Source organism: Pleurodeles waltl, chromosome 7, assembly GCF_031143425.1.
Source record: "Pleurodeles waltl isolate 20211129_DDA chromosome 7, aPleWal1.hap1.20221129, whole genome shotgun sequence".
Taxonomy (NCBI): Eukaryota; Metazoa; Chordata; class Amphibia; order Caudata; family Salamandridae; genus Pleurodeles; species Pleurodeles waltl.
In genome coordinates, this window is record NC_090446.1 from 828,585,131 (window position 1) to 828,657,219 (window position 72,089).

The window sequence follows — 72,089 nt, forward strand, 5'->3', positions numbered from 1 at the left end:
TGCTTGGCTTCACTGGAACATTACTCCTTTGCCTTGGCCAGTTAGCTCTGTACCAAAAGCCTTATTTGACAGATCCGGGGCAGCATTCTGTGGTGTCAGTACTGGAGGAAAGATATGCATTGTCTGTCTCTGGTTCATAACTTGTGCAGGTGTCTGCACATTAGCCGTGCACTCAAACTGAGCCATTCCTGCATTTTGAATTGGCTGTGACACAACTGGAAGTGTGACGGACTGGGCTTTGTTAACAATTGGAGCTGTTGGATAAACCACTGTGCAATATTAGCAGTAGGCACAATCAGAGTCATCTGAAACTGGCTTTGTTGAAATGGGGCTGTGGCCAGATTTAGAAACTACATTCTGATTTACTGATTTAACTGTATTTTACAGTGGGGGACGAGTCTGCAACAACTGCATTATAAATTCATCCTCTGAAACACTTTCAGTGTCTGCTACCTTTTTCTTTTCCTTCTGTTCTGGATCGTCTTCAGACTTTGAAAACCTTTATTTTACACAAATCTAATTCACAAACACAATTTTAACGAAACCAGGAAGTCATTTTCAATCCCACAATTCTTTTCACAAGCCATTATCAACCTATAGGTGCGCAGCCTTGTCCACCAATTTGTGCATGGCTTTTCTTACCAATTAACCTTTCACAGTGCGGAGCAAATGACCTGACACTCACTTCACTCAGCAGCTACGACTCGCTTCAGAGCCCTTTCATACACCTCTCACATTACCTAAATGCAAATATTGCTAGCGAACACCTATCTGCTCATTATGGGTAAGACTCAAACTCTTTGAAAACTGTACAGAACTTCTGACTGTGGCCTTTCACACAAACAGCTATTCTTCTGGCTTTAGCTTTTTCACAAGTGCAAGTAAGACTTGCAGCAAATCTCACTACGGCTGATATGGATTCTCTCTTGCACTCAGGATTGACCTAGTACCAGCCAACATATCACACACTCAAGGGAAATCCACTGGCATTGTGAACAGAGCTCAATTGAACAACACCTCACTGCAGACAAAAAATTAACCAAGTGTCTCCATATACTTGTACAATAATCCAGAGTCTTAGGCCTTGCAGGACCTGTGAACAACAACAACCTTGTGGGCAGTTTATGAAGACAAAGCACAGCATTCACATGGAGTATGTCAACTCCCCACTCTCTTACTTGGAGTACAAGAACTCCCTACTCAATTATCTGGAATACACAAACTCCCTACTCAATTCATACATCATACTTCACTGTGATTTAGAAAAAAGCATTGCAAGCTCAAAATCCACTCTAAACACATATGGTATGCCTATGCTACCAAAAACTGCTGGTGCACTTGCGGCGGGCTCCTTCCTGTCTCGGGTTCAGAAATCACAATCGCTGAGGTGAGATATCATCACTATTCCCACCATTTGAGGTCAACTAAATCTTTTGACTTGCCAAAGAGTGTAGTAGTCAGAATAATTCAAAAACATATCAATTACATAATATCATAAACAATTCTAAACACCATGAAGAAATTAATACTAAATCAAACTCCAAACCAAATAATGTTTCAAAGCTTTATTTACAATCCCAAAATCAATGCCATATATATGGGGCGTAAAACTAAATTATAAACATACATTAAAACCTTTTACAGACCAAAATGTCTAGAGAGATTTAGCCTACCAAACATCAATACTGTTAAAAATTCTAACAAAATAACAAAAGTCATCAAACCCACAATATGGACATTCATATCGGATTTCAAAGCAGATGTAGGTGACATCAGTAAATCATCAAAATACAATTTTAACAGTCAATTTCAGAACTGGAACATCTTTATCTCTAACAAGAATTTGGTCTTGCATATGAGGGAATGGTCTAACACATGTGGACAAAACCAAAATAAAGACAAAAATAATTTGGAACAATCATCTAGCTATGACAGCTCACTATAAAAATATGCTGCTGCAATTACCTAAGCTGAAAAGGAAACACAAAACCACACTTAATTATACCTTTCCTCATAGGACAGCACCCAGAAATACTCAAGAGCAGTCAACTTCTCCCAACATCAGTTTACAGCAGCATCAAGCAGTGTATAACACAAGCTGCACAAAGGATGGATCATCAGTTCAGATTTAGTTAGGCATATTAATAATGAACAGCATAAACAAATGGGGAAATTAAGACTAAAAGCAAACTCATCAGTAGACATCAGACATGGGGCAACTTCAAAGTTCCTCACTAATGTCAAGGGTCCTCTTGATTGGTCCTTCAGGTGGGCTTATTCTAGGAGTCAGATTCAGTATCTAATGGTTGTTGATCGCACCACCATGTTTGCAACTCTTCTGGATTTTCTCAGAAAAAGTGACTTGTCATTTCAATTATTTCATACAGTCCCGCCAAAAATTACATTTTCTTGTTATTTTTTACTTCAAAATTCTTTCTCATGGCGCACAAAATAGACTAAACCCACTTCACATAAGAATTATGAGTTTCCTGTCTTGTTCAACAACTAGAAAAAGTACAGAGGGAACAGAATAAACAAGTACTTTTCCTCTACTTCTTCAAGATTAAATCTCTCAGGCCTGAATCCATACAAACACTATTGAACCCTTTGTGTTTATGTGTGGGTGTGCTGTTTTTGTCTGTTGGAATGGGTGCATGCAAAGAAGTGAGTGTGCTTGTGTTGATGGTGGAAGTGGGGTTTAGGATAAGGAAGAGACTGAAGCAGAGGCACAAGGTTGGGCTGGTTGGGGGGCTGAGGTCAGTGCAGAGGCTATTTTCACTAGTGATCTCTGCATGCCAGATACTGAACTAAATATGGCATCCAGGAATGCAATCATCTGTTCCATTTGGGAAGTAAGCCCATGGACGCCATTCACAATTGCTGTTTGGCTTACAGAGATGCTGCATAAGAGGTCAAAAGCCTTTTCAATGAGCGCAACTGGACGGGGGCAGGGAGAGGTGGCTTTGGCAAAGGGGACCCAGCCTTTTAGGGTGACAGGTTTGGCCATCTGGCAGGAAGCACCAGGGAGGGTGGAGAAGGAAATCTGGGTGGCAGACAAGGGTGCAGATAGAACAGGTCCTGTAGGGTCCACCACCACTAGGGACTGGTTGGTTGTAGAGGCCTCCATAGAAGATGTTGAGCTAGTGGCCTTTGTGTCAGTCCCATTAACCTCCATACCACTTTGCTATTGATTGTCCAATGTTTCTTCACTCAACACACACTGGCCAGCTGCTTCCCCGCCTTCCTGGCTGATATCTCCTTTGTCTGCTCCTGAAGATGCTGAAAAGGCACATACAACATGTTTAGTATATCTGTGCAAATCAAAATGAGCACAAGGTCACTTTACAAAACATGTCCTAATTTCACATTTTCTTTTTCATCTGCTTCAAGGTTGGAAAATGTAGGTGTACGTTTCCGTTATAGCGTACATGTAGGGACCATATTATGGACCCATTTGCTCACAGATTTGTAAATTACCATCATTAGTCCCACTTCGTTTTATATCATTTCACTTATACTCTTCAAATTTCTCATGGAATTGTTTAACACTCTGAATGGTACGTATCGGTTGTTATGAATAGTAAATTTATGCTACAAAAATAAATATCTAGCAAGATACCTTTGTACTATGTACATTGCCCACTTGCAAAACCCCCTTTCAATAATTCATTTGCTTCCATATTGATTTACCATCTGAACACAACAAAGGACACAAAAATGTTGTTTAGGGAATGTGTAACACTATCACCAAAGTGTGCACATTCCTGCATGTTTCAATTAATAATGTGTGCCTACTAAATTCATGTTTTTTTAAACAGACTGGCTTATGTGCACATTTGTGCAGGAGTTAAAATGAATTTACTTGCATCTAGCAGTAAAAACTTATTCATGAAATGATTTTGCTAAGAAATGTTGCCATTGTTCTCATGTTCCTAGTCCTTTTGGATCAGATGCTCATTATTGCTCAGTCATTATACCAACTCAGCAACGCAAGAAACATCCACTGCACTACAAGTGCATTGTATGCTATGCCACTTGTGATAGGGCCAACAAAACCTCCTCACAATTGTGATGGAGCATCACACATGACAGAATCATCAATTGTCCCCTGTTTAGTACTACCGACCCCCATGTCATTGACAAAATCCAGGTGCCTTTTTTTACTTAGTCAGGCATGTGTCTCCTCAAAACAGTCCTTTGGTAGTAATAAGGAATCTAATGGAAACCTTTAACAGAAATAAATACACAAAACACATCATCATATATATTGTGCAAAACTTACGCCTTACTGAAATCTTCATGTGCATTGGAAGCTTGTCAACTTATATGTTGATGCCATAATTTATTTTTGTAACAAAAAATAGTTAACTAACAATAAGAACTCAAAAATAACTTACCCTTTTGATGCTGCTTTGGGCTCTTAACTGCCAATTAAGATCCAGATAGGCCACAACAAGTATGTGGGTCATTAGAAGGGGCCAGGGTGTGGCACATGCACTTCCCACACTGGGAGGACTGGCCAAGCTGGATTTCAGATGATTTTCAAGTCTAGCATTGTAGATCCTTCCACCTCCTGCAGCCATTGCTGCAGCATCACCTGTAGACCCCCAAGGTTTGCACCTTCTTGATGACGGCCTTACATATCAGCTTTTTCTGATGGGCTCTGGCCTGTATGGAAATTAAGTTGTTTTGTGAGGTTTTGTTTGTCAGTGTTGCTGCAACACAATTTTGTAAAACCTATCACAAACATTTCTAAAAAGTTGGTACAGATTATTTTCTAAAATGCATTATTTGCTAGGAAATACTACAGTAATTTGTAGTGATTGGTTGAGTACACTCATATCTTCAATTTACAAACACAGGCCACAAACATCATTCAGGCCATGGATCTGAAACATTTCCTGTAGTGAGAGCTACTTCTGATCAGTTCAATTTATTGTGAGTTATGGGGGCTAAACAACTTGTAAGCACACACACCCACGCCCAGCTTCATTGGCTTAATGTCTAATCTTTTTAGAGATAGATACCATGGTTAGAACCACACACTATGACTAAGGACAGTATAGAAGGGCTGCCATGTATGTCAGTGTGAGCATGGTTTAATGTTATGTATGAACAAGTGTGTGTAGAAATGGGACATAATTGTGGGTGTGAATAAGAGGCTGTGTCATATGTATTTGCAGCATAGGACAGACCTCTCTCCATATGTGTATACATTCCAAATACATACAGATACTCATTACTCAGACAATGGACTAAAGTTAAAGTGCAAAAAAAAAAAAAGATTCACAGAAGTTAATAACTTGAAAGTTGTTTGCTGCACTTTACATTTCTCTCATTTTGACAAATGGCTGTAATTTTCAATTATACACATGGCACATTTCCTACTGTCCACTGAAAGTAAGGGACATCTAGTTTGTAAATGGAAATTTTTAATTTTGAGTAAATTGAAATTAAAAGTCACCTTCTTCATTCAGATAGTTTTTCAGTTCAGTTTATGATTAAAAACTTTATTAAACAGCATTTTGTTCCTGGCTAAATTATTGAGCTGACCACACTTCACTAAGGAAAAAAATTGAAAAATTAGCCTGTGTTACAAAACTAAAAAGTTGTTTAGAAATACATTTTCCATTCAAACATGTACCTATTCCTCTGGATTCCAGTGCAGCTGGCTGTACAGGTACAGGACCTCCATGGTCAGAAGTTACAACTTCTCAGCTGAGAAGGGAGGGAACCTCTCTCCTGCTTTGCCAGGCATTGTGGCTCCCAGAGGTTGGTAACAGCAACAAAAGTGGAGGAGTTATTGTTGGCAGCAGTGTTAGGAGGCTAGTAAGCTTTTTTCGTAACACCACCTACATGTACAGAATGTACACGATTGTCAACAGGGACAAATACAGCCACTGGCTTTCATACTGTGCTGTCACACATTTTGCCCATGGCTGTGTCCGTCGTGGAGTATTACAACCCCTATGTAGTAACTTTCACTGATGACAGTCAGATTGCAAATGTCCTGATGGTAAGGTCAAGGATAATTGGTCAATATGTTTATTTGTAGCTTAAGAATGTACAATGAGATTAGAAAATGTTGTTCTATTAACTTTTTCATTCACATAGGAGACTCAGCTCATCCTTACTGACCATGGTTGTTAGCAGTGCTTAGGAATCCAACAACGCCAGGGGAAGTCTGCTTCAAAGAGGCCCATGGAAGAATACGGAGGCAAGGGACCAGGCTTTTGGGCTCCTAAAGGTCAGATTTCTCTGTCTGGATCAAACTGGTGGAGCCCTCCTCTACTCACCCGATAAAGTGTGCAACATAACAATGGCCTACATGTTGCACAACATAGCCCTGCAATGATAAATCCCACAGATTGCAGAGCATGGAGACCATGATGAGCCACCCAGTGAGGATGTTGAAATGCCAAATGAAAATCATAGTGATGAAGAGGAAAGAATTGACGTACATCAAGATGTCATTGACAACTTCTTCACATTAGTGTAAGTATTTTTTTACCTAGCAATACATTCAATCCAAAGAACTTGTAATATAAAGAGCATATCAGTCTGTGCAGGACATGACTTTAGGAATCAGTAGTTTAGGGAATCCCAGGGCATAAATGTTTGTTGATTAATTTTCTGAGACAATGACTACTGTGTAATGTCTCTATTTTGACATGTAAATGTATTATTTTTTCTTGTTATTCTGATTTAGGATCCTTCCCCATGCCATCTTCATGTGAACATTTCAGACATGTGACATTTGCTGCTATATGCTGCTGTTGCAAAATACAAAGGGAACATTGGTTGATCCATTGAAAAACAAACACACTTTGGATGTACACCTACATAGTCATTGAATAGAGGTTTATAACATTGCATAAGACTTTTTTTCTGTTGAATGTTGCCACCAAGGCAACAAGTGCTGCTTAACATGATGTGACCACATGTGTAAGTTGACCCATAACATACTCAATTCCCTTGCAAAATCCTCATTTTGGGTTAAGTGTATGAAGCAGATGATGTCTGACATCATGTTGTAATCACTTTTTGTAGCACACCACTTAATATTGGTTGTGACATGCCACTAGATACTGTCACAGTGTATTCGAATGATCCTGTGGTCACAACATTATGTATTGCCAGGATTTTGGCTATTGGTGTTATTGATGTGGGGCTCCTATTATGAGACAGGGTGGCTGGCTCCTGCTAATGACATGAATCAATAATAGTCTGCCTATCGAATATCTATTTTAAATGGTTACATGCTATTCCTCCATAATGTCAAGGTCTGTAAACAATAAATTACACAGAGTATTTTGTTTATGCGTGTGTTCTTTTTTCATTAGAGAAACTATTATTGCTTACTAATGTATAAAATGAATACATCAAGATGTGTGGTGTTTGTTTTAGAACATGGGAGAAACATTACCTCAGTACAAGATTTCTTCAGCTAAAAATGTATTGATTACTTGCATTGTAAAAGTAATTATGGAAGGAAAATATTGAAAAGTGAAAACCAAAAAAAACTACAACAACAGTTCTTGACTTTGAGTTTTATGACGTTATTTTATAAATGCAACTACACCGATAGAGAAATAAACAACAAATAGCAAAGTGGAAAAAAACAAAAAAAGAGTCAGTGATGGTGAATTAAAATATTATTTTAGAGGCAAAATAATTTGAAGTCCAATGACGAAATACAATTGGCATCCAAAAGAGAAATGTGTCCAGAATGTAGTCCATAGAGTGGTAGTCACACACTGGAGGAAATTAGGTTCTTCATCATTTGCTAGTGGTGCTCTTGCCATCCTCTCCTGGTAGTCTTGACCGAAAGACCTTTCCATTCTGGGACAGGGAGGGGGTTCCACAGTTGCAGGGACTGAGGTGGTTGTTGGTTTTTCTGCTTGTGGAGGGGCCTCCCTGTCTGTGCCTGTGGCTGGTCTAGTGGACGGTGCTGGGAAAGACCCACACTATGGTGGTAAATGTCAAACAGCACCCCAGTAAGGGAGCTCAAATTTGACTTCAGAGTCTGCATCTCTACATTGAACCTCCTATGCAACTGCTTAATATCCCACAGCTCTGTTAGGACCTGACCCATCATGTTTTGGATCACAACACTTGCTTAATGATTGCCTGTGTGACAGTGATCCCGGTGGCCTCACTTTGCTGTCCCACAGATTCCCTCGCATGTACGCTACCCCCACAACCCTGTGCCCTTGAGCCAGTGTGCCCCATCCCACTGGGTCTTGGCTGAACTGGAGGTGGTAGTGGGGGAGTGTTGACTCAACAGCTGCCAGGACTGGGGGCACAAGATTGGGGTGATGTTCCATTGGACACAGGAAGTGGAGGTGTCAATTGGTTGAGGTATTATAACAGCTGAGTTGGAAGGTGCAGGTGTATGGCTAGTTAGACTCACTGGAGCTGTCTGCCAAGACAGGCCATATGGACCAGGCTCCTCCACATCATCCAGACATGCAGGAGTGAAGTCCTCACTGAAGTCTTGATCCTGGTCTAGAGTGGAGGTTTGTTAGGGTATCCTTAGTGGCAGATGGATGTCCACGTGCACTGGGTGTAGGACCGAATATGAATTCCAAGAAAACAAGCTGTGAATGTCTGGATTAAGCATCAAATGTGCATTGAGCTACAAATCAAGCAAACACACATTGATAACTTGTTTATAATAATATGTTTGACCTTTCTGTGTTTTGGGGATATTACTCATAGGTTATAAATTACGCACATGCAAACTTTAAAAAAAGCATATGAAAAAGATTTTATCGGAAGTGTACATAAATTATACCACATATTCAGCCCAACTCAGTATTGAAGAGAAATTAGAAGTTAACCATTTCAAAGCCTATCAGGCTAAAAGTCTGACTAATATGTAACTTATTAGGATTATTGGCACTGGTCAGCATATAGACTTTGCTAAGTAAACTTACTATCATTACTACTTTTATTGCACATAGAACAAAACATGATATAAAATCTTTGTCTCAACATACTTTGAGCTGTCAAACCAATTACATCACCTCACTGAAATGACAAGAAAGTGACAACATAAAATTACAAGAAATATTCCACTTTTATGTTTTGCATACAATGTGGTTTGAGAAATGCCTGAAATTTTGATATATTTGCATGTATTGAAGAAAAGAGAGAATGACCAACATCACTTTACAAACATATTTTCCATGTGAAAAAAACAAGGCATGATGGTAGTTGTAGTCCTTTCACTGTGACATTGTCAACACTTAGACAACTGTAAGTTGAACATTCCTAATAAAAGATATCCAGTGAAGATGTGCACACATTAAAAAAATTATGACATATGTAAAATGCATTAAACAGTACTGTACCTTCATTGTATAATGGATGGGGGTTTGAACCTGTTATCTTAACTACAACAAAATACATTCAAACAAACAATTGTATACAAGAAATTATAAATAAAGAACAACACACATTCTGGCCACACATATTTCCCAGTAGTGAAAGGAGTGTTGGCACCATAACACTAATAATTTGATGATGACAATAGATTTATGATTTTTAAAATTGTGCTCATATGTTTTACAAAGGTGGAAACACATTATGTGAAGATAACTCAAGAGTAAAAACTACATTTATGTTTAGAGAGACATACATATGTCTTACCTACCAGTCTCCACTCCAACAGCGATTTGTGTCAAGCCCTCAAGATGTAAGATCTGTAAGACCTTCTCCTCCCATGGGAAAAGTTGTAATGAGGGGCTAGGAGAACCACTACCAGTTCTCTGGGCCTCAAGGTGATACTTGGAGGCCAGTGAATGCCCTCTCCCCTGTGGGTCATTCCACTCTTCCTAAATTCCTCCTGTGTACATAGGTTGTTTGCTACAGCATTCGCTCTGTTAACTATTCTTGCCCACATTTTCCTTTGCTGAACTATAGTTGTATTTTGTAATTGGGCTCTAAATAGTTGTGTCTCTACTCTAATGATTTCATCAACCATGACTGACAATTCTCTTTCTGTATAACACAGATTTCTACTCTTTGCCATTATGAGTAACTAAAATTAAATGAAAAAGTGGCCCACAAGTTAATGAAAAAATAACCTGATTGCTGATTGGCAAATTCATCAGCAAAATGGTGTTCTTTAGTGGAATATCAAAGGATCATGGTCAAACATTTAGTATATTTTATAGTGTGGTATACAGGTATTCACAATTGGCCAACATACATCAGGTGTGTGCTCCTTGCATCCATTCAATAGCCACAGCCATAGTACAATTTTGAGCAGGTCCTATGATGGACTCCCACCATCAAGAATCTGCCACCAGAACACCAACACTACTGTGAAATCTAAATATGCATGACACAATCCAGCCACTCAGAAAGTGATGGAGTTCTGCTAGTCAGCATTTCAGTCTGCTGCATCAGCAGCTATGGACCACTTCCGCAGCAGACTCCACTCAGTTAAAGTGGCATTGGTTCAGCCACCATACATCTAAATATAGATGTTCAAATTCCATCAACATGATGGCGTACCCGAAACCACCAAAAACTACATCATGCTGGGATGACAGAACTCCTGTCAAAATCTAAATCAGTCCCTTAGTTTCTATTTTAAAGGTGCAGGCATCGTTCAGTGGCATGAAGCTAAAATCCAATCTGACGTTGTTGAACTGCCAGTCATATTCTGTTCATGGAGCTCTGGAGATGGTGCACAAATAACCATAGGAGTACAGTTCTATGGTCCCCACAACCTCAGGCACATAGAGACTCACAGGGTGTTAGGCAGAGGTCAACAGCAAATTCTAGTCCAGATCCTTTTGTAACTGGTCTTCTGGGCACTTCAGGGAAAAGGCCTGTTGCAGCTTATTGTGTCCCTGTAGCCTAACAGCATGTCAGTCAACTGGCTTGTGGAGTACACTTCTTTGTCCTGGATACAAGAGAGAGCAGGTTGAGTCCTTCTTCGCTTCTCTAAGGTTGCAGACACCTGGACCATTCTTGTTCTGATCTTCCACAGGTCCAGTAAGTGTTTGTGGACTGTGCTTTGGGGTGCTACCTTAATGGTTAGGACTAGCTTGTGAGTGAAGTGACCCTGCCCTCTCCTCTAAAGACTGAATTAAACATTCCCAGGGGCAGCCCTTCCCAGTTTCCCAGAGGTTCCTATGTGTTCCATATTGGGAATTGAGACTTAAATGCAATAAAAGAGGAGTTTCAAACTTGGCAAGGAGGTTATATTGCCAAGTCGAAGTGGCATTTTAAGATTGCATTTGGACATGCTGGTACGAAATAGCAGGCACTGTGCTGATCCGGTAGGATGCAGTTATTTTCCAGCCACGAGGCAGGCACTGCATGGATTTCAACGTTACAACGATTTCCCGATGCACAGGTTTTTTTTTTTCTCTTTGGTGGAACCTTTGTGGCCATGAGACTTCAGAACAGGGGGCAAGCTGAATCCAAGCTCTTGCACTTGTGGGGGTGGCAGAGTCCTCCCCACAGGGTCAGAAGCCAGCAAGCAGCAGGGCAACAAGCAGGGCAACAGACCTTCCAGCAAAGCAGCCCAGATGAGGCCTCTGGCCAGCATGGCAGTCCCTCTGACTGAGTCCAGTCTGAGTCCAGTTGTATGTCCAAAATTGTCTGATTGGATAGGGTCACAGACCCAATATATATGTATATATATCAAAAGTACCTTTGAAGCAGGGAACATTTCAAAGAGTGATTTTGAAGTGCATAGGCTGCCCTTTCATCCCAGCCCTATCAGACCTTTGTGTGAGGGCACGCCACTGGCCTTTGAGGCGTAACTGAGAGTCATTCCATCCTTCCACCATTCCTGCCCAGGAAGACCCATCAGTATGCATATGAATGTGTTTATGGCTTTCTGGGTGGAATGCAGAAGGGGAGCTGTCAACCAGCGCAGACTAGGCATTGAGTGGAGACAGGCTGTAAGGCACAGAGAGCAGTAAGTGCAGAGAAATGCCTACTTTCTAAAACTGGCATTTCTAAAATAGTAATGTAGAATCCAACTTAACCAGTACGTAGGAATTCTCACTAGCATTCCAACCATACCAAACATGACAAGACTATTCCTCTAAAATCAGAAATGACCACTTAAAACATTATAAGGGAATTTCCAGTGCTAGCCTATGAAAGGAGTAGGCTTCACAGTAGTGAAAATGTGACTTTTGGAGTTTTTTACCACCAGGGCATATAAAACTTGAGGACCTACCTTAGGGGTAACTGACATGTAAGAAATTGAGAATTTAAGGCTTGGAAAGTAGTATCAAACGCTACGTTTAAATGGCAGTGAAAGTATACACACAGGGCTTGCAGTGGCAGACCTGAGACATGGTTAAGGGGCTACTTATGGGGGTGGCACAATCAGTGCTGCAGTTTTGCTAGTAGCATTTAATTTACAGGCCCTGGGCACATCTAGTATACTTTTCTAGGGACTTGTATGTAAATTAAATATGCCAATTAGGTATGAGCCAATGTTACAATGTTTAGGGGAGAGAGCACAAACACTTTAGCACTGGTTTAGGGGAGAGAGCACAAGCACTTTAGCACTGGTTTAGGGGAGAGAACACAAGCACTTTATCACTGGTTTAGGGGAGAGAACACACACACTTTAGCACTGGCCAGCAGTGGTAAAGTGTGCAGAGTCCTAAATCCAGCAAAAATGAAAAACGAAAAATGAAGGGAGGCAGGTAAAAACTAAGGGCCAGATGTATGAAATTTTTTGCACTCGCAAACGGTGCAAATCACAAAAATCGGTCTGCGATGCTTCAAAGGCATTCGCAGACCACAAATAAGAAATCACTAAAATTGTGATTTTTTGCGTTGCGACCTGGTTTTGCGAGTCGCAATTTGCGATGCATCAATAGCGATTTTTCGCAGAATGGCATTTTGCACATGCAAAATACCATTAACTGAAACCAGGTGGTAACCTGGTGCAAAATTTAAAAATGCATTTCAAATGCATTTTTAGATTGTACATGTAAAGCACAGTTTATACCCTTTTGGCATGTGTGCACCTTACATGTCCCCCAAAAACATGGGTGCAGCAGAGGGGGCCTTAGCCCCCCAGAACCCTGGGGTTTTGCATTTCCAAAATTGTGATTTCTGGTTCAGAAATCGCAATTTTGGAAATGCAAAAGATTTGCAGATATTGGCCAACATGCCCATAGCTGCGAATGGGGCCGGTATCACAATGTGCGATTCGGTAATACCATTTGCGATTTTTAAGAAATCGCTATAACCGCCCCGCAAATGTGATATATGGCACTTTGTGAGTCGGAAATAGCGATTTCTTAAAAATCACTATTTACGAATCGCAAAGGGCCGTGATGATACATCTGGCCCTTAGGCTATCAGGTCTAACAGTATTTTTTTAAAAAAATCTGGTCTGGGATCCTTTTGTATTACATTTTCACTGTGTTACTCTTTGACGTGTTGCACACACACTTTTTATATTGCCTCTAATTTAAGCCTGACTGCCTTGTGCAGGGTGTACCAGGGTGTCGAGCTCAGAGTAATTTAGGATTTGCTTGTGTCCTCACCCTAACAACGATTGTGGTTTTTAATTGAGAAAGTTTATACCACCCCCATCCAACAACCCAAATTCTTACAAGCCCAAAGAGACAAATACAGCACAAATACAGCACAGCACGCACGCAGTCCATATCTATGAATGAGTGTATTGTTGAAATACTATTAAGAAGATGGTTATGCCTGCACATAAGTGGTAAGACACAAGAGTTTACTGCTTGACACTGCATCCATGTAGGATCTGTGAATTGAAGTGCAAGGTGTGCTTTTGAGAAAAAGGACCCCTCTTTAAATCATCACTAGGGCATTATGCATTGAAACTACAGCAGTTAGGGCACAGATGATTGATGTGGAAAGCACTATTACTAACTCAATACGAATGCACATGTGCCCAGTTTATGTTGGCAAACATATGAACATTTTATTCACATATATCTATAAAAATACTTCTCAATGATTGAAACTCCTGGCAAGTATTCACTGGAAATAAAAGCTCAGAGTACAAAACAAGATGACTATGATACTTGAAAAAGAACATTTATAAGTTTGTCATGACATGAATGTAGCTGTGTGTTTATTTCATCTTACCTTCTAGTTTGTTGTTAAGCTTGACCTCAAATATTGACATGTTACTTGTCTTGTGGCCTCCTCTCATTCAACCACTGACAAAGCAACACTAATTGCAGCATTAGCTGTCTTCAACTTTTCCGGTGTTGATGTTACCTCCATTAGGAGACTCCGTGTACCCCTATGTATTAAATGTGCATCTGGAAAGGTTACAAGTCACAGTTGTCATCCCATTCACAGATTAAGCAACATGCAATTGGCATTGCTTACTCCTCTATGCATCTGGCTCTCCGTGTACTGCCCCACACAGCATAAGTTATTCACCCCACATTGATTTTAGGGTAATCCAAATGTAAGGCGGCAGATAATCCACCCTTCTGACAGATTTTCCTTTGCAATAAATCAAGTGTTTATGTCAGTGTTATAAATGGGGTCTTTGGTTGGCAGTCAGGTTACCCCCTGTTCAAGCAAGGACCCTCACTCTAGTCAGTGTAAAGGAGAATCACACTCAGCTAACCCCCGCTCACCCCCTTTGTAGCTTGGTACGAGCAGGCAGGCTTAACTTCAGAGTCTAGGTGTAAAGTATTTGTACCAACACACACAGTAACTCAGTGAAAACATGACAAAATGACACAGCACCGGTTTAGAAAAATGGGAAATGTTTATCTAAACAAAACAAGACCAAAACGACAAACATCTAACATACACAAGTCAAGTTGTTCATTTTAAAAGCAAAAGAGTCTTAAATCCTTTTGTAAACAGTAAAAACACCGTTAGCATTCAAAAGTACCTGGGTAGCGTCAAAATAACACGCACGGGTGAGTGTGCGTCGAAAAAAGGTGAGCAGTGCGGCAATTTTCACCCGCAAGCAAGACCGTGCGTAATTTATCCTTCTCCGGTCGGGTCTGCGGGAGAGCAATGCATCAACCGGGCAAGCACTCGGGTCTGGCCAGGCGTTGCGTCACTTTTCTGCACCTAGCAAGGTTTGCGTCGGAAATCCTGCTGCATGGTTTCAGCAAAACCGCGCTGTGTGGGTTACGATGTTACCGGCCTCTGTTAGTGGTGTTGCACGTCCTTTCTACAGCCGCGTGCATTGGCCTTCCAGCCATACTGCAGACGGAACATTGATTTCAGCCACAAAGCCGGCGGTGCATCATTTTTTCTGCTGCGCCTCCGAGGTTGCATCGGAAATTTCCCTGCACGGCGGTGTGTGCATGGATTTTCAATCTTGGTCTGCCAGCATCACCTGTCAAGGTCCCAAGAACTGGACAGGGCATCATTTGGCAAGGTAGGAGCCTCAGCAGAGAGCCCAGGTGCTGGCAGGGAAAGTCTTTGATGACCTTGAGAATTCAACAACAGGAGGCAAGCTCAGGACAAGCCCTTGGAGATTTCTTCACAAGCAGGAATGAACAACAAAGTCCAGTCTTTGTCCCTTTTCACCGGGCAGAAGCAGCAACCGCAGGATAACTCCACAAAGCACAGGCAGGGCAGCACTTCTCTGCAGTGCTTCAGCTCTTCTCCAGGCAGAGGTTCCTCTTGATTTCCAGAAGTGATCTAAAGTCTGTGGTTTTGGGTGCCCTTCTTATACCCATTTTGTACTTTGAAGTAGGCTTCTTCAAAAGAAAGTCTCTCTTGTTTTTTAAATCCTGCCTTGCCCAGACCAAACCCTGGACACTCACTAGGGGGTTGGAGACTGCATTGTATGAGGGCAGGCACAGCCCTTCCAGGTGTGAGTGACCACTCCTCCCCTCCCTCCTAGCACAGATGGCTCATCAGGATATGGAGGCTATACCCCAGCTCCCTTTGTGTCACTGTCTAGAGAGAGGTGTAAACAGCCCAACTGTCAAACTGACCCAGACAGGGAATCCACAAACAGGTGGAGTCACAGAATGGTTTATGCAGGAAAATGCTCTCTTTCTAAAAGTTGCATTTTCAAACACACAATCTTTAAACCAACTTTACTAAAAGATGTACTTTTTTAAATTGTGAGCTCAGAGTCCCCAAACTCCACATGTCCATCCGATCCCAAAAGGAATCTACGCTTTAATCATATTTAAAGGCAGCCCCCATGTTAACCTATGAGAGCGATGGGCCTTGCAACAGTGAAAAACGAATTTGCCACTATTTTACTGTTAGGACATATAAAACACATTAATATATGCCATTCCGTAAACATACAATGCACCCTGCCCATGGGGCTACCCAGGGCCTACCTTAGGGGTGTCTTATATATTAGAAAAGGGAAGGTTTAGGCCTGGCAAGTGGGTACACTTGACCAGTTGATTTGGCAGTTTCAAACTGCACACAAAGACACTGAAGTGGCAGGTCTGAACCATGTTTACGGAGCTACTAATGTTGGTGGCACAACCAATGCTGCAGGCCCTCCAGTAGCATTTGATCTATAGGTTCTGGGCACCTCTAGTGCACTGTACTAGGGATTTACTAGTCCAATCTATGCCGATCATGGAAATCCAATCAACAATACAATTTACATAGAGTGAATATGCACTTTAGCACTGGTTAGCAGTGGTAAAGTGCTCAGAGTTCAAAGGCCAACAACAACAGTTAAAAAAAAGTAGGAGGCAGGAGGCAAAAAGATTGTGGCTGACCCTGCATAAGGGAAAAGTCCAACAGTCAGCAGGTCATGTACTAACACAGATGCCGATTACGGACCATAAGGCACAAAAATATAACAATAGACACCAACAAGTAGTGAAAATATTAGTGGCGGGACATGGAGAGTCATGGTATGAAAGTACTCTTTCAGAAAGAAAGGCAAAAACCATTTTCTTGTATGCTGCCTTTTTTTCCAAAAGAACCCAGAGCTTAACTATGTCAAACCATGAAAAAAAGATGCCTAGCCTTTTGCAGGCAGAACAGTGATTTTTATTATTTTCCTATTTCCAAAACCAGTAATGCAGACCATAAAGTTTTATATAAACTTATTCAATGGTTCTCAACATTTGATTTTTTATCAAAACTGGGAGAATTGAATTTAATTCATAATTCACCACTTGACAGCATTTAGTATAGCCTGCTGGTTTAGGACTATAGCTATGGCTCTTTGTACATGTATGCTCTTTGTTCCGTGAGGCCATGCTAAGAGAGTTAACTACCGTAGACGGTGTTCTAATGAGCATCCCTCTGAGAATGTAGACAAAAGAATGATATTTCTGCATGCCATTTTTGGACAATACCAGGACTCAGAAGGAGGCCTGTTCAATGCATCTTTTAGGTTTTAGACAAAGGGAAGGTAGTTATGTCTTTTCGTCTGCAAAGGTCACAGGAGCAGCGAGTGATTTAGAAGCTGGCATTTTAATTGGCTTCCTTTACCCTCAGGACTGTGTCATATCCTACGGTTTGTATTGGGCAGATGCATGTGAGCCTAGATTTCAGATGCAGATTTAGAGGTATGTAGCATTAAAAAATGGAGACTTTTGTGCAGTCTACGTTTTTATTAATTTAAGAGTTAACATCTCTTAGCATCGAAAGAAACCTGTTAATTCTATAGTGAATGAAGAAAGAATGAAAATAAGTTGCCATTCTTAAACATGACAGATCATTAAAGCTCTCATGTCAAGAGCACTCTAGCTTCCTTTTCAAATACCGCAGCAGTAACACCACAACAGTTACCATTGATTCTTTGGGAGATTTGTCACCCATTCATGAATGGCTGATGTTTCTTTATTGTGTCAAACTTTTCCAAATGGGCACAAGATAAGGTGTGGATAAGCAGTGGTTATTTGCACATCTCTGAATTCTGGGGTCCCCTTAGTAGCATGTGAATTACAGGTCATTTCTCAAATAGACGTCTTTTTTACACACTGTCTTACATTCGGAAGGAAAAAATGTAGAGAAATACAAATGGCAATAGAACTTGTTGTGCAATTCTGTGTTCCCCCAAGTCTTCTGATAAAAATGATACTCACTTACATGGGTAGGCCTACTGCCCGCGACAGGAAATGCAACATGGACATATCACATTTTTATGTTGAAATCTGACGTGCTTTTTTGGAAAGTGCCTAGCTGTGGTCTTTGGCCTGTAGCTCAGCCGGCATCTAGGGAAACCTACCAACCCTTTGCATTTTTTTAAACTAGACACCTAGGGGAATTTAGAATGGTGTGACTTGTGGGGCTCTCACCAGGTTCTATTACCCAAAATCCATTGCAAACCTCAAAATTTGGCAAAGAACACTTTTCCCTCAGATTTCGGTGCTGCAAAGTTCTGGAATCTGATAGGAGCCACAATCTTCCTTCCACCCAGCATTCCCCCAAGTCTCCCGATTAAAATTGTCCCTCATTTGTGAGGGTAGGCCTAGTGCTCGCGACAAGAAATGTCCCAAAACACAACATGGACACATCACATTTTCCCAAAGAAAACAAACCTGTTTTTTGCAAAGTGCATAGCTGTGGCCTATGGCCTCTAACTCAGCAAGTTCCTAGGGAAACCTAGCAAACCTATACATTTTTTTTAAATCTAGACATCTAGGGGAATTCATATTGGGGTGACTTGTGAGGCTTTCACCAGGTTCTGTTACCCAAAATCATTTGCAAACCTCAAAATGTGGCAAAGAAAACACTTTTTCCTCACATTTCCATGATGGAAAGTTCTGCAGTTTGAGAGGAGCCACAAACTTTCTTCAACCCAGTGTTCCCTTAAGTCTCCTTATAAAAATGGTACCTCACTTGTGTTGGTAGTAACCTGTGACAGGAAGCGCCACAAAACGCAACATGGACACATCAAATTTTTACATTGAAAACTGAAGTGTTTTTTGGAAAGTGCTTAGCTGTGGATTTTGGTCTCTAGCTCAGCCATTACCTAGGAAAACCTACCAAACCTCTTCATTTTTTCAAAACTAGGGGAACCCAGGATGGGATAACTTGTGGTGCTCTCACTAGGTTCTGTTACCCAGAATCCTATGTAAACCTCAATATTTGGCAAAAAAAACCCACCTTTTCCTCACATTTTGGTGATAGAAAGTACTGGAATCCAGTATTCCTGCAAGTCTCCCGATAAAAATGTAACCTCTCTCGTGTGGGTATGCCTAGAGCCCATGTCAGGAATAGATCACGCAACGGTCAATGTTTATTTTTGCATGAGGGCAACTGTTGACCCTGGGGGGATCCATTCCTGATGTAGGCACTAGGTACAGGCACTCAAGTGGGGTAGTGTTCTTAACAGGACAGATGGGGAAACACTGGGTTGTAAGAATTTTGTGGATCCCAGCATATTTCTGTAGTTTGTGTGACAGAAATTCAAGAAAAAAAAGAGTATTTATTCAACATTTCTGATTTGCAGGGTTCTGAGTAAGAAAACTTTGGGGAATCCACACAAGTCACACCTGTGTGGACTACCCCAGAAGTCTAGTTTCCAGAAATATCAGGGTTTGGTAGGTTTCCCTAAATGGCTGCAGAGCACAGGACCAAAAACGCAGGTGTCTGCCTTATAAATCTAGGTTGTTTTGTGATAGATAATTTTGATGTCTGCACAATACGATTTGGGAAGTGGAATTTGGGGCTGAACTAAATTGGGAAGCTCCCAAGAAAGAACTCTCTCTGTGCTTGCTGCCGCATGTACCTGCTCTCTGGGTTGGGCTAACCCACTATTGTCTTACTGCACAGACTGTGCTTGCGAAGGGACAGCAGGACTGCCCTCATCACCTCCCTCATAATCACTGGAAGAGGAGATATTGAATGGGACTCCTCCGACTGAACAATCACTCCCAGAGTCTGCACCATTGCCCTATCCCTAAGATGCTGTCCCAGTATCTGATGTCTCAGTCTCTGATTCTACGTCAGGGTTAGGGCTTGAGCAGCAGTCATCCAACAAAACGCCATCTCTGCTACTGGCTAAACTGTTGCTCTAAAACACTAGCCTATGTAGACAGTCACAAAATTGTTGGTGGGTGTGATACCTGCAACAGTAGAGGTCACCTTACCTTCACTTCTTCCCTCAATCAGCATGATCTCAAGACATTAAAAAAAGACACACAATTACTTTGTTTTGTCTCATACTAATCGTCAAAGTCTTTAGCGTCTCTAGCACCCAGTCTAACAATTATAATTGGTTCTCCCACTCCCATTACCTCCGATTCCCTCACTACCACCCAGCAAAAGTGCATTCCATCTCTCCATAGCCCCCGCCACATTAATTTCATTTGTATTATAGTACAGGCAATGGCTGGCTTTACTAATCCAATCAGCTATTCACATATAATACAAATTTGATCCTTGCAGTAGGCATATAAACCTTCTGCGCTACTTTATGGCCACAAAACTGCCACTAGACAAAAGTCAGATCCTTTTTAGCAGAATCATAATCTGAAGAGTTACTTGACTTTTTTTATTGCTGCCTAAAAGCTACAGTTGAAATGCATCAGTTAAAGTATGTGCATTGCTTTGATATTTATATATATGTAAAGAGATCACTTTAATATGTGGGTGTGGTTTTCCGATTGCAGCCCCTAGGGAAACCACACATGTTGACAAAACTGCTCATATATATAGATAGAGCTATCTACATAGCTATATCTAGATACGAATATCTACATAGATATATCTATATATAGATCTATATATATTTACATAGATAGATAGATGTATAGAGAGATCTATATATTTTTTTAACAGCTGTATGGTTCCCTTAGTTGCCCCCAGGGAAACCATACAGATGTTAAAAAAATGATTTCCCCCACAGGGGGTCACCCTGCTCATCACGGAGGACCCCCTGTCAATTTCATTTTTTTGTTGTTTTTTTAAACATTTTTTATGCCCCTGGCCGTGCACGATTGGGCACTATCGTGCCCACCAGGGGTAAACCTACTATTTGGGAAAACATTGCCCATTTGCTGGGTGGGCAACACCCCCCCCCAAAGTGAAATCCTTGGTGTCTAATGGTATTAGGAATCGGCGGACACATCAGCAGCATGTTGCATTCGAAGTTGCACTATGAAATGCACACATCCAGCGGTGTGTCACAAAGTGTTTTAATTTACACTGTGATACACAAACATTTAATCACTTTTTACCAAATTTTTTATATTGTCAACTGTGACACACATGCACACAGTTTATGAAGTGTGTCACTGGTGATTTAAGGCTAATCTTAACTGATAAATAAATACGGTAGTCTCTTGATTTATTTTATAACATTTGACTTATTTAATGGTAGTTTTGAGCTTTTTATGATATTTGCTATCTTGTTCACAGGCACAACATTTTTTATTCTTTTATTAAACAAATAGATTAGTCCATACTTGGACATCATTATGCAAAGTGCTAATGCTCAACCTCCTTTTCTCCAGACACCTGGTGAACCACCTATTCCATGGAAAAATTGGTACAGAGCATTTACCAAATATTTTGCGGAATTTGGGGGTTATTAGATATTATCCTGAAAGGGAACAGTTTCTATTAGAACAAAGGCTCTCATTACAACTGTGACGGTCTTTTCTGAAGACCGCTGAAGCCGCGGCCGCCAGAAAACCATCTGTGCTGGCGGTCTTTTGACCACCATGCTGTGACTGTCACCACATATCCGCACTGCTGGCGGTCGGATATCTGGCGACATTCGTGGTGGCGGTTAGTGGCGCTTAGGCAGTTACACTGCCATCACAGCCATGCCAGAAAAAGACTGCCCACAGAATTATGACCAGTAATTCCGTGTGGCAGTTTTCTGGTGCCGAGGCACTGCCAGCAGTGGCAGAGCTGGGTCCAGCCCCCGCACGGAGGAGCACGTGGTCGGACGAGACAAGTGTTGTCCACAAGGGGATGGGGTGGGGGGTGTGAATGGGTGTGTGTGTATGCATGTCAGGAATGTCGGGGGAGGAAGGTGGGGTGTTTGTGCATGCATGCGTGTGTGTGTGTCTGCCTGTAAATGTGGTGATGGTGATGCATGTGTGTATGCATGTGGATGAGGGGTGATGGTGTGCATGGGTGAATGAGTAAGGGGTTCAGGGGTGTGAGTGAGTGTATGCATGCAGGTGCATGTATGTTTGTATGTGTATATGGTGTGTGTGTGTGCAGTGAGGTACAATTGGGGTACAGGACATATGGTTGTGTGAAGATGAGTGGTGGGGTGGGGGTTGTTTATGTATGTAGTTAAAAGGAGGGAGTGGGGGCATGGAGAGTGTATGCGTGCATGTGTGATGTATATGAGTATGTTTCCAAGTCTATGGGGTGAATGTTGTGATTGTGTGTGTGAGCGGGGGTGTGTCTGTGTATGTGCATAGGTGTTTGGAGGATACCTTTCCGCCAGCATTTTTGCGGCGATAAAACTACCAGGGAAATGCTAGCGGTGTCCTTAGTCGAAATAATCTCAGTGGGTATTCGACTCCCGCCAGGCTTGAGGTGGAAACCTCCAGCCCGGCAGGCCACGGTAATGCCACAGAATGGGTGGGACATGGTGATCGCAATATGGCGGTCTTCATCACAGGTCCCCGGTGGTGAGATTGCCACTGTTGCCCTAAGGGTCAATATCTGGGTTTCGAAGGTCAGTCCATTTACATGTTTACCCCCTAATGAGATTGTTGAAGAAGATGAAGATATTGATGAATATCAACTGGCGATATGAAAACATGAAAAACAATTTGATGGGCAACCCAATTTAATAGTAAATAGGCACCTATTTTTATGAGAGAACAGAATTGAGATGAATCAATAGATAGTTATTTTTCTGATTTACCTATACTTACCGCTGAATGTGATTTCAGTAACTTTAGTTCACAACTCATTAGAGACCAAATAGTGGTACATTGTTGGGATAAAAATTTCCAAGAATAATAGTGGACCTTGGAAAATCCTACACTTATGGAAGCTGTATATATAGTTAAAAATATGGTGTTGGAAAATGGGTTATTGGTAAGGGCAGGTAAGTACCTACACTTAGCAATAGGCCACTAACCTCCATTTAGGTCCAGTCAGGTCTCAGTAAATTAAACCTATCTCAACCCTTGGTAGCTTGGCAATGAGCGACAAGGCTTAACTTAGGAGACAAAGCGTAAAGCATTCAAATATCACAAAACAGTAATTAAATGAAACACAGAAAACAGTTTAAAAATTCAAAATCAATGTATCAAAATAGGACAATATTTTAGCTTTAAAATGACACCAAAACTAATAAAATCAGATAAGGGGAACCGGAGATATGATTTTTTAAAGAATTAATGCCTTCTGTTGCATAGAAGCAACTAGTGCTCAAAGGGTTAATAAAAGAAAAAGGTCACACTGGAAAGGAGCAAAGTACAGAATTCAGGCCACCCACGAGGTAACACTGTCACACTTACTTTCAGAAGTGTTTGATTCAGGAAAGTGGTCCACAGCACCAGCCAAGGGTTCAGAGGCTCTGGTGTGCCTCTTGGGGTCTGGGACTACAACTCCCCCAATTTACCTCTTCAACTTATGGAGTTGCTCCAAACATCTCCAAACTTCTGGCTCTTCTTCCAGTGGTCCTTTTTGTGTCATTGAAGTGTCCACAACTTGATTCAAGGTTCCAGAAGCTCGGAGTTGCTCCTTGGGAGTTGGGACTACAATTCCCAGAATGCACCTGGGCAGAATCTTCAAATGGCCACTGGACGCTGGTCAGCTGGGCTCTGCTTGCAGGACTTGATGCAGGGGACTCTGGGCAGCTCCTTTGTACCTGCAGCAAATAGGGAGTCCCTTCTTGAAGCAGTAGAAGACAAGTAATGTCCTTTAGTGGTGAAGCCCAAGTGTGCAGCTGGTGCTGTCCTCCAGAGTGCAGTGTCCAAGTGCAGGTCAGTGGTCCAGCAGCACAGTCCTTCTTCTCCTGTAGTCCTTCCTTGTTGGAATTTGATAGGGATCTGAGGTGTGAGTGCAGGTCTTCCAGTTTTATCCTTGTTCCTGGGTGAAAAACAGGGGGGTCCTGGTTCTCCAATCAGGGGCAGGGTCCTTACCCATGTGATGGAAGTGTGACAAAAATCAATCCCATGGAGCAACATTCCTCAAAAATCCATCATGGTTGAAAGTGATTTTTGAAGGTTACTTCGAGCTAAGCCCACCTACTGGTTTGGCTAACAATCCTAAACACACCCCTCTCCTGCCCTCTCCTAATCTAATCAAGGGGGCACCTGATTGTCTGGTTTTGCAGGATGTGAGAGTGTTGCTGCTTCCCCATCTGCTGAGGGGAGATCTCCTCCCCCAGGCACATCTCTCTGTGCTGAGCCAGGCCACTTCACACCTCATCAAGGCAGCTATGCCAGGCTGCCAGAGGCTGGCCAATCAGAGCACAACAGCAAAAACTCTGCAGGGCTGAAGTTGGCAACTTTTCAGGTAAAGTTTAAAACTCATTACCTGAACAAGTTATATTAAATCCAATCACTGGAAGTTGAGGAATTTATTATAACAATTAATTTGATACCACACTTCTGGTATCTGTTACTTAAGGGGATTTTAAAAATTAAAATAAAGTCTCCCCTTTCTAGCCAATGAGGCCATTCATTACAATGAGGGAAAAACAAATGTGGCTGTTTTACCTCACCAGGGCTTATAAAACTATTTTTATAAGGTCCCTGCTTATATTTACATGGAACCCAGCCCTAGGGGCACATGGGGTGACGTATATGTAAAAATAAGGTAGTTTAAGACTTTGGAACTACTTGTAACTTTAATTTAAAAGCAGCCAGCAAGGCAGGCCTGCCTTTAAAATGACACTGGGCACCTCAGCAGTGCACCTATGGTTGCACCACATATACTAGGGTCCCTAAACCTACATGCCCTACCATATACTAGAGACTTATAGGTAGGTTGACTTAGCCATTTATATTTAGCCTTATTTGCATACTGATTTTATACAGAGCACAGGCCCCGGGACTGGTTAGCAGTACCCAGGGCACCATCAGAGTCAGGAAAACACCAGCAAAAAGTGGGAAATGGGGGCAAAAAGTTAGGGGGGCTCTGCAATCAGCCCTGTTTTCTCACATATAGACCTTTCACAAAAGTCATGTTTAAATTAACAGGAAAGGAGCAAAACAGGGTGGCTGCAGTTAGAGGGTCAATGTAACTAAGTAACTAAAACGAAGGTAACAAAAAAGGGATTTTCTTCAAAAGAATATCTTTAGATGCAGTTAACCCAGTCATTCGATGAACAGCCTTGTTTGTCCTGCAAAAAATTTCAAATGTTGAAAGAGCTAGTCGCAGAAAGATAAGTTAAATGCAGTATCAGACAAAGTGATAGATCCGAAGATGATTTCTATGAGAATAAAGATGTTGTATTAGTTGTCTAGTGTGGTGAGGCTGATTGTGTTGACACCTATGAAAACATAGTTGATGGCAAAGAAGGAAGGCTTTTAATTGACTCTGGAATGAGGATGATGATGAATTCTGTTCATGTCTCCTGTGGGTACTTTCCAATTCAGGAGGATGACTTTTGGTTTAACATCTGCTGTCTCAGTATTCTAACGTGTATTACAGGAGGTGTTGAAAGATATTAGAGGAGGTGTTGAAGGATATCAAGATAGTGATTACATTCCTAGACAATATTCTTGTAGCAGGAGAGAATGTTAAAAAGTAATGATAGAACTATGCACAGAGCATTGAAAAGGTTAACAAAATATAGTATCATTGCAAATGTCAAAAATGTGAATTAGCTAAAGAAAATATTGAAACTTAGGGCATGTAATTGCTCAGAAAGGTGTTGAACCCAGACCAGGTTTGGTAGAAGCCATCACTTGTGTTCCTGGTCCAATGAACAAAAAACAAGTTGCATCTTTTCTTGGATTGTGTGAATTTTATGCCACATTCATAGACATGTTTTGGGCTATAACTGTACATTTGAGGGATCCTCTCAAGAAAAAGCAAGGATATGTATGGTCCAATGAGGGTCAGAATGAATTTAATGCTTTGAAAAATGACATAGTATTGGCTAAATTACTTGCCTTTTTTATCCTAACAAAGAATTAATCATTACAGTGAATACAAATAAGGAGGGTCTGGGTGCCACGCTAGTTCACAAAAATGAAAGTGAAAATGAATCTACAGTGGGCTTCGCATCCAGATCCTTGAACGAAAATGAAAAAATATTCTGTATCATGAAAAAAGCACTGTTGACTTGTTGTTGGGCGGTGGAAAGACTTAAGTGTTTTACTTGGGGGAGAAAATTCACACTTAAAACTGATCAGAAGTATTTAGTAAACATACTTGGTGGGTCGGTGACTAAAGATCACACACTTCAGGTGGCACGATTATGTTAAAAAAAATTGCAATATAATTTTAGCATCGACTACACGCATGGAGGAAAAAATACAAGGGCTGATTATCTATCACGTTCCCCAAGTATTAGTTTGGTAGACTGCATAAATGGTGATGAGGAGTATGAAGAATGTTTTCTAGCAGTGATTGATTTGTGTCAGGGAAATGTTTTGTTTTTATGGTGGATGATTGGATGGATAAAATGTTGAATGATGAGAATTTCACAATCGTAAAAGAATATATCAAGCAAGGGTGCCCTAAGGAAAATGTGCTACCTGTTACTATTTAGTCTTATTTAAAAGTTGCTGATGAACTGTCAGTTGAGATGAATGGGATGCTGATGTGAAGCGAGGAATTAGTTCCCACAAGTGGTTTGAGAGACAAGATAATAGACTATGATCATGAAAGGCATTTGGGCCAGACGATTACCAAACGAAAAATCAGAAATGTTTATTGATGGCCAGGTATGGACATAAAAATCATTGCTAAAGTAAAGACTTGTATGATATGTGCCACAAGTGACAAGGAAATGAAAACTGAATCAGTACCTTTGTAACCTTGTATTCTAACTGAAGGTCCATGCGTGAAACTGGCTATAGATTTCATTGGATCATTCAAAATGTAACCATAAAATGTAAATATGCTATGGTGATGATGGTCTATTATAGTAAATGGTGGGAGGTAGATTTCATGGAGGAACCTAACACTGCTGTAGTCATGAAATAATTGAGTCAATTGCTTTTGAAAGAAGGGTTTCTAAAATAAATGATATCTGACAATGGAGTTTTCAAAAGAAATGAGGGAGTTTTTGGAAGGCAATAAATATAAATGCATTGCACTGTATCACCCACAGGCAATTGGACTGGTCAAAAAAAATATACATACATTAATGGACTGTATTCAATGAGCTGTCCAAAACAAGAGGTAGTTGAGGCGGTAGATAGTGTGTTATGGTCTCACCGTACCAGCCTCAATGGTGTTCCTGGAATATCTCAATTTGAAATTATGAGAGGATGTGCACCCAAATCGAAATTGTGTCCTGGGTGGTTAAGACATTTTCAGATTAAAACTAGTCATGCATTTTCTGCAGACAAGAATATGCGGCCCACAGTTAAAGCTGCTCAAAAGAAAAAAGAGAGCTGATTTAACATCAGACATAATCTCTGTCAAAAAAATCAGATGTTATATTAAGATAGGGGATTGGGTACCAGTGAGAGACTGGACACGTTACCAAATGGAAATCCTAATTCAGAATGCCTGAGAGGGTAGATGCTGCCTCAAAAAATGCTAACCGAATAAAAAAACCTGAATGGTGGAACAAAAGCAGAAGGTGAAAGGTTTCGAATTTTAGTGGTTCATGTGATAAAACTAAAAGTCAGTCTGAGCATTTTATACACAAGCCCAATCCCGGTGGGAAAATAGGCTTCACCAGGCAAAAGTAAACGTATGATAACTAAACCAATGAAATACTATGATGAATTGATATGTATGTTTACTTTATGTTCTTTCTTTAGTTATGTACTGCAATATTTTTAATATATACATTTTTAAATGTAATGTCAACATTTACTTTAAACTTATAAATGGATCTCATTTTTAGTATTTTGAAACATGTTCATATTTCATCAAAAGTTTTTATTGTTTAATAATAAAAAGTTATTTTCACTCCCATATTCAATTTGTATATAGGAAGGGAAATGTTGTTCTGATGTATCATGGATCTTCGCTCAGTATTCCACATACAAGGTTCCACTTATCTGAAATGACGAAACCAGAGTGAGTGAGTCAGTTGGAGGTTGGAGTCTGTGGTGACTGTGGCCAATAAACATGATGCTTCAATCTTACAATTGGTTCAGTGTTTTCGAAAGTAACACTACTGAGATCCTCATGGGTGAGTAGCCATGCTTTACAAATACTGATCGATTGATTGACACTTATTCAAACAGAGATTGTCCCAACATAACTAGCTTGAATGCAGTTCTTTACAATGACACACTAATCTCAACTGACATATTTTTGTGAACATCTCTCTTTAGGATACATTTATTTCAACCATCATACCTTGATGCCATAAACTCAAGCAAGTTATTCTATGTAGAGCTGAATAAACACAAAACAAACTCTAAAATAAGGTTGGATTCCATATTCTCATTGATCTCTACTTGCTATCTAGTCTCAAAATCAGAAGCAATATATTATCAAGGCTGCAATGCCCAAACTATTTTATTGAAAGTTGTAATTAAATGTTTACCAATGTTTTACAATCACTGCTTACTTTCTGCTTGTGGTGGCAGATTTTTCATCATCAGACTTTAACCCAGAACAAAAGACAGTTAAGGAGTGTAGAAAAATGCCTCTTTTTGCATTAACACCCCATTTATTTTAGACTGATGCTGTTGGTTTTTGGTCTCTGTACAATAGGACCCTGCTAACAAGGTGCCAGTGCATGTGCCTCGACCCCTAAAAGCTTGATTAAGTGGTTACAATCACTGATAGATATGTTTTACTTGCCTATAAGTCCCCCAGACATAGTACCAGTTATTCCCAGGGCCTGTGTGTTAAATTGTACTAGTAGACTGCAGCAGTTACTGTGCCTCCACTAAAGTGACCAAGTAAAACATGACAATAGCCCTGCCACAACATCCTAGGTGAGTAGTTTTAAAAGTGCCATTTCAACCTGTTGAAATCACCCTTTCGACAGGCCAACACCTGTCTTTAAATAATAATAAGTTGCCCCTAAAGTAGGCTTTGCCAGGCCCGAGGCAAAGTGAATGGTATATATGTGTTTATTGTTTTTACATGCCCTTACAGTGAAAAAGGCCCAAACACAGTTTTAATTGTAGCAAGACTGGATGATCCATAGAAAACCCTGGGTTACTTTTCTTCCGCTAATCTCAGATTTACCATAGATAGAAGAAATATTTCAAACACTCATTTTCCCAGTTAAACAAAATCCAAATTACTGCTAAAATAAAATTTTGTCTAAATATGTCAGAAATAGTGACTTTAGAAAGTGATTGTTTTTCAGATTAAAACCTATAGTAGACTTTTCAGAGAAAATCTCCAACTATTACCTGACAGCCGGCTGGTCACCTGCAAGAAGATGTAAAGGGCTCCCAAGAAAGGGAACCAAGGGGCTTTCGGCCGGAGGAGTTGTGATCTCCTTGTAAAAGGATGTCCTGGTGGATGTGCCCACCAACTGCACAAGCTTAAAAGGGGCATCCCTCTCACAGGCAGATGGAACTCACACCTAGGCCATCTGTTTCCATTGTCGAGCTAGTCAGGATGGCCTCAATCCCCATTAGGGTAAAACCTGTTTCCAAACTATTTTGCAAGGGAATTTCTTATTTCCCTAGACTCAGCCCAGGTTGTGCCTAAGGTTCTTCCAAGGGGATGAAAAGTTTTGCAGTCTTAAACTTTGGCAGAGTAGTGCTCTGTGAGAGTGTTAAGTGCCTCCCCTCCCCCCCAGAAAATGATTTCAGAGTGGGTAGGGCTGCTCCTGGGAACTTTTCCCTATTGATCACAGAGTTTCCTCCTCCCACAAGCTAGTGCCAGACATCAATGTGGCACCCCTGGATACCTTCTTCCAAACACACTTGTACCTGTGGATGAGCACTTGCATTTGAACCAGTGGAATGAAATCCCAAGGACTGAACCTGCTCCCACTTGTACTAAAGGCAAAAAAGTAGGCTTCAAGGTTCAATTAGCTGACCTTCTGTTAAACTAAAAGGCCACAGAAGCTGCAAGAAGCCTAGATATTCTAAGAGTCCAGCTGATCAGTTCCATTTGGATTTGCTGGTTGCCTATGGAAGAGTAATGTCTAAACCACAAGTGATGGCTACAAGGCCCTGGACCCTTGTCTGGTGCGTAAGTGCCTCCACTTAGAACATTTTTCAGAACTTTTCCCCTAGAGAATAAATGAAGACTGGGGTCGACATTGAAGCTTCAGCAACTGGCATCGAATTCCCTGTCAGATTCAACCTGCCAGTTTCCATGCTATGGAGAAATAAACTTCCAGAAAGGTTTCTAAGTTTGAAAGCAGCCCATGTTTACTGAGGTGACTGCCGAACAGCATCAGACTACAGACAAGACCTTCCTAGACACAGAGTCCAGCATACGCCCACTCTAAGCATTTCTAGCATTAACGCTGAGTGCACCAAGTTTCCTGATGGTACCAAGGCTCACACAGAGGACTCCTGCTTCTCCATGCCACCATCGTCGGGCAATTCTTTGATCCAGCCTGCAGTCTGACCCGTCAACAACCATCAAAAAGACCTTTATCCAGAAAATATTCTAAGTTAGAAAATAAACCTTCTACCGGGATGAACCTATTCCCTGTACTCAACCAACAGTAGCTTGCTGTCAGCCTTAACTTTTGACTTAAACCCCTTCTAGTGCAACCAGAAATCTATGATTGTTTTTTTACATAAAACCTCCGAAAATCATATCTCTAGTTCCCTCCATACAATGTTTGTTATTTTGGTGTTCATTACACTTTATTTTATACATTTGAGTGGGACTTTTATTGTGTTTTGTTTTCTTTGTTTCTGATACATGCACTGGTACATGCTTCACACATTTACCCTAAGGTAAGCCTGTCTGCTCTGTAAATTGTGACATTATTACTGATAAGGACTCACATCCTCTCCAACTAATAATCCACTTACTCATATGTAGAAAAGAGAAAACCAGGACGAAAAATATTAGCTAAGCATAAAATAAAGAAACGGTATGTGTAAGATGATGAACAAAAAGTATACAATTCAATCAATACTAAGCCAATTTGGTAAACTAACTCTGACAATTGACAACAACGGTGACAGGCTCATCAGAAGAAAACATTGGGCTCGAGCACTCAATTTTTTTACACAATAAAATCTGCCCCCTCTCTGTGCTCGACGTTGTTGCTGTTCCCCCGAAAAGACTCTGCAATCTAAAATGACATATCCGACTTCTCAAGTGTGGTCCGTTTAGGTAGGGATTCCCAATCCACTAAGAATGGTATCTTAGCTCACATGCAGAAAGCCAAGCCTTCAGAGTGGATCTTTCTATGAAGATTAAGAAGCCGGTGACTAGATCGTGACTTCGATGGGGGGGGTAACGAATGTGGAACTACATAAGCAGTCCTCCATGGATAGTGTTCAGAGTATTAAGAAATGGAGGTGACAGAGAAAGAAACACATAGGGGATGCATTTGCTTTGGCACTGAGGCTGCTGCAGTGCAATCGGCTTTGAAGTGCCAGAGTCAGACAAATAGCAGGTTAAATACATGGGTGTGACCTGCCAGAAATAAATTGATGCTTTCCTTCAGTAAGAAGATAGATGGATATGTGTTACAGTGCAAAAATAAGCGTCCAAACATAATGCTTGTCAAAGTGAATAATTCTCTGTCAAAATAACCTCAACATGCCTAGAGTCTGAGGCCTTTTAACATTTTAGGTTATCAGATAACAATTTGCACCTTTCCGCTCTTACTTTTCAGAAAAGGAACCATTATCTACGATTTGCAGTCTGAGAAGAAACAAGTTACAGTGGATGCTCCCACATATTAAAAGCTTTGCTAAAGGAGTGCTATATCCCCTGTACAAACCGACCACCAATAATACCAAGGCCCATATTTATACTTTTTGACGCAAAACTGCGCCAACGCAGTTTTGCGTCAAAAAAATTAGCGCCGGCTAACGCCATTCTGAAGCGCCATGCGGGCGCCGTATTTATTGAATGACGTTAGCCGGTGTTAGCCGCCGGCGCTGTCTGGTGTGCGTTAAAAAAAACGACGTACACCAGGCAGCGCCGGCGTAGGGGGAAAATGGCGTATGGGCGTCCAGAAATGGTGCAAGTCAGGCTGAGGCAAAAAATTCGCCACAACCCGATTTGCGCCATTTTTTTACGACGCCCATCCCCCATTGAAATGACTCCTGTCTTAGCAAAGACAGGAGTCATGCCCCCTTGCCCAATGGCCATGCCCAGGGGACCTCTGTCCCCTGGGCATGGTCATTGGGCATAGAGGCATGTAGGGGGGCACAAATCAGGCCCCCCTATGCCACAACAAAAAATAAAAAAAGATACTTACCTGGACTTACCTTAATGTCCCTGGGGTGGGTCCCTCCATCCTTGGGTGTCCTCCTGGGGTGGGCAAGGGTGGCAGGGGGTGTCCCTGAGGGCTTGGGAGGGCACCTCTGGGCTCATTCTAAGCCCACAGGTCCCTTAACGCCTGCCCTGACCCAGGCGCTAAAATCCGGCGCAAATGCGGGTTTTTTAGACCCGCCCACTCCCGGGCGTCATTTTTGCCCGGGAGTATAAATACGACGCATATGCATCGCAGTCATTTTTTAAGACGGGAATGCCTACCTTGCATATCATTAACGCAAGGAAGGTATTCACGCAAAAAAATGACGCTAACTCCATGAACTTTGGCGCTAGACGCGTCTAACGCCAAAGTATAAATATGGAGTTAGTTTTGCGTCGAAATTGCGTCAAAAAAAACGACGCAATTTCGGCGCAAACTGAGTATAAATATGCCCCCAAGAGTTTATTCGGAACAACGCAATGCTCAGGCAGATTGAAAATCGTACAAGCATGAATCTTTTAAGAGCAGGCTAATAAACACTGAGTTATTTCGAAGACGCTATAGTGCAAGTCTGACTGTATTGGGAATACATTTAAGCAACTGAATACTCCATCCCCACAAGGAGGGGGTGGGTCAAAGTATAGTATGGCACCTGTTATTATTATCAGTCCTTATTTTTGTAATTATTTTTTTCTAAAATATTCTCACTTCAACCTTTGTTGGACTTTTTTTACTCGTTCATTTCTTGTCATGATCTAGTAAACTGTTCTACAATCTAAAGATTATGGCCTCGCTGATTCAATACATAGAGAGGGGAAACAGCAAGACCACCTATTCTCTTTTTCCTGTTCCACGGAGGTGCCTCATCTACGAAAAACTTTTTTTCATAGATGTCCATTTGGGCAGATAATATTTGCTTTCAGAAACCAGAAGGGGTTTTCTCATTATGACTGTGCATTCTATCTCACTGTATGAGCATGCCACACAAATCTCAGCTAAAGTTTCTTGTTGTGGCTTACAGATACAGTGAGAAGCCCTTTAACTTCCCTTTCTATTTATGATTTCTGTTGTTTTTTCCCTGAATTTTGTAAGTGAAGGGCGCAGATCTAGAGAGAAGAGAGAGGAGTATGCGTCAGGTTGCATTTGGCTTTATTTTATGCAAATACAATATTTGTCAAATGGATTATGGAAGATATACTTTGAGTTCTTTCTTATAATTACCTAATAGTTGATGCACACGCATCACACTTTAGGATTTAAACTATACATGTAAATGTAATGTACAAATGTTTAAACTCCCCAATAAAATGTTTACCGATAGCTAGGTAATGTTGGGTAGTCAGGTGGTTTTCTTAATGATTCTGAAGCCAACTCGCTATTTAAAACGAAAACTTACACTCCTTTTACAAAACCCAGTTGACAGGTAGATACGTCGAGCTTATCGAGGTTGTGTGGGGTGGATATGTTGCTCAGAAAAACATTTTGATTTTGAAGTGCACATTCTGAACATAAATAGCAAGGTACATTCCCAGTGGTGCTGGATTCATTTACAGAGTGGGGGTGCCGCCATCAATGCTACATCATTGAAATCATAGAGATTGTGGAAAATTCAAGTATCACGGAAAGAATAAGTGTATCAAATTCGCCACACCCATTGAGCAAGACAGAGATAAGGATGTAGTATACAGCTAGTGGTGCATTGTGGAGCACACTGTCACAAATATACTACTAAGGCATTGTGTGGATAGGCACTATCAATTACAAATAGACCGTTTTCTATTGAACTGGCAATCAATTTGCAAAAATGTTTAATTTTACTGATAAAACGGTGTAGCGCACAATGATCTGTGAAAAACTAGTTGCAGTGAATAGTCATTTGCACATCACCAACTAAATTGTCTTGATTTGTTTTGATCCTATTAAAATTTTTCTTTCCTTTACACTCAAGAATTAAAAATGTGCATCAGTTGTGCTTTCCTTTCTGCTGATGTATTTTAAAATACTGGCATAGAAACATTTACATGTATTTAATTGTGTTGCGTGTTAGGAACAAATGACATCCTACAGCCTTTCCATTCACACTTCCTGTGTACCAGCAAAATTGTAACAGTTGACTTACAAAATCCTCAGTCTTTTTTGGGTGGATAGAAATTACCTAAAAACTCTGTGAGATTCCATGGGATTCTGCCAAAGTGTGGAGAATAGAGAACTTGTGCTCCTCTCGCTGCAATTTAGTGCTGATAGCCCACACAGCGCTGAAATCAGAAAGAACAGCACCATGCACTGCGCAAGGGTGCATGGCCATTCTAGTTGATTTTGCTGCTGCTTGAGTAGAAAATGTACTCCAGCCACCACAAATGTACTCGAATGGCAGCCGTCTGACCATGGTCGTCCGCGAACACAAGTGCCCATCTTCGTTAGAAAATCACGCCAGGAAGCACCAAATTTCACTTCCGCTCACTAGCTCATATTTTCTTGAGCCTCACTAGAGAAAAATTCTCTTAAGAAGCGATTGGTAAAATTTGCCCAGGACTCCACATTAAAGAGTAATGTTGAATAGCCAAAATTCTGCCAATTATGCAGGCGGAAAGCAATATTTCTCCCACTTCAACTCTCTTTACAGTCAAAGCAAAGTAAACAGCCATCTCCAAGTTGTCAGAAGACTGACTGACATTTGACCTCTGCCTTTTAAAGCAGCTAATGTGACAAGATAAAATCAAATTTACAAGCATTTTTATTTCTCATTCATCTTCTAAAATCCAACACTGGTATTATGGGGGTGTTGCAGCACCCCACACCACACCTTCTAGAGTCTATGTACATTGCAGAGTGAACTAAATATTCAAAACTTCATGGTCACCTAGCCACATGTTATGTTGTATCATTAGTATATATACAAATTAGGGGAAGCCCTTATAACCCCACTGTATTAGGGCCAAATCTCAATCCAACATACAAATATACAGAGGGGAAAAAAAAAAATATATATATATATGTATATATATATATATATATATATATATTTCACACCAGTTTGACAATTAAGTCAAAATTGCGGCACTCACAGGATTTACAGCAGATGACTTTTATTTCTTGTCAGGACCCCAAACAAAATAACACCAACGCGTTTCGACCCTCATGGTCTTGGTCATGGTAATATATATATATATATTTATTCAAAGTGAAAAAATCAATTAATCACTGAAAACAATTAATATCTTTACCGTTCCAATTATTTATTAGTTTTTGTCTCTCTTTGTCTCTCTCTCATGAACAAAATTAAAAACATAACAACACTATATACATGACTACATCACAATCAAAACATAAAAAAGCAATTAACCATGCAAAATTGAAAAACCTATAACACTTCACATACAAAATACTAAAACAATATTAAAAAAAGAAGAGTTTTTGCACTGAAAACGTTCATATTGTAAGCTGCCTTTTCCCGGCAAGCAGTATTATAATATGAGGTAATGAGGTTTAGTATCATCTTTCCTAGGTTCTTTGTTCCTGGTGTTTATATACAATACAGTCCCATTTTCATTGTCTCATTATTCCATAATTCCCAAAACATTCCTTAAGAGTATAGTCAACGCGTTTCGGCCTTTAAACTTCTGGCCTCCTCAGGACATCAACAACAGTGCCTATATTTACAATATATTACTCACTAATCAGAAATCATGTAGCAATCATTGCCTCCAGGGCTGCTAACAAACCCTGTTCACCATTTTATCTACACCATGTGTTTGCCATCCTTCCCCATATGTCCAGACACAAAAACATGTACTCATCAATCAGAAGCACCCAAAAGAAACGTGACATGTCTCTCAAAACATGCTCATTTAGTTTACATTTGACTTCAAAACTGCGCGTTCTTAGTACATAAGCCACTTCAATACATGCATGCATTAAGGCCCATAACAATTACTTCTAAGTGTTTGCCAACACACCTCTTTAGTATACCAGACTGTTCTTATACTCTTCCTTATTTTGTTATTATTTGGCCCATGTAAACAAAAGTGGTTAACCTTATCCTTTAAGTGTAAAGTTCATTCTTTTGGAACTTTAACTGACAGTAATCGTTGTTTCTTTGAATGATTTTTCTTTTTCTAAAAGCATCATGAAAATATTCAGAAAATCTTAATGTTCCAATCTCAATTCATGCTGTATTTACAAAATCAGTGACACTTGTTGTCTACTTACCCTCAATTTTCTCCCTGTGTACTGTATTCATTCTTCAACCAAATTGTACGGCTCATTCGTGCAAGTAATCTGTAGTTAGCTCCATGCGTGCAATACAGCTGCCGCTGCCGGAGCCAATTATATCTGACATGAGGAGAGAGGGAAACGGAAGACGGAGCACTTCCGTTCATTTGCCGATCTCGCTTGTGGTTACCATAGCGGCCATCTTAACATTTCTTGACTGTCATTCCTAGAAGCCAACGCTTTCAACACTCAAGTCTTATTGCTTTACCTCTATTCCAAATATAGGAAATGGGTAAAAACAAATTAAAAGTGATCTCTATAAACCAGAAAAAAAGTCAAAACAAATTAAATAGAGAAAAAATTGAACGAGAGCAGCTTCTGATATTTCCGTATACTTAATCCTTAATGACTGATTAGTGCCCACATCTCGTTTTGTCATTTTGCCTCTCTCCCAACTATAAAAAGGTGGCAAAGGGAAATTGATGGCAAAAAGGGAGACTATATAAACTGGCACACCACAATTACAGTGGACTAATTTAAAAGAAATCAAGCAAAGGAAAAGGTAAATCCTAGCATTTTCAGTTGTTAGTTTTTAATAATGCCCACATCTCATCAAGGTCATTCAACCCTCTTCTGGCCGTACCATGTTTTTCAATTAACCTTGCCTCCATTCTAGCTAGAGTAGAAGTACACTCATTTATTGTTTGCATGTTTCTACCACATAAAGGATTGACCAATTTATGTCTTCATCTTTATGCCCTTTTTCCATGTAATAGTCAACCAGTGGTGTGCTCCGTACTTCACATCCAATCCTAGACCTATGTTGCAAAATACGCACGTTAACTGGTTGTGTTTTTGTGGGTTGCAGGCTAGGAGGCAACCTCATCAAAGGTTCCTGTTCCCGCTGGCTCTCCCCACTGGTTGTTGGATCAGCCATATCAGCGCAGGTGGTGACCCTCAATAGAGGTCCCTGGCCCTGCCAAAACTAACCCAGCATTGCTGAAAGTGCAGAAACTGGAGCGCGGAAGCTCTGAGATTGGGACACGGACATCCCCATTTTGGCAGCATAATTTCTTGTTGTGGCGCCTAGTGTGGGTGGCCGAGCACACTTGCCGGGCCAGGTGAGTCTTTTCGCCTATGCCACATGAGAATGTTTCCTTGAATGTGCAGTTTATGTTACATTTATGCAAGATAGTTCTCATATGAATATTCATGACAAGGTTTTGGCAGTTGTGAATACGTGCTTATTATGATGTGCATTTATGGTAATATTGACAACCTGATTACTGCTTATGTTGCAGGATAACCAGCAACTCTGTGCTTTATTTGACTACTGCTGGCCTTTGCAGAGTATCAGTACTGTGTAATGTTATGACAACTGCTTGGGTAGCAGGGTATTACTGACATCTTATGTTTGGTCTAATGTTGTGTACAATACAGGTTAGTTTTATATAACTTGATGTTGTGTTTCCTTTGTGGTGGGGGGAGTGTGTCATGTTTGTTTTGCAATTGCTTTACACATTGCCTCTGGGATAGGCCAGAGTGCTCATGCCAAGCAACCAAGGGGGTGAACAGGGGTTATCTTGGGTGTGTAACTCTCTCACACTGACTAGAGTATGTGGGTTCTGCTTGGCTTAGGTGCATACCCTAACCAACCAGAAACCCCATTTCTAACAAATTCCAATAGTAAATGGTGTTTTTTTTTTATACGTAATTACTATGTTTTAATAATTTTTGATGAAGACAATGGAAAGTTAAGAATTGATTTATTCATCTTTTTTCTAAGATTTAAATAGATTTTCTCTTTTACTGACTGTATGGTATTTATTGGATGCAATGCCTTTATAAGCATATTTTTAAACAGTTGATAATCTGAAATAATCTGTAATAAATGAATAAAGTAAACAGAATCGGGTTTGTTTCCTTGGCTCACTTTTCACTGATTTCCAGGCTTAGCAGTGCTGTATTCCATGATCTTCTCGCACCCAGACCGTAGTGTCTCAATAAGTAATGGATCTGCTAGAATCGATCACATATTTTCTGTCTTAATAGTGCACCAACGGTAAGGACATATTATTGACATGGATCTTGCAAGCGCCAGCCATCTACACTCCTCGATCATCCAAGTAGACAGTAATGAGAAAAGTTAGATAAGTCTACAGATAGGAATATTACTTTTGATTTAAACACATTAGAATTAAAATATATTGTTTCACTGATAGTACAACAGAGTGCAATTTTTGAAACACATTCTACAATCTCTTTAGATTTATCGTTGACCAATTATGATACATGTTCTATTTGGTTTATTGAAAGTTGTTCCTTTTGTAGAGGGAATGTATGATTAATAAAGCATTCTCTGCTCAGTTCACAACCATTAAAAATCTTACCTTCTTGTTCATTTTTTTTTGGTAGTGTCTATGCAACATGCCTTAGTCTCCTCCCATCTGTCTGAGCCCCTACTCTAAATACAGGGCCTCATCTACTAGAAACTGGTGCATCGGCCAGTCTCAAACCCCTTACGATGCCACGATAGTGCTGTATTTATGATACAGCGCGCCATGACATACATTTCCACAGATGCAACAGGAATTCTGGTGCATCTGTTAGGCAAGAGTGGCGCAGTGCTGGAGTAGTGTTGGTAATCTGATGCTACTCCAGCAATGCAAGGAGAGCCCCATGTTAAAAAGCTCAGAATCACTTTATCGCCTGTTCTGAGCAGGCATTAAAAAAGTGACACTGTGAATGTGCAGAATAGCACAGTGAAATGTAGCAAATTTCACTGTATCAGTGCTGCATGGCTTTTGATGTGGGAACACCCACCCTGCACCCCTGACTGTGCCACACAGGGCTCTACAAACTGGTCCTATTGTGCCAGTTTGTAAATGTGGTGCAGTGTAGATGACTGCTTGCGTCACTGCAGCCACAAAAAAGGGATGCAATGCCGGTGCAAGGTGCGTGTTAATAAGCTTCAAAGGTCTATAAATTCATGGTTTATTGTGTTTCATGTGATATTCTTCCATGTTTGTGCTTTACTCCAAGACTTCATTTGTTTGTACAGGCTTAAATGTATTAAAATTGATGTTCAGCAAAATGGACAGAGAGATGTAATTCATTTTAAAATTCTAACAAAGTGTAAATGTTAAAATTCCAAAAACCAAAGTCCTTCCCTAGAAGTCCCTAAATCCAATAAATTAATCTGTCCTTTTCCACAACAGCAAAAGTGCAACATCCGTGGTTCAGAAAAAACAGGTGTATGTTATTTTTTATCAATGCTTCATGTGTTTTTTTAAACGTAAGATTGATGATGTCTATATGGCACTGGGGCCATATCATGACCAGGTTCCTTGCTTGCTTGCAGATGCAGAAAGGGCATATCATTTGCTGAACTCACCCTGTCAATAGAGCTTATGCTGACTCAGTAAATAGACAAGCAAGTTCATGAGTTGCAAAAAGAACAGCTCAGAAAAAGAGAGCAGTGGTTAAAACACCGTGGGGCATATTTATACTCCGTTTGCGCCGGATTTGCGTCGTATTTTTTTACGCAAATTCGACGCAAAACTAACTCCATATTTATACTCTGCCGTTAGACGCGTCTAGCGCCAAAGTCCATGGAGTTTGCGTCACTTTTTAGCGTGAACCCCTACTTTGCGTTAATGATATGCAAGGTAGGCGTTCCCGTCTAAAAAATTGACTCCGAGGCATGTGCGCCGTATTTACACTCCCGGGCAAAAATCACGCCCGGGAGTGGGCGGGTCAAAAAAAATGACGTCCAGCCGCTTTTGCGTCGTTTTTTAGCATCTGGTCAGGGCAGGCGTTAAGGGACCTGTGGGCTCAGAAGGAGCCCAGAGGTGCCCTCCCATGCCCCCAGGGACACCCCCTGTCACCCTTGCCCACCCCAGGAGGATGCCTAAGGATGGAGGGACCCATTCCAGGGAACATAAGGTAAGTTCAGGTAAGTAATATTTTCTTTTTTTTTTGTGGCATAGGGGGGCCTGATTTGTGCCCCCCTACATGCCACTATGCCCAATGACCATGCCCAGGGGACATAAGTCCCCTGGGCATGGCCATTGGGCAAGGGGGCATGACTCCTGTCTTTGCTAAGACAGGAGTCATTTCAATGGGGGTTGGGAGTAAAAAAAAAATGGCGCAAATCGGGTTGAGGCGAAAATTTTGCCTAAGCCTGACTTGCCCCATTTTTTGGCGCCCAAGCTCCATTTTCCCCTACGCCGGCGCTGCCTGGTGTACGTCATTTTTTTTCACGGACACCAGGCAGCTCCGCCGGCTAACACCGGCTAACGTCATTGAATAAATACAGCGCCCGCATGGTGCTTCAGAATGGCGTTAGCCGGCGCATATTTTTTTGACGCAAAACTGCGTTAGCGCAGTTTTGCGTCAAAAAGTATAAATATGGCCCCGTCTTTCTAATCTGTACTCTTTCAGCAGCAGCCAAACTTCAAAATCACCTGCAACGCATTCAAAACGCATCGGCACGCCTCATCCTCGACGTACCCCGCAAAAGCCACATCTCCGCACACCTGAGACACCTGCATTGGCTCCCAGTCAGCAAAAGGATCACCTTTCGACTTCTCACCCACGCACACAAAGCCTTCCACAACAAGGGACCGGAAAACCTCAACCGACGCCTCAGCTTATACGTCCCCACCCGCCTCCTCCGTTCCTCTGGTCTCGCACTCGCTGCCGTCCCTCACATCCGCCGCTCCACGGCGGGTGGGAGATCTTTTTCCTTCCTGGCGGCCAAGACCTGGAACTCCCTCCCCACCAGCCTCAGGACCACCCAGGACCACCCCGCTTTCCGGAGACTCCTAAAAACCTGGCTATTCGAGCAGCAGTAACCCCCCCTTTCCCCTAGCGCCTTGAGACCCGCACGGGTGAGTAGCGCGCTTTATAAATGTTAATGATTTGATTTGATTTGATGACACTTCACATCACAGTTACCGAGCTAGTCACGCCGTACGTGCTATCTCAAAATGATGGAATTGTGTGAAAACAGTGTTTGCGCTCAATCCCCGTTTTATGATTTCTGTGATACTAGTACGCTCAAAATTATTTCACCAGATTACACCTTCAAAAACTTGCACAGGGAAAACCCTCGCGCAAGAGGGAAATCGTGTGGTAAATTGATGCACAAACTGTAATACAGCAGGTCATCCCTCATAACTGACCTCTAGATATCAAAATGGGTTGTAACTTTGTCCCTTTGGGACTACTATCCAGAGGTGCCATATTAAATTGATCTCATTTCAAAGATACAGTCCAGTACATTGTCCATCTTGTCATGAGGCTTTCAGTGCATGCACTGGATGCGGTGCAATTTAGAAAAAAAGGGGTGCAGGCCCCCTTCTGCACTTTTGTACAGATGGAGGTTGGGATAATGGGCTCTAGGCCTGAGTTACTCAAGGTGATAGTATAAACGGACTTCCCCACAACAAGAATACCAGATTATCCCATTCATGCAGATTAACCTGGATTAAATCAAGGACATGACGGTTGATCAGAGTTCACACACGGTTGTAAAAGAAGCAGTACGTAATTTTTTACAGGTGTGACTAGCATAGGGGCAAGGTGGCAGTGCGGGGGGGCAAAAAACAGAAAAAAGAGAAAATGCATACCTGCCCATCTCCGCATTGCTGCTTGTCAGGCACAGACTCCCACCCTGCCCTGTGGCCAATCCTAATACTGCTCTAATGCTGTCTTCAGTATGAGAGCAGTGTCAGGATTAGCCTGCCTGCCCTTGATTTGCACTCCCAGGCAGACTGGGAGCCTGTGTCTGCTCTCTCCAACCTGACAACACAGCTTGGGTTGGAGAAAACTCAGTGTGCATGCAGGTTTGACCATCCTGAGATGGGGATTGCACACCACTCCCCCTCACTGCCTGTCATCCCCCATAGCATCTTCCCCCTGCCTGTCATCCCCTATGGCCCTGTCCCCTCTTTAAAAATAACGTGATAATAAACATGATTTCTTCTTGTTTTATTTTTCAAGTTTTCAGCTGCTGGCAGGGGGTGCTCCTCCGTCAAAGCAGACGAGCTGCACCTGATTTTTTTCCATATTAAAATACCATCCACTAATCACAAAAAAATGAAAATTATGAATATTTTATGGGGAAACAGGGCAATACTGTGGCTGATTCAAGCAAATGTTGAAAAAGAATCCTTGCTTACTTAAATAATATATTTCTCAAATATGTTTTAAAACTCTATTTTAGTTCGTCGCTTGTTTGACTTTAGTGAAAATTCTGTCATTTGGAAATATTAGGATTAGAAGAGGTTGACTCATAACATTGTAGCAAAGTTAAATGTGCCCCACAGACTACATAAATCCCTCTAATACAAGATGTCCACGCGTTTGCCTGTAGGGCTGCTGTATTTTGTCTTGGCATTGGCTGAATTCACTCTGAAACATGGGAAATGTTCTCTCACATAGGACGCTTTATAAGAAATATATGTACTCTTAGGATCGATAGAAATGGAATTCTGTCTTGTAATTTAGAGGGTCTGTGCTTCAGTGTTAGATTAGAATTTATCACTGGCTCGAGTCTATATACAGTATTACCTTGGTTTCTCAATCCATGTTTTGTGCAATGAGTTAGCTTTATTTTTCAGAACAACTGGCACACTATTTCATCACTCAGGTTATTTTATATTCAGATATGAATATAAGACACAGGTTTTACCATTGACACACTAGTGAACATTAGTTCATTTGCATCCCTTTTTGATCACTGGTGCTGGTGCCCAAAGCTCTGCTCAAAAGAAGCCTGCGGCCGTCGCTATTGAATGTCAGTGTATCAAATACCAAGGCTGCTTATGCTAAAATACACCTCAGGCCTCACTTTTTAAATCTACTAGCAGACACTCCCTGCCCCTTATCTCACTCTCACTGTTTCCTGCTGCTCCACTCTGTGTGTTTCTGGTTCTCTTGCTCGCCGTAGATATCTGGGGTAGAAAGATAAATGTCGGTTCCGAAAAATGAGTGTTGTTTCCAAAGAATCCCATGAACATCTGAGAATCGTGAAAACACCTATCTAGCATCCTATCTATGACAATATTATTCTTAGAATATCTGCAGCAGAATGAACAACTTTCAGCAGATTTGCAAATACACGCCTTCTTGTCTGGATTTTAGCACTGTATTATTGAAGCTACACATTTTAACAACTGACACAACAAACATTCAGGAACCAGTGTAAGGCTGCGCACTAATATTTTTCTATCTCTCCATCAAGTTCAGCACTGTAGTGCAGAATGTTCTCAAATGCGCACTGACAGGTTTTCTGGAGTTAGGGTACATAATCGTCTTCAACATATTCATAATACAAGTCCTGTATACACTCATCTGCCACCCTATTGGAAGCCATATTTATCCTGGTAACACTCAACTGTGTGGCAGGGTCATGTATGCCTGTGAATCACTGTTATGGCATGATCTGTTTCATGCACAACCAAAAGTTAATGCAACATGCTTATCTATACTGATGACGCAGAAAAAGAAGGACCAACATATATTCATATATCATGTAACCAAAATCATATAATGCAGTGTGATTTTAGTAAAGAAAATAATGTACGAGGGAAATTGTGCCCTCGGAGTAGTTCACCAATATTATAAACGGGCTTAATTAATCATGAAGAATTGAAAATTGTAGTAATCCGTCATAATTGCAAATGTGTGCTATGATTTCTTGTTGAAACTGTTGTATGCTTAGCTTAAATTTAGTAGAGGCTTTAACCTAGTTGCTTGACCTCAAATTCAACTGCATGGTTTTTCACTTCTAAACGAACAATATTCTGTATTTTTCCAGTAGAGATGACTAATACACTTATATCCAAGGTTTGTCTGCAGGTGCGGACAATAAGAGTACTGATATCGAAATAATTGGCAAACCTTGTTACAACTTGTGTTCCAAGGCTCCAATGACAATTTATGCATAAATGAGTACTAGGAGAAAGACACTATCCATTGGTCAAATTGAAGCCACCCTATGAACCCTCCAATGGAAGACCCTGCTGAATTTGGAATGTTTCTTACTTAAAACCACCGGACAAAGAGAAGTCAACCATTTTCCTTGATGCCATCTTTGAAGCCAAATGCTAGACACCATCTTGGACGACATCTTGATGCCATTTTCTCTATTCCAGAGAAAGAGACTTTAAGAATTCTCACCCTAGAGACTTTAACTTTAATTTGCCCCCGTCTTGCCCATACAGTAACTTTGCCCTTTTCTCCTTGCTGCTGCATGGAAACTTGCCCATAACTTTGCCCCTTGAGATGTGCCCCATGCTGATCGAACCGGTACCTGAAGGACGAAGACTTTCTTGAATGCTGATTGTATTTGGTAATTATGAAAGGATAATTGTATTATGCATTGTGTTTTTTCCTTTTTGGTACCAACTGCTATTTTTATAGGGCCCAAGCTAGAAGTTTTGCAAATTTGTGTTGACTAAATTCATTTTGCATGAAGCCCCACATGCCGATGCTAATTAGAGGCTAGTCGAGGTATTCATCTAATGCACCATGCTAAATTGAAATCTTGTTATGCTGACCGATGTATGAAATTAGCCAAATTCAGTTTCTTATACTAGTGATTTCTATTGCCATAACTGAATGCATTATAATTCAGATTTTGCGTAGATTAAGTTTCTTCCACCGCTATGGACAGCTAGTAATGTTCGTATACATATATCATTTGGTTTTGAGACTTATATACATTGTGCTAGCTTTGTTAATATAGGGAAATAAATTCACTAACTTTTAATAAACTGGTGTGGTTATTCATGACTGAAAGGTCATGGTGCGTCGAAATACCAACTGTTATTCATTCCTAATGTGTTATTTTGAACTATTAACTGAGTATTGGCTATCGATTACAATAGTCATTGATTATTGATTTAAGTGACCCGACTATTCTAGGATGAGGAGAGTCCAACTCGGCTAAAAGGTTCACCGACCTCCAACGTGTCCAGGTAGAGGTAATTTATAAGGGCTGGACGCGTTATCAGTAGATAGTAGCAGAGATTGATGGTTTCGCCCTTTGGGACCCCATCCGAGCAATAGACGGAGTTAAGTTAAAATTTCTGTCATAAAACCAGTGGGAGAGATGATGATGCCCTATGTCCCCAATGACTTTCCCAGGATCTCGGAGCTTGCGAATGGAGGACATGGAGGTGTGAGAATGTTTTCGGCGTTTCTAGTGACGGTATGAGTGAAGTTAGGGTTTTGCGCTTGCACAGCTTATTGCCGCAGATGAATTGAGAAGTTTGTGAGGATTTTAGGGGGGTTACGGACTCCAGTTGAAGCTTTAGAAGAGTGTGACTCCAAAGTGTGAGAGTAGGGAAGTCGTCGAACTTCACATGTGTGTAGCGCTTTGTGCAGGAAAAATTGCCTACGTGGTTGTTGATGTTGAGACGGGCCCTGAGAGGTCGAGAGACTCCGGAGTATGTTGAAAAGTGTATGAGACACTTGATTGATGTTGTAATCTGTTCAGTTTAATAGGTTGATCGGGCGTGGTCAACAAGTCAGTATGAATATTGAGGAATGAAAGAACATTTTCGACTTTGAGATTTGACGAATTCTAAGGCACGCTAGAATAGTTCATTGATCAGTTGAGAGTAAAGTTTGTGGGTCAAATTTTGCTTGCGAAAGTGGGAAACCGAGAAAGGTGGAATAACTTCCGAGGCTAGTGAAAAATCCCTAAGGTTTCTGAAGCAATTGTATTACCCTTCCTGTAGTAAACCAACAGATTTGTTTTCTTCTTTTTGGTTAGTGCTCGCAATATATTGCAGAAATTAGTTTTGAGTGAAGCTGAATAAAGGAGGACAAGCCGCAAGACTTTGTCAGCCGCAGTGTGTGAGTGTGACATCACTAGGAGCCGCGCTGGGATAGGTTGGTTGGTGAGAAGGGTTGCGCACGGATTGGACGCAGTCCGTGAAGCGTAATTGGTGGGGAAAGGCAAGCGAAGAGTATTCCGGGAATTAAAGTCACTTATTGATTACATATTTTAGAAAAATAAAAGACGGAAAGATTACATTTTTCAAAGCATTTAAGAGTGCCATGAGGGGAGATGTATATATTAAAGCAAATGTACAGCTTACATCGCCAACTCGGCTAAAAGGTTCACCGACCTCCAACGTGTCCAGGTACAGGTAATTTATAAGGGCTGGACGCGTTATCAATACCTAAATTAATAGCAGACAGAAGTTATTTTTTTGCTCAATCAATTAATCAGTTTTTGAAAAGCGCAGCTACTCACCCATGAGGGTCTCATGGAGCTGGGGGGATGGGGGGGCTCACCCGAAGAGCCACATTTTTGGGTTCTCCTGAACATGGTGAGCGATAGGCTTTGTCTGAGGTGCAGGGTTGAGGTTGTTCCAGCTCTTTGCTGCAGTGTAGGTGAAGGATCGTCCTCCGGTGGTGATTTTGTGGATGCGAGGGACCCAGAGCCACCTGGGCAGAGCGGATGGATCTGGCGGGGGTGTGGAAGGAGATGCGGTGGTTCAGGTAGGCTGGCCCTCCATTGTGTATGGTCTTGTACGTGTGGGTGAGAATCTTGAAGGTGATTTGTTTCTCAACTGGTATCCAGTGGAGGGTCCTCAGGAGTTGGGAGATGTGTTCTCGGTGAGGGAGTTCCAGAATGAGTCTGGCAGCGGCGTTCTGGATGAGTTGTAGTTTTGTGATGTTTCTATTTGAGGTGCAGGCATACAGGGCGTTGCCGTAGTCGAGCTTGCTGGTGTCTAAGGTGTGGGTAACCATCCAGCGACAGTCTGCTGGGATCCATCTGAAGATCTTCAAAATTTGCAGAGTGCGTGCCAGCAGGATGAGGCAAAAGAGTTTACCTTGCAGGTCATTGATAGGGAGGAGTTGAGGATGATTTCTAAGCTGTGCTCATGCTCAGTCAGTACAAGGGGGCACAGAGGGATGTGGACCACCAGGAGTCGTCCCAAGCTGAGGTGGCGTTTCCAAAGATTATGAGCTCAGTCTTGCTGGTGTTGAGCTTGAGGCAGCTTTCTCTCATCCAGGTGGCGACGGCTTCCATTCCTGATTGGAAGTTCCTTTTGGCAGTGTCCAGGTCTTTGGTGAGGGAAATGATGAGTTGTGACTATAAGACATCTCTCTATGTGGCGTAACTACAGCAGTCCATTTGATCACTTGCAAACTTTGGGCCTCATTTATGAGGCCCTAGCAGGATACTATACCACCAGAGCATCATTATTTTGACTCTCCAGTGGTGGAGTGAGCCAGCCCATATTTGCAAGGCCACAAAACCACCTTTCATGGCTTTCCATGGCCTTGTACTTATGGACCTCTTTCACACACAAGACTGCATGTAAGTGTTATTCCATGGTTGTTGCTTGGGGTGTTCCCACACAACACCCATGGACTCTGACACATTCCCAGATTCTGCAGCACACGCAGAAAGAGGAAAACACCTCTTGTGATCATTTTTGTGCATGAAGGCGTCCCCACAACACAGTCATGGTGCAAGGGAGCCTGCATTGGTACATGGCAGAAATTTGTGTGCCAGCGCTGTGGGACAGGGCAGAAATGGACCATATCTTGAGGATACAGTGCATTTCTGCCCCTTCCTATTGGTGCAGGGTGGCGCACCAACCTGTGCCACTGGCCTTGTAAATGAGGCACTTAAGCTTTTCCTTTTAAGAGATGTAAACAATGCAAAACACATCTTTTTTTCGTATCTTTTCCTATGGGGGTTCTTCCTCTAGAACTGATATTAGGCTGCATGGAACTGTCCTGTTTTTCAGGGTTTTGTCTAGTGCAACAACTACTACAATAAGGTCAAATGGGCCTTCCCTCCAAAACTCTGGGCAAGCTCAAGAGGATATATAGTGCAGCAAGCAGACTTAGTAAGAACTGAATAATTTATTAGTTTCTGTTCCAAGTGTTCAATTTGTTGTGAAAAATGTGATGACTAAAGAACATTGCTAAATTATGGATCCAACCAATTATGCTATTGAAAATTACCTGCTCAAAGTATTAAATGACTACCTTGCAGATCTAGCATCAATATTATAAATAAAAACGAGCTTCTATGCTGAAATTTACAAATGCTTTGCATAGTAGAGCTTTTAAATGAGTAAAGAGAATTTGTCCTTGACATTTGATTACATTACAGGTTCCGACAGTCTTGAAGCTCTATCACATTTAAAATTTGTTCACTGTTCAGTGGTTGCAAATGGCAATAATATTACCTACAATCAAACGAGCAATTATTCACACAAAGGTCCATATGTATGGAATTCTGGATTTGTGATTTCCAAATAGTGAATCGGTAGAAATCACTATTTGAGAATTGCAGAACAGAATGTGTGTAACCACAGTTTCCACAAATAGCAATTCTCACGGATTCAAATTCGCAATTAGTAAATCACAAAATAGGAAGTGGAGCTTTCTGGATGCAGAATGCTTATGTCTAAGCAGGTAGTTTACACATATAGGGTGTGGCCACTAGCCAGAGGTCTAGAATGGAGGTACGGAGTGCTCCTGCATCACCACTGCTACTGAATAACATAACTCCTTGGGATGTCCATGGCTACAGAATATGGGAACAAGGATTGATGGAGCAGAATTAGGAAATTCAGATTACTGAGAAGGAGCTGGAGCTCCTGAAAGAGAAATGTGTGGCCCATATAGACCATTTGTTTGGGAAAGCCTCCTTTCCAAGCCAAAGAGCCAAAAGACAGGGATCTGGACAAGCATCCTGGAGAAGGTTAACTCCCTTGGAGTCACCCAGAAGACCAGTCCTGAGATTAAAAAAAGGTGGTATCACCCAATGTCTTGTCGCGAATTACTCTTGCCTCTTAGCGAGATTGCTGGATTAGGGGCAGCAACCCTTTTGTTTGTAGGTGACTGAGTCACTCATATGCCAGTTTATCAGCTGTCGGCCCAAACCTCCCAGCTCTCTAGCAGTACCTCACCCAAACCCTAAGCAGTAAAACTGATTTCTGGCAGTCTAGTACATGGACTCTGCAGACCTCTCAGGGAAATCGAGGTGTAACAAAACTTACCCTTTTTCTCTAGTTAGAAATGAGTATCTTACACACACACACACACACACACAGACAATGAAGAGGATGCAGGACAGTTTTCAGTCTAGTTATTGAAAAGACTGCAATCTACACAAAAATGAATTTGCTGTAATGATTATGACAATGAGAAATAACAAAAGCAGAATGGTGAGGATAAAAGTGGTACATTTGAAAACACCCAACATATTGGAATAACACGAAATATGCAATTCCTCATAATAGGACCTAAACCCTTCCCTAATGCGAGAGCTGGCATGATAAGCCTAATCTGCCCATACAGTGTCCATGAGGCTATGATTTGCTACAAAGCGGTGTGGAGTCTAGATGGTGTATCCTAATGAAACCCTCTCTAACAACCTTGGACTTTTGAGGTGTTTTTAGAAGGCACATGTTATTGTTTGTGCAGCAATCCTGACACTGGTATTTACCTAAACATCAGGTTGTGTGTGGAAATTTGCGTCAGTAATTACATTACAAATACCTGACATGTTCACATTCTGTTCTTGTCAACGTAAAACAAAAGGAGCTTAATGGCATTACCCATGTACATTAATGATAATGACACTTTCTCAGAATGACACTGATTAAGAAAATGAAAACATTTCTCTAAAATCCATACATCTTCAAGCAGTGCTAAAAGGACAAAAAAAATTAAATAGAAAAAAACAGAGAATGATAAATGGGTGAACGAGGACTAGGTAAAAAAGGCAACTGGTCCGCAAGCTAAAAGCTAAGCTAACTCCTGTGCCCAGGTATTGAACTAAAATGGACACAGGATAGTCTCGCTCAAAGGAGAAGGTGGCCAGGAGGATGGCTGAGGGATGTGGAACAGGTGGAGGAGCCTAAAAACACCCCCTTTTGACTTCCATGGAGACACTCATAGAGGGTACTCTAGAACCAGAGAGTGTGTCGGGAGTGGCTGACATTGACACATCCAAAGCAGCATGCACCATCTGGAGTAACTCTTCTTCCCTTTACTTACCTAACAGAACATAGGCCCTCATTACAACATTGGCGGTAAAAGGCGCTTACTGCCGCTCAGAAGACCGCCAATACACCACCATGGCCGCGGAACTACCGCCATAGCTATTATGACCCACATCTCGGAATCCGCCGAAATTCAGACACCCACACAAGTCCGCCACACCAAAGGTCAGTGATAAACTGGCGAAAACAAATCCTCCACCGTCACGCCAACAGAAACACGCCCATGATATCACGACCCACGAATCCATGCAGCGGTCTTTCAACCGTGGTATTCCATTGGCGGTACACACCGCCGCGCTCAAAATACACACACATCTCCAAAACACCACCACATTGGACAATTCAAAATACACACACCTGACACACATACAAACACCACTCCCACTCACCCAACAGAATATAAAACACACACCCACATCACCCACAAACCCCAATGACCAAAAAATCCGAAAGAAGGCCAGAGAGAAACTACAGCAATAAACAACCCCACCACACAGAGGCACACAACACCATCACCCATTCAACATCCACGCTCAAAACACCCCACACCACCACACATTAGCACACTCATCAACACATACACCACCCCACACATCACCTACACCATCCCATGTCACAGCAAAGACACCCCAGGTTTTCCAAGGAGGAGCTCAGGGTCATGGTGGAGGAAATCCTACGGGTAGAGCCACAGATATTTGGAGCACAGGTGCAGCACACCTCCATAGCCAGAAAGATGGAGCTATGGCGCAGAATCGCCTACAGGGTCAACGCTGTGGGACAGCATCCAAGAAATCAGGAGGACATCCGGAAGAGGTGGAACGACCTACGGGGGAAGGTGCGTTCAGTGGTCTCCAGGCACAACATCGCAATTCAGCGGACTGGCGGCGGACCCCCAACTCCTCCCCCACAACTAACAACATGGGAGGAGCAGGTCTTGACCATCATGCATCCTGAGGGCCTTGGAGGAGTCGGTGGAGGAATGGACACTGGTAAGTCAAATCTTAACTATCATATCCCCCACCCCACCTGCATGCTATCACACACCCCTCCCCTCACCCCCTCCCCTATCACTACAACTCCTCACTAATGTACTAATAACACAAACCACACATCCCAACACCAAGCCCTGCATGACATAATTAAGCATGGACACCCAGCACTAAAGCATGCTCACTGCACATACCCATAACAACCCCCCAACCATCATCATACAAGCCCCCACACAGGAATGCTTGCACTGGGGTACACGCACACCCACCCATTGCACACCATGACACACACACATGCAATAATCATGCTCTTATACCCCTGCAGGACCACTACGTAACGTCACCACACAGGAGGGTCCAGACATCTCCACTCCACCCACAGAAGAGGCCCACAGTGACGACAGCAGCTCTGGCCAACTGGATCCAGATGACCTGTCCGGACCATCGTGGGCCTCGGGACAGTCGGTTCCCCTTGCACAGGCACAGCCTAACACTGACCTTCCACCCTCTGGTAACACCAGCACAGCACCCACCCAGCGGGCCCATTCCTCCGTACCCAGGACACGTCAATCAGCTGTGTGTCCACCACTACAGGGAACCCAGGGTAACCCACCACCCCAACAACAGCAGGGACCTGGGGGCAGTGGTAGTGGGCACACGGTCCAGGGGACGGAGGCACAGGAACACAGGGGAACTGGGAGGGCTGCTGTGCGACAGGGGGCGGATAGGCCAAGGGAACCCACTCTCCACGAGGCCCTCTCCTCCATCATGGGAGCATACCACAACTCCCAGGATACGATGGCGACGGTCCTGGCCAAGTTTCAGGAGACCCAGCGCCTGCAGGACGAACAGTATTTGGGGTTCAGGGAAGAGCTCAGAAACATCAGCTCCGCCCTGGGCACCATCGTAGGGGTGCTGAAGGACATACAAAAGACCATGAGGGACACCGTGGCACTTCAAGGGGCCCCTGACACTAGCATGGACGATGAACTGCCCACCACCTCCGCCGGCGCTAGTGGACAGGACGCCCCGCCACAGGACCACCACACCAGCACCCCACCCCCTGCAAGCGGACAACCACCCTGCAAGCGGTCCCTGAGATCCAGGAACAGGACACAGCAAGATGGCAAGACCCCCGCCAGGAAATGAGACCACCCTGATTGTCCTCCCACTGTCTTACTTTGTAACCCTGTCCAACCTTAAACTGCCCCAGCTCCACTTCCTATGCCCACATGGGCAATGCACCTGTGAGGCTTATAGACTGGACTCTGCCATGGACATTCCTCCACCATCACCATCACCATTTTGCCACCCCCTCCAATAATTAGCACTTCAATAAACACCCTTGAACCACAAAACAATCTGGAGTCAGTCTGTGATTTTGAAAATGTATATTAGCAATGATAGTGACAAAATGCCTTTTCAAATGTAATGCCAACATACCTATGTCACACATCACAAGTCCATGAAGGATGCAAGCAGATGACACACGTTGGTAACCACACCTGTGAAACCGTAAGGGAAATGTACAACTCAGTTACCAAATACTGCTACTAATTGACAGACAGGATAGAGGTAGAAGTGTGAAAGTGAATGTAATAGTAAAAAAATTGTTCTCACCTGTGTGTCACTGGAAATATTGCTGTATGACTGACTCCCTGTTGTCTATGTCTTCTTCCTCAGCTTCCTCCTCATCACTGTCCACAGGCTCCACAGCTGCCACAACTCCGTCATCTGGACCATCCTCCTGCAGAAAAGGCACCTGGGGGCATATTTATACTCTGTTTGTGCCGGAATTGCGTCGTTTTTTTTGACGCAATTCCGACGCAAAACTAACTCCATATTTATACTTTGGCATTAGACGCGTCTAGCGCCAAAGTCCATGGAGTTTGCGTCATTTTTTAGCGTGGACACCTACTTTGCGTTAATGATATGCAAGGTAGGCGTTCCCGTCTAAAAAATTGACTCCGAGGCATGTGCGCCGTATTTACACTCCCGGGCAAAATTCACGCCCGGGAGTGGGCGGGTCAAAAAAAATGACGTCCGGCCGCTTTTGCGCCGTTTTTTAGCGCCTGGTCAGGGCAGGCGTTAAGGGACCTGTGGGCTCGGAAGGTGCCCAGAGGTGCCCTCCCAAGCCCCCAGGGACACCCCCTGCCACCCCTGCCCACCCCAGGAGGACACCCAAGGCTGGAGGGACCCATCCCAGGGACATTAAGGTAAGTTCAGGTAAGTTTTTTTTATAAAATTTTTTGTGGCATAGGGGGGCCTGATTTGTGTCCCCCTACATGCCACTATGCCCAATGACCATGCCCAGGGGACAGAAGTCCTCTGGGCATGGCCATTGGGCAAGGGGCATGACTCCTGTCTTTGCTAAGACAGGAGTCATTTCAATGGGGGTTAGGAGTCGAAAAAAATGGCGCAAATCGGGTTGAGGCGAAAAATTTGCCTCAGCCTGACTTGCCCCATTTTTTGGCACCCAAGCTCCATATCCCCCTACGCCGGCGCTGCCTGGTGTACGTCGTTTTTTTTCACGCACACCAGGCAGCGCCGGCGGCTAACGCCGGCTAACGTAATTGAATAAATACGGCGCCCGCATGGCGCTTCAGAATGGCGTTAGCCGGTGCTAATTTTTTTTACGCAAAACTGCGTTAGCGCAGTTTTGCGTCAAAAAGTATAAATATGGCCCCTGGTGTCGCAAAGCAAGATTGTGAAGCATCAAGCAGGCGATGATGATCTGGCACACCTTCCTTGGTGATTAGAATAGGGATCCACCTGTCATATGGAGGCACCTGAAGCTGGCCTTCAGGAGGCCGAAGGTGCGTTCGATCACCCTCCTAGTCCGCCCATGGGCATCATTGTAGCGTTCCTCTGCCCTGGTCCTGGGATTCCTCATTGGGGTCAATAGCCAGGACAGGTTGTGGTAACCAGAGTCCCCTAATAGCCACACTCGGTGCCTCTGGAGTTGACCCATCACATACGGGATGCTGCTATTCTGCAGGATGTAGGCGTCATGCACTGAGCCAGGGAACATAGCATTTACCTGGGAGACGTACTGGTCTGCGAAACATACCATCTGTACATTCATTGAATGATAACTCTTCTGGTTCCTGTACACCTGTTCACTCCTGTGGGGGGGGGGGACCAGAGCTACATGGGTGCCATCAATAGCACCTATGATGTTGGGGATATGTCCCAGGGCATAGAAGTCACCTTTCACTGTAGCCAAATCCTCAACCTGAGGGAAAACGATGTAGCTCCTTACGTGTTTCAGCAGGGCAGACCACACTCTGGACAACACGTTGGAAAACATAGGCTGGGACATCCCTGATGCCATGACCACTGTTGTCTGAAATGACCCACTTGCAAGGAAATGGAGCACTGATAGCACCTGCACTTCAGGGGGTATTCCTGTGGGATGGCGGATTGGTGAGATCAGGTCTGGCTCCAACTGGGTACACAGTTCCTGGATTGTGGCACGGTCAAACCTGTAGGTGATGATCAAATGTCGCTCCTCCATTGTTAACAGGTCCACCAGCGGTCTGTACACCGGAGGAATCCGCCATCTCCTCAAATGTCCCAGCTGACGGTGCCTATGAAGGACAACAGCAACCACAGAGTCAACAAATTCCCAGGTATGTACCCACAGCTACACAGAACACTACACCAAATACAAAACTCTTCCTGTATGTGTGTTGAGTGTAGGCCTAGGTATGTGTGACGCAGTAGTAAATGAGGCCATGTGGGCCCCTGAAATGGCGGCTGCCTGACCTCTAAACTGGGACAATGGGATGTGAGGTATTTGCGCTGGCGTTGTACACCGTCGCGGTAGGCGGTCGTAGACCGCAGCGCAATGCTGCATTGGTTAACATTGGACCCTATGGGTCCCAGGAGCCAATGAGGAAGTGCGCCGGCGGGGATGATACGCACCGCCGCGGACGTCAACGCCGTGGACGTGACCGCCATTTTCTATCTGTTCAATCACTCGATACCTGATCTTCGACAGGAGAGGACCTACACTACAAGTGCTGCTGTGACCTCGGTCTGGAAGAGACAATGGCTGCTGCGTCTGGGGAAAGGGCTCCTGCCTTCACTGCTCAGGAGTTGGAGAAGCTAGTCGACGGGGTCCTCCCCCAGTACACGCTACTCCACGGTCCTCCAGACCAACAGGTAAGTACACAGGGAGCACCTTGTATGGGCTATGCCTGTGTGGAGAGGGCTGGTTGTGAGAAGGAAGGGGCCAGAGTTCAGCGAGCATGAAGGAGTGTGAATGCATGTGCCACATGGCAAGGGTAGGGATGGGGGCCACTCACTTTGACGGTGCAGTTGGTAATGACTTACTTCTTCCCCTGTACATGTCATGTAGTTCAGCGGCCACCAGAAGAAGGACATTTGGCGTGCCATTGCCAAGGACGTCCGAACCCTGGGGGTCCACCAGAGACGGGGCACCCACTGCCGTAAAAGATGGGAGGACATTCGCCGCTGGAGCAAGAAGACGGCGGAGGCTCAGCTGGGGATGGCCTCCCAACGTGGGAGGGGTGCCCGTCGCACCATGACCCCCCTGATGTTCCGGATCCTGGCTGTGGCCTACCTGGAGTTGGATGGGCGCTTGAGGGCATCACAGCAGACACAAGGGGGTGAGTACAACATCATTCAGCGGACTTTGCGCGCAGTGGAGAGGTCTGGGGGGGAGGAGGGCTGTGGGTTTCCCTAGGCCAGGGCGAGTTATGTAGGCTAAGCCCCTCCGGAATGCAGGCCATGTGGCACTCCACCCCACCTCTGTAGAGTGCCAAGTACAGGTATACATGCCCCGTGTCATCTATGTGTGCAGATGTCCACCATAGCCATGTAGGCCAGATCCCAGGAATTGCATCTGTAGAGGCCAAGAGCACGGCATACTGCAGGGGGCTGCTGTGTCTGTATTGTCCGCCAACGGTAGCGGTAAGCCATGCACTCAACCAGTCTTTCTTGTGTCGTCCCCCCCCCTTTTTGTGCTCTCCCTATTCTTTTGTGCATCAGCATCATCAGGCGGAGGTAGAGTGGCACCAGAGCACGAGGGAGCTGCATCCTACATGGCCTTGGAGGGCCACACCACGGACTCTGAATACACCAGTGGGATGGAGGGCGAGCAGAGCTTCACGTCGGTCACCGGATCACCAAACAGCGACACGGACTCGTCCGCCGATGGGAGCTCCCTTGTGGTGGTGGCACAATCTGGACCCCCCACTTTTACAGGTACAGCCGCCACCCCCCACCAGCACCGCCCTCCCAGCAGCCCCTCAGCCTTTGCCCCGTACCCGCTCACCCAGGAGGGTGGGCATCACCTTCGCCCCAGGCACCTCAGCCACTGCCCCTTTCACCCCTGCTGCCCTCAGTGAGGAGGCCATTGACCTCCTCAGGTCACTCACTGTTGGGCAGTCTACCATTGTGAGTACCATCCAGTGTGTAGAAAGGGAGTTGCAACACGGTAATGCATTCCTGGAGGGCATTCATTCTGGTCAGGCTGCTCTTCATTGAACCCTGCAATCTCTGGCCTCAGCACTGATGGCAGCCATTGTCCCTGTGTCTAGCCTCCCCCCTCCAACTTCCTCCACCCAGACCCAGTGCCCTGCACCCCAGCCTATCCCAAGCACACCATCAGACAAGCATGCACACACCTCAAAACACAAAAGTAGCTCAGGCAAACACAAGCAGCACACAACCCACAGGCACTCACACAAGCATCACCCACATGCAGACACAGCAACATCCACTGCTTCCACTGTGTCCCCCTCCTCGTCATCTCCCTCCTCCCTCCCAGTGTCGTCTACACTCTCACTTGCATGCACTACATCTACAGGCACTAGGACTCGCACCAGAACACCCAGCACCACACACCGCACACATGCACTCACCACCCCCACTACCATTTACACGTCCCTTGTGTCCACTCCCAGTGTGTCTGTGAAACCCCCTCCCAAAGTACACAAACGCGGGCACCCACACACCCAACATCCATCCACCTCACAACAGCCTCCAGTACCTGCACCTGCACCCAAATCACCTAAAGTTACATCTCCTACAACCACCTCCTCTTCCTCCACTCCCAGACCCCCTCCAGCTACCCATCCCAGTGTTCGTCAGAAACTCTTCCTGAGCAACGTTGACCTCTTTCCCACCACCCCCACCCCTCCAATTCATAGGTCCCGTAGTAGTACCTCAGCCAAAAAAAGTCCGGTACCAGTGGTGCTTGTTAAAGGTGTGTGGAGTGCACCGGCCACCAGGGCAGCCAGTGTGACATGGAGCCAAAGCACAGCCAGTCCACCCCCTGTAAAGCACCTTAAGTTGGAAAGTGGCCCACGGGAGAGGGTGAAGACTCCTGCAGGCAAAACAGCTCACAAGGGTCCCGGGGGGAGTGCTGAGTCAGCCGTGACTCCTCCCAAGGTGGTGAAGGGGCTGAAGAAGTCTCCAAAGTCTGAGAAAAGCAGCACAGTGGAGAAGGCCGCCATCCTCCCCGCCGGCTGGGACGCCACCGCCAGCAGTATCATCACTGGTCCGGAGACCACCGCCAGAGTCAGTGCCCTGGAGGGCAGCAGTATCGTCACTGTTCCGGAGGCCACCGCCAGAGTCAGTGCCCTGGAGGGCAGCAGTATCATCACTGGTCCAGAGACCACCGCCAGCATCAGTGACCTGGAGGGCCCCGGCAGCCACAGCCCCGCTGGGAACTGAGGGACCGTAATGCCACACACCGCTGTACATGGCAAAGCACCGCTGAACAGGTCAGAGACAGCAAAGGCAAGCACGTCTGAACAGGGCAAAGCACCGCTATGGTGAAGATCGCTGAACAGGGCAAAGCACCGCTGAACAGGGCAAAGCACCGCCATGGTGAAGACCTCTGAACAGGGCAAAGCACTGCTGAACAGGGCAAAGACCCCCATGGTGAAGACCGCTGAACAGGGCAAAGACCGTCATGGTCAAGACCGCTGAACAGGGCAAAGCACCGCTGAACAGGGCAAAGACCACCATGGTCAAGACCGCTGAACAGGGCAAATCACCGCTGAACAGGTCAGAGACAGCAAAGGCAAGCACCGCTGAACAGGGCAAAGCACCACCATGGTGAAGACCGCTGAACAGGGCAAAGCACAGCTGAACAGGGCAAAGCACCGCCATGGTGAAGACCGCTGAACAGGGCAAAGCACCGCCATGGTGAAGACCGCTGAACAGGGCAAAGCACCGCTGAACAGGTCAGAGACAGCAAGGGCAAGCACCGCTGAACAGGGCAAAGCACCGCCATGGTGAAGACCGCTGAACAGGGCAAAGCACCGCTGAACAGGGCAAAGCACCGCAATGGTGAAGACCGCTGAACAGGCAAAGCACCGCCAAATCAAGCATCGTTAGCCCATGTGCAGCTGGGACAGTGACAGAACTGGGACCGTCACAGGGAGCGTGATGCACTCTGGGCACCATTCCCCCTCCAGAACCAGTGGAGACCTGCATCCACTCTGTCTGTCCTTCACAGGATGAAGCACTCTGGGCACCAGTCCCCCTCCAGAACCAGTGGAGACCTGCGTCCACTTGAGAGACTGTGGCTTTGCACTCCCCAGGATGGAACAGTGGGCAACCCACCCACTGTAGAGACTTGAGAGACTGTGGCTTTGCACTCCCCAGGATGGAACAGTGGGCAACCCACCCACTGTAGAGACTTGAGAGACTGTGCTTTGCACTCCCCAGGATGGAACAGTGGGCAACCCATCCACTGTAGAGACTTGGGAGACTGTGGCTTTGCACTCCTCAGGATGGTACAGTGGGCAAGCCACCCACTGTAGAGACTTGAGAGACTGTGGCTTTGCACTCCCCAGGATACATCAATGGGCATGGAGCGCCGTTGTGGATCTGGCGTGGTGCTGTCATCCGGCTGAGGTGCCCCCCCTTCCCTTCCCCCTGAGGTGCCTGTTGTATTTCTATCTGATGCCCCTGCAGTGTTCTCTCCGTTCCAGGACAGGTATCGTGTGTGGGCTTCGCCCATGCATTTTGGGACCAGTGGTCCACGGACATTGAAATGTGCATACCTGTACTACTATTCGTGATGTATATATTTGGAATGTGTATATATTGATGTATATATGTGCTTACTGATTTTTGATACATTACAATGTTTGAACTCATTTCCTTTTGTCTTAGCATTTATCCGGGGGCTTGGGGGTTGTTACTGTGATGTTCGGAAATGCATTGGTGTGTGTGTTGTAGTGGGTGAGGGTCGGGTTGGGGGTGGGGGTGTTGCGTGTGTGTGTTCCTGACTTTTGCCTCCCCACTCCCCTATGTCGTAGGTGCAGTACTCACCGTTGTCTTCGCCGCCTACGTTGCTGCTGATCGTAGAGGAGCAGGAAGACAAGCGCAGGGAGTATTTGTAGTTCGGGCTCCAGGGTGGGTTCCTTCGTCGTGGAGTGTGATAAGGTGAGCATTTTCCCATTGCAAAAGCTGTTTCCGCCGTGTTTTTATCCACGGTGAATCCGCCCTGGAAACGGTGGCGGATTGGCGGGTTGTGATACTGTGGGCGGTACATTGTCTTCCTCCTGTCTGTTGGCGGTGATCGCCGTGCTGCTTGTCTGTACCGCCGTGGCAGTCGGAGTGTTAAAGTGGCTGTCTTTGTTGGCGGTTTCCGCCACGGTCATAATTCCCTTTTTTTGTCCACCGGCCTATTTGCAGTATTACCGCAGCTTTAACACCGTCCGCCAGGGTTGTAATGACCCCCATAATGTTATATGATCCATATATCATACACAACAGCATGTATAACTCCATTCAGATGTTTGTCACACTCCGACAATGCATCATGGGAGTTGTAGTACATGTCATTTTCTGGTTGAACTGTGTACTGATGACTGCACCAAACATATCTATACAACATAAACATGTCACAAACAGATGAAGCAGAGTCACAACAATAATGTGGGCAAAATATATATATATATATTTTTTTTTTAACAATGTTACATCCAGAAGGAAACAGTTGATCCTTGAGTAAAACAAGGTTTTTGCTACCTGAATAAAAGGTGTGGTCTCAGTTGTGCACCAAGCATTACCATCTTCTGTAATGTCTCATTATTGGATTTTCTAATTTCTCTTATTCAAAAATAGTTGTTGATGATCTCCGTGTTTCACACCCGTCCTTCTGCTGCATGTGTGCCCTCCTGCTGCACCGGTAGTGGTGGTAAGTCATCCTCAGAGTCAGAATCAGGTTCAATGGGGATGTCATGCAGCCACTTCTTACCTGCAATACTGTGCAATATGGCACATGTGATGAATATCTTGCAGCATTTATTTGGTCTGCATGGTAGTGCCCCTTACCCAGTCTTGTCGAGGCAGTGAAAGCGAGCCTTCAGGATCCCAAAGATTCTCTCTGTTATTGAGCATGTTGTCCTATGTGCCCTATTGTACTGCCTCTCACTTCTTGTCCTCTGAGCCAGGCATGGTGTAAGTAGCCAGAGATGTAAGGCATATGCACTATCACCTTAAGAGCATGAGAAAAAAAACGATTAGGTCAAATTACAAACACCGTCCTGGCCACTGCATTAATTAAGTCTGTTATTCTACCTAATAGGAAACCATCTCTAAATTCACTGTGTGCCAATCGGTTTTGTATTCCACTGTGGCAGAATGTGAATGAGTCATGGGAGCTGCCTGGGAATCTGGCCACAAGGTCTGATATGACACATGCACCATGCACATTGAGTGAGTGTAAATTTTTCCTGTATATGTATTCAATTGCTCAAGGGGGACAAATGGAAATGATTGCACAGCAAATGACATTTGGGAACTGTGCTGCCCTGTATAACATCAATTTGGTTGGTTGCTATAAATGGGGAGTTTTGGGAATGATATATGTTGGTTAAGTTTGTTCAGCATGGTGTCGAGGAACCTGTGAAGGAACCTGGAAAAGACACTTTGTGACACCCTCTGCCCCTGCTATGACCCCCGGTAACTACCAGAAGCTAAGAGGTGTAGGCAAAAAATACCTGCACATGTGGTGGTATTGCCTTGCTTCTGAGTGTCGGGGACTGCAGCTGGGGTTGTAACTCAGCAATTAAACCTAGTATTATCTGAATACTTAGGCCCGTATTTATACTTTTTGCCGCTAAACTGCGCTAACGCAGTTTAGCGTCAAAAAAATTAGCGCCGGCTAACGGCATTCTGAAGCGCCATGCGGGCGTCGTATTTATAGAATGGCGTTAGCTGGCGTTAGCCGACCGGCGCTGCCTGGTGTGCGTGAAAAAAAACCACGTACACCAGGCAGCGCCGGCGTAGGGGAAAATGGCGTATGGGCGTCTCAAAATGGGGCAAGTCAGGTTGAGTCAAAAAAATCGCCTCAACCCGATTTGCGCCATTTTTTTACGACGCCCATCCCCCATTAACATCTTAGCAAAGACAGGAGTCATGCCCCCTTGCCCAATGGCCATGCCCAGGGGACTTATGTCCCCTGGGCATGGTCATTGGGCATAGTGGCATGTAGGGGGGCACAATTCAGGCCCCCCTATGCCACAAAAAAAATAATAAAAAAATACTTACCTGAACTTACCTTAATGTCCCTGGGGTGGGTCCCTCCATCCTTGGGTGTCCTCCTGGGGTGGGCAAGGGTGGCAGGGGGTGTCCCTGGGGGCAGGGGAGGGCACCTCTGGGCTCATTCTGAGCCCACAGGTCCCTTAACGCCTGCCCTGACCCAGGCGTTAAAATCCGGCACAAATGCGTTTTTTTTTGCCCCGCCCACTCCCGGGCGTCATTTTTGCCCGGGAGTATAAATACCACGCACATGCCTGGGAGTCATTTTTTAAGACGGGAACGCCTCCCTTGCATCTCATTAACGCAAGGAAGGTGTTCACGCCAAAAAATGACGCTAACTCCATGAACTTTGGCGCTAGACGCGTCTAACGCCAAAGTATAAATATGGAGTTAGTTTTGCATCGAATTTGCGTCGAAAAAAACGACGCAAATTCGGCGCAAACGGAGTATAAATATGCCCCCAAATGTGTACCTCTCAATGATTTCCTCCTGTATCTGTTCAAACAGGGTGACCTTCACCCTAAATATGCTCTTCTGTCTCCTCCGCCTTCTCTGCCTCACAGCCAGCATCATCCTCCTCCTTGTCAGAATGTACAAAGCTGCCATTGTGAAACAGCCTGATGTATTTTGGGTGCCTTTTTGCAACTGGTTCCCACCTGGTCTGAATCAATGACAATTGCATTTCCTAAATGCCAATTTTGCGACTGGTTGAAGTTAGGAATGTATGTGCTACTTGGAAGTCCCAATTTACGATTTCTAATTTAGCTATTTCCAAAATGTGATTTGTACAAGGTAAATATCACTATTTGCACAACCACTAGTGCCTTTCATACATATCAATATGGTATTTTGCATTTCTTAATAGCCCAAAATAGTAATTCCCACTGATAAGATATTCAAAATGCCTTCTTGCATATGAGCAAAAGAGCCTTATTTAGCTGATTTTGAAATTCAACTGCACTAATATTGTCCATAGATCACTGAAGGAGATCTATAAATAGTTTTGCAATCTCTCAAAATAGGACTTGGTAATTGTGTCAATGTCTGTTTTTAGAAATTATCCTCTTATCTATCATGACCTCATTCTGCTCAGTATTGTCTTGTGACTAATGATCCTGTTAACCCAAGAATAAATCATAAGGTATATGAACTAGCTATGCATGCTTGTTATATATCACTATCCCCTTACTTTCTCAAACTGGAAATCCTGGCCCTGGTGCGGATGTTCAAAAAATGTACCAGCACCACCCAAATCATGAGTGTGAATAAGACTGTCAAGGGAACATGCACACATTTTCTTCGCAAGTCTCTTCTCTGTTCACAGAGACTTTCCAATGTATATTGAATGTATTCCAATGAGACACAATCAATTTCAATATTTTCCTGTTAAAACTCACATTGCCACATAATGTCAGGGATAGATTTAAGAGAGCATCTTCATTGTCAGCAACATGGTTTGAATTTTAGTGTACAATATAAATGCATCCTATTAGTTGATGTTAATGGTGTCCACCACAAGTAATAAATCCCCTATAATTTAAATCTGAGCTTAACACCTAGTAACTATGACACAGAGCTGACAGGCGTAACTTGAGGACAATGTGTAAAGCATTTAGCATGTCCAAAACAGTTAACAAGTCAAAAACATAACACAATGAAAATCCCTCTCAAATTTATAAAAACAGAGAGCCCCTTATCAAGTAAACTGATATAAAAATTGCAAAAAAAGGATATTTGATTTTTTAACATTTTAAGTCACAACAGCTCTAAAAAGTACAAAGAGCCGATGGTAGCCATTGGTCACAGTATATCGGGACCTAGGCACAATCTGAGGCCAAATGTGATGCAGAGAGGGTGAAATACAACAAGTAGATTGGCCCCACTAGGGCCTCAAATTATGGAACTTAAAAAAAGTCAAGTCCAAGTCTGAAAAGGGGCTTTGTTATTTTTCCAAGGAAAAGCTCTTCTCTATGTGGTATGAACCTGGCATTGCATCCAAAGCTGTAGACTGCCAGTAGGATACTTTTTACTGTCACTCATCTTGAAGCTCTGGGGCAAAAGTTTTGAAAAAGTTCCCAATTTTCTTTTATTGGCCAAGCAACCACAAAAGTATACCTCCATAGAAAGCAGAACAGCAGAGGGAGCACCTGAAGACTCTCAGGGTATAAAGCAGAGAGTAACAGCAAAGCACATTCCAGGTGAGTTTGCCACTGGACAGCTAGGATTCTTCACAGGAATGTTCACCCCAGCTTTGTATCTTCCTGGAGCCAACCAGGGATCATCCTTAAGATCCCTGGTGATCTTTCGATTCCTTAGATTTCAAGAGTAATGGTGTCCAACCTCCTCAGGTCCTTCTCAAAGGGCACACATGCCAAGTGGAGTAGCCTAGTATCTTTTTTGCAAGTACAGCATATTGTGAGGAAGGCCAGGTGAGGGCTCACCTTTGCAGGGTTCACCAGCCTGTTGGTGGGGAACAACATGAGATAGTGTTTAGACTACCACTCTGGCATAGCTCTACAAGATTTGCTTTCACACCTAAGGATGAACCAGGTTAATGCATCTAACCTTGAACGGGAAAGATAGATTGTTGTAGTCTTGCAGACCTCACCCAATTTAAAGTTGAAGTGGTATTGAACGTTTTTGTGTTACTAAAGGTTTCTAAATAGGAATCCAGGGATGCCATGGTGATTGGAAACAATCCTATTTTGTTCTTCCAATATTACGCTGACAAACAGCACTAAGAAAATAGACCATCTAATTAAAAAGACGTTTATTGTAATAGATTCAACGTATTCCTTGGCACTTCTAAAATAATTATAGAAATTATCATTAAAACAGCAAAAGTGAATGTTGCGTACAATGAGAATACAATTTCCAATTCTACTATTGTGAAAATGTAATCTAAAAAACCTAACACTGTTTGGCACTTGGCCGTATCTTTAGGGTGATCCCCAAACATTTGTCCTTCACACTCCTGTTTTCTGAACCAGTATTTGTTGGCTCTTAGGATTCTGCTCACTTTACCATTGATAGCCAGTGCTAAAGTGCCTGTGCTCTCTCCTTTAAATATGATGAAATTGGCTAACACCCAATTGCTATATTTATTTTTCTTGTCAGTCCCCAGCAAAATGGTAATACAGGCACGAAGGACCTGTAATTTAAAAATCTGCTAGTGGACCAATAGCACTGATTGTGCCACCTATGTAAATAGCCATTTAAAACTTTTCTCTGGCTGCCATTGCAACCTGTGTGGGCACTTGAAACTGCTCCTTCAACTTGGCAAAATAAACGTTTTGCAGGCACAAACGTTCCTTTTTAATACATTTATGTCAACACTAGTGTAGGTCCTAAACAGCCCATAGGGCAGGGTGCAGTGACTTTAAATTAGTGGACATTTAATTTACATTTAAAATGTCCTGGTAATTAAGGGCCAGATGTAGGTATAAACCAATTTGTGAGTTGCAAATTGGTATGCAGAAAGGTGTCTCAGACACCTTCTGCGACTCGCTATGGGGTCGCAAAGACCCACCTCCTAAATATTTATGAAGTGGGTCGCAGTTTGCGACCCCATAGCAAGTCTAGGCACTCACGGGGATGGTGGCCTGCTGGAGACAGCAGACCACCATGTCCGTGACTGCTTTTAAATAAAGCAGTTATTTTTTTCTCTTTGCAGCCCGTTTTCCTTAAAGGAAAACAAGCTGCAAATAGAAAAAAATACTGAAATCTTTTTGTTTCGGTTTTTTTCAGAGTAGGCAGTGGTCCATAGGGCCACTGCCTGCTCTGAAAAAACATTATTGTGAGCATTCACAAAGGGGAAGGGGTCCCATAGGGACCCCTTCCCATTTGCGAATGATTTACCATCCACTTGAATCCACTTGGATGGTAACTGCGGGTTGATTTGCGACCGCTTTCGCGGTCACAAATCAACCCTACATCACGGTGCGACTCGCAAATAGGTAGGGAACGCCCCTTCCTATTTGCGAGTCTGAAACACATTTTGCGAGTCGGTACCGACTCGCAATATGTGTTTCAGCATCGCGTGAGGGCATTAGCACCTCGCAAACAGCGTTTTTTGCTGTTTGCGAGGCGCTAATGCCTTCCTACATCTGGCCCTAAATTATTAAATTCTTTAACTCACAACTACAATGCCTATCCCTTCCATAGGATAACATTGAGTTAACTCGTTGCATTTAATAAGCGATAACGTTCATTTGGAAGCAGGTAAAACAATTGTAAATTAAAATTCTCTTTAATGATAAAGTTGAATTTTCAGCCACAATTCTGAAAATGCTTCTTTTAGGCAGTACTAAATTAAAGAAAAAGAAACCCTTAGCTGACACTAGTTAGCAACATTTTTTTGTTGTGGTTACAAAAATACATTATTGCGTCCACTTTTATATATTTTTTTCAATATTTCAATCTTACCATTTTTTTAACATTAACAAAACATGTCAAAACAACTTTGCTAACTAGTGTCAGCTAAGCTTTTCTTTTGCTTTAATTATTACAGTGGCCTAACCTTACTGAATAAAAATAGGCCTGTCCCCCATTTGATATTATCTTTTAGAAAGTAGGAATTTTCTTGTCCCAACTATTTGGTGCCTGCAGCGTATATCCTGGATCACAAGACTAGGTATAGCTAGCAGTTGGTCTTTGCATATTGTTTCTAAACAATAGACAAAGGGGGAAAAGATGTTGGTACGAAGGCTGATCTCCGACTTGGGCACCTGCTACTTTTGCACATCACAAGGAATTCACGCTAGTCACATTTGTACCCCCCAGACAAGCTAGGGCCAAAGCAGAGGGGAGGGACACTCCAAAAATTTGGGATGGAACTCTCTAGAACAATGGTTCCCAACCTTTTGACTTCTGTGGACCCCCATTTTATTTTTACCGGAACCAGGGACCCCATGGAATCATTTTTGGTATCCGGGGACCCCCCACTGAGCCATTATTGAAAGCTGGGGACCTAATTTGTTAATATTTTTTACATTTTTAAGCAGTCGCGCACCCCGTGAGAACGCTTCGCGGACCCCCAGGGGTCTCTGGACCACAGGTTGGGAACCACTGCTCTAGAAGCTTCCCTTACTTAGGGGCTGGCACCAAGTATGAATATTGGATCTTCAGATCCAACACTTTACTATACCTCTGGATTTATGGAAGATTCAGAACTTCTGTACTGTTCTGCTGCATAACAGACATCTACTCTGCTACCCTATTGCCTGCTAACCTGCTGCCTGAGCGAAGGGGACCGGACCTGCATCTTGAACCTAGGACCACCAGATTGATTTCAAGGGCTAGTTGATTGGACTCCTGATCAGAGCCTCAGGGGTAGAAAAGGCTTCAACCACTTTGAACCCAGCACCTTGACTCTGCCTGATGCAAGCCTTGCCCCCCTGCGTGGTGCCACCCTAATCCTGGACCTTTGGAAGTGGACATAAATGTGCTCTGCCGGCCCCAGTGTGGTGCTGGTAGAAATGACACAGCAAAATGCATCTCCTTGCAGCTCTGCATCAGAATCGCCACTGTGCAATGCATTCATGACACAAGACCGCTCATTACAGCTCAGAGCTCTCCCAAGCCTTCATGGTTGGCATCCTGGCGATGATGAAGGACCTCGCATTGTAAGTCCCAATGATGGCTCCATTCAAATCACTGCTGCAAAACACATCACTGATGCAGGACTTTGCATAGCTGCCCACAGGTGTTCAGAACCACTACAGAGCAAAGGATCGTTGATGTTGGATCTTGCAATGCTCTGCAACCAGGATTTAAGTTACTTTGTTCAGCTGGCCTAACTGGGTCCCTGTATCCATCTTCCGCTCCATCAAGGTTGGCCTGAACGTGTTAAGTTGCCATGGTCCTGCATGACTAGATAACCATACTTGGCGCTTTGTCCTTTGAAGCACTATTTTCACTTAAATCTTTAAAATTGCATTGCTCCAGTTCTATTGATAAGCTTTGTAATTTTGGTCTCTAACTATTTACCACAGTTTACTCTATTTTTCTAAATTTGTGTGGAGCTCTACATATGTTGTATTTTCACTTTATTACTGTTTGAAGTCCTATACAACTACTTTACATATCGCTTCTGCATTAAGCCTGACTGCTTTTGTGCAAAGCTACCAGAGGGTTAAGCAAAAGTTACTTGTGGCTTTGCTTGTGTTTCACCCTGACAAGAATTGTGGTAGTTGCTTGAATAGGGTTTCACCACCTCAACCAGTAACCTAATTTTCAGCATTGATGTTCAGCGGTGAGGGTTAGTACTTGTGTTTGTGCAGTGCCATAGAATGATTTTGTGTAACACTAAAATCCCACATGAATAAGTTGAATACCAATTTGAGTGATTGTCTCTTTCACTTTTTCCAAATTCACTCTCATTCCACCTGACAGTGACCACACCTGCAGAAATTGAATTCAGGCTCATCAACCTGGAGAGCTGAATTTTGGTTAAGTTGAAGGACTAATGTAAGGAAAGATGACTTCCACCATGAAAGGCACCAAGAAGTTGGAAATTCAGAAAGCTCTTAAGGCCTGGCCAGAGGTTCACCAGTTGCTGACAGTGACAGCAACAGAGGTTCTGGAAGTGGGGGATGATGTGAAGGAGCAGGATTTAATTGCATTCTTGAGATGCAGCACACAGGTGAGGGGGTGACTTTTCTTCTACATTGGAACTCCTTCCAAGAGCAGAGTACAGTGTGTCCTCTCAAGGTTCGTCACCAGAGGAGCTTGCTGACAGGAAGGCTGAATGGGAGTTTAGGCTGCATATGGCCAAGCTCAAGATGGAGAAAGAGTTAGAACTAAGGAAAAGGAGAATAGATCATGAGCAAAGTCTCAGAGAACTGGACATCAGAGCTAGACAAGCAGAGTCTAACAGCAATGGTGGGAACATAGCTATGGTGTCTGAAGTAGAAAGGAGGGTCCAAACCCAAAGTTCCTAAACAACCCATAGGACAGGATGAATTGAGGTTAAACATTTGGACATGTACTTTCAACTCTTACATATCCTGGTAGTGGGAAACTCCTGAATGTGTTTTTCACTACTGTAAGCTCCACCTCTCCCAAAGGATAACATTTAATTACCATATTACCTAAAATAAGTGATAGGTTTCAGTTAGAAGAAGGTAGGAAGCTTGTGTTTAGTGTCTAATGAATTGTAATGTAAAACCTTCTTCTGTGGTAGTTGGATCTTAACTCACAATTCTGAAAATACTACTTTTAAAAAGCAGGCATTTCTTGTCTCAGCCATGTGGTTCCCACAGCCTGTATCCTGTATGACATGAATGGATGTAGCTTGCAGTCGATCTTTGTGTATTGTTTCCAGACAGTGATACAAAGGGGGAATGGATGTTGGGAGGACGGGCTATCTCTGAACTGATGAGGAGGTAAAGCTGTCAGATACCAAAATTGCACATCAAAAAGACTCTGCCTCAGTACACTCACAAAAGGGTTCACACTAGTCTTTTGTGGCCGTAGACAAGCTGAGGCCAGGGGAGGAAGAAAATCAAAAAGTGTCTGGGGTGAAACCCTCTAGAAACTTCTCCTACTTCAAAGCTCACACCATGTTTATTGAGCCCTTGGACCCAACTCTTCAGTAGACCTTTGGGCGACTCAGAAGAACTGCTGTCCTGATCTGCTGTGAGAAGGACTGATACTCTGCTGCCCTACAACTCAGCTGGCCTGCTATCCAGCTGGCCTCCTGCCTTTCACAATACCTTCATGCACCCTCTGTACAGTGGGTCTGGTGCACAGGGCTCATGTTGTATTTCCCTTGTGGCACTTCATGGCCTTCTGTGACACTAGGATAAGTACCCCTAAGGCCCTATGGTCCAACTACACTTATCCTCTTGGTCGGCCCATTCCCAGAACCATGAACCCATTACAGTATTCTTGTACCATTGGTCAATACGTTTTTCCATTTACAAATGAGTGAGAAATAGACATGTGTTTCCTGTTGTTAGAAATGGGGTCTTTGGTTGACAGTCAAGTTACCCCCTGTTCAAACAAGGACCCTCATTCTAGTCAGGGTAAAAGAGAATCACCCTCAGCTAACCCCTGCTTACCCCCTTGGTAGCTTGGCAGAGCAGTAGGCTTAACTTCAGAGTGCTAGGTGTAAAATATTTGTACCAACACACACAGTAACTTAATGAAAACACTACAAAATGACACAACAGAGGTTCAGAAAAATAGGACATATTTATCTAAACAAAACAAGACCAAAATGACAAAATTCCACCATACACAAGTCAAGTTATCAATAAAAATGCAAAAAGAGTATTTAACTAGTTTTAAACACACACTAGCACTGCTAGTGTGAAATTGTACCTGGTGCGCGTCAAAAATAACTCTGCACGGGTGGGCGTGCGTCAAAAATAACCCCGCACGGGTGGGTGTGAGTCGGAAATCCAGCCGCACGATGATCCGAAAACCCCGCAGCGCAGGTTGTGATCTCCCAGCCTCCGTCAGCGATGCTGCATGTCGTTTCTCCTGCTCCGTGCGTCGATTATTCGGTTGCGTTTTTTGCGAGGGTCTTCCTCAGCTATTCAGCTCTTCTACAGGCAGAGGTTCCTCTTGGTTCCAAAAGTGTTTCTAAAGTCTGTGGTTTTGGGTGCCCTTCTTACACACAATTTCTCCTTTGAAGTAGGCCTACTTCAAAGTAAAGTCTCTTTTGAATGTGAAATCCTGCCTTGCCAAGGTCAGGGGGTTGGAGACTGCATTTTGTGAGGGCAGGCACAGCCCTTTCAGGTGTGAGTGACCACTCATCCCCTCTCTCCCAGCACAGATGGCTCATCAGGATATGCAGGCTACACCACAGCTCCCCTTTGTGTCACTGTGTAGAGGAGAGGTGCAAACAGCCCAACTGTCAAACCGGCCCAGACATGGAATCCACAAATAGGCAGTGTCACGGAATGGTTTAAGCAAGAAAATGCCTACTTTCTAAAAGTGGCATTTTCAAACACACAATCTAAAAAACACCTTTACCAAAATATGTATTTTCAAATTGTGAGTTCATGAACCCAAGACACCCAATTTGTATCCGCTCCCCAAGGGAATCTACACTTTAATAATATTTAAAGAGAGCCCCCATGTTAACCTATGAGAGAGATAGGTTCACTGTCAAGACATCTAAAACAGATTAGTATATGTCCTACCTTAAACATACACTGCACACTTCCCATGGGGCTTCCTAGGACCTTCCTCAGGGGTGCCTTACATGTATGAAAAGGGAAGGTTTCAGCCTGGCAAGTGGGTACACTTGCTAAGTTGAATTGGCAGTTTAAAACTGCACATACAGACACTGCAGTGGCAGGTCTGAGCCATGTTTACAGGGCTACTCATGTGGGTTGCACAACTAGCACTGCAGGCCCACTAGTAGCATTTTATTTACAGTCCCTGGGTACCTCTACCATCTACTGTACTAGGGAATTACTAGTAAATCAAATCTGGATGTGAAATTGAGGATCATCCACACTGGCCCCATAAGTGTTGACTAAGGTCACCATTGTACCAATAATTATGGCAGACAGCAGCATAGCATGCAGCCACCTCCAAATCTGGATGTAAAATTGAGGATCAGCCACACTGGCCCCATAAGTGTTGACTAAGGTCACCATTGTTCCTATTGTAATTTAACTTGTATAATAATGTACCGACCCTGATTGACTGCCTCCGAGTGTGTGGCAACAAAGGGGCCACCCTTTTTAATCAAAGTTACCAGGGACAACTTCACATAAACATACATGCTTTTTTAAAATAATATTTTTTATTGGTTTTGTTGGTAACAAGTACAGGCATAAACAACATCCTCAATACACTAAAGGTGTGGGGCGTAACTGAAAGGAACTAGACTATTAGACCCTGTTCGAGAGGTGCTAGTTAGGCACATATTTTCCAGGTAGAAATAGGTGAAAGGAGTGGCTGTGTCTTCTG

General features: G+C 43.4%; 1 long non-coding RNA gene across 1 annotated transcript; it reads right to left on the minus strand.

The window, feature by feature from the left end:
* Window positions 1-1,556: 1,556 nt before the first annotated feature.
* On the minus strand, window positions 1,557-36,703 carry LOC138245623 (uncharacterized). Its single transcript, XR_011194153.1, has 3 exons — window positions 36,581-36,703; window positions 4,398-4,668; window positions 1,557-3,279 (listed from the first exon to the last, which is right to left on the minus strand). It is a non-coding gene; the product is annotated as an uncharacterized lncRNA (long non-coding RNA).
* Between the last annotated feature and the right edge of the window lie 35,386 nt (window positions 36,704-72,089).